The 72,089-nt window shown below is 43.9% G+C and overlaps 5 protein-coding genes across 5 annotated transcripts; 2 read left to right on the forward strand and 3 right to left on the reverse strand.

The window, feature by feature from the left end:
* Positions 1–19,650: 19,650 nt before the first annotated feature.
* Positions 19,651–22,288, forward strand: LOC125540240 (geraniol 8-hydroxylase-like). Its single transcript, XM_048703818.1, has 2 exons — positions 19,651–20,615; positions 21,542–22,288. The coding sequence occupies exons 1-2, from the start codon at positions 19,719–19,721 to the stop codon at positions 22,145–22,147; spliced, it is 1,503 nt and encodes a 500-aa protein (XP_048559775.1). The 5' UTR covers positions 19,651–19,718; the 3' UTR covers positions 22,148–22,288.
* A 1,203-nt stretch (positions 22,289–23,491) lies between these two features.
* LOC125534456 (cysteine protease 1-like) lies at positions 23,492–24,932 on the reverse strand. The gene has a single exon (XM_048697677.1). It carries the CDS (start codon positions 24,930–24,932, stop codon positions 23,526–23,528), a length of 1,407 nt encoding a protein of 468 aa, XP_048553634.1. The 3' UTR covers positions 23,492–23,525.
* Positions 24,933–34,527: 9,595 nt separating this feature from the next.
* LOC125540242 (probable phytol kinase, chloroplastic) lies at positions 34,528–36,308 on the forward strand. The gene is made up of 6 exons (XM_048703820.1): positions 34,528–34,922; positions 35,290–35,357; positions 35,439–35,570; positions 35,667–35,782; positions 35,885–35,999; positions 36,084–36,308. The coding sequence occupies exons 1-6, from the start codon at positions 34,635–34,637 to the stop codon at positions 36,277–36,279; spliced, it is 915 nt and encodes a 304-aa protein (XP_048559777.1). The 5' UTR covers positions 34,528–34,634; the 3' UTR covers positions 36,280–36,308.
* Positions 36,309–36,382: 74 nt separating this feature from the next.
* On the reverse strand, positions 36,383–39,362 carry LOC125540241 (probable arabinosyltransferase ARAD1). The gene is made up of 3 exons (XM_048703819.1): positions 38,687–39,362; positions 37,867–38,120; positions 36,383–37,206 (listed from the first exon to the last, which is right to left on the reverse strand). The coding sequence occupies exons 1-3, from the start codon at positions 39,309–39,311 to the stop codon at positions 36,655–36,657; spliced, it is 1,431 nt and encodes a 476-aa protein (XP_048559776.1). The 5' UTR covers positions 39,312–39,362; the 3' UTR covers positions 36,383–36,654.
* Positions 39,363–48,662: 9,300 nt separating this feature from the next.
* On the reverse strand, positions 48,663–53,667 carry LOC125534457 (WAT1-related protein At5g64700-like). Its single transcript, XM_048697678.1, has 8 exons — positions 53,388–53,667; positions 51,825–51,996; positions 51,652–51,714; positions 50,959–51,075; positions 50,504–50,744; positions 50,210–50,368; positions 49,308–49,459; positions 48,663–48,942 (listed from the first exon to the last, which is right to left on the reverse strand). Exons 1-8 carry the CDS (start codon positions 53,605–53,607, stop codon positions 48,783–48,785), a joined length of 1,284 nt encoding a protein of 427 aa, XP_048553635.1. The 5' UTR covers positions 53,608–53,667; the 3' UTR covers positions 48,663–48,782.
* Positions 53,668–72,089: the final 18,422 nt, after the last annotated feature.

Genomic DNA, 72,089 nt, shown 5'->3' on the forward strand with positions numbered 1-72,089 from the left:
TTGTGAATTGTGTTGGGATTTCCCTGAAGAGGAGAGGACGATGCAGTATAGTATAGATAAGTATTTTCCCTCGGTTAAGAACCAAGGTTATCAATCCAGTAGGAGAACCACGCAACACCTCGTTAGTAGCACCTGCACACAAATAACAAATCCTTGCAACTCAACGCGGACAAAGGTTGTCAATCCCTCGACGGTTACGTGCAAGATTAAATTGTATGGTGTTTGATAGATAGATTGAACAAAAATACAAAATAAAATAAATAAAGTAAAATTGCAGCAAAGTATTTTTAGGATTTTATATATGATAAAAGTAGACCCGGGGCCATAGTTTTCACTAGAGACTTCTCTCTCGAAAATAGCATATGGTGGGTAAATAAATTACTGCTAGGCAATTGATAGAAAAGCAAATAATTATGACGATATCCAAGGCAATGATAATGTATATCGGCATCACGTCCGATACAAGTAGACCGACTCCTGCCTACATCTACTAGTATTACTGTGCACATCGACCGCTATCCAGCATGCATCTAGAGTATTTAGTTCATAAAGAACGGAGTAACGCCTTAAGCAAGATGACATGATGTAGACTAAGTAAACTCACGCATGAATAAACCTCATCTTTTTATCCTTAATGGAAACGATACAAATACGTGTCATGTCCCTTTCTGTCACTAGGATTGAGCACCGCGAGATCAAACCCATCTAGCAACAACTACAAGTATTCAAGTGAGCCGAAGGCGCGCCACAATCATTGCTCTGAAAGCTCACATGCCAAGAGTTCCAAATGGGATTTATCTAGTAGGAGGGCCAAGATTGTGGTGGTCAATTGGCTCAAATGAAGAGCAAGTTGCAAACAACATTAAAACTAACAATTTTCTGCACAATGACTGTGTGGAATTAAAGGAAATTTTGTGCAATTGTTTTTTGAGAACTATGAGGGACTAGTAGAACGACCGTGCGTTGCCACGGACTTTTGATTTATTTCTTCCGATTACACTTATGAATACAATTCATGTCAAATTTCACACATAAAGTTTTTCTTTCTGATTACGCATATAATGTTTATCATATTTCGCAGTACAGAAAAGATTGTCTGCAATATTTGAAATAATTAAAATCCACTTCACCTGCAATGTAAATCGATGATGTATACATATAGAGAAATGATCAAGATAATTATATGTTACAAACTAAGATCTACTTGATGTGCTTAAGATACTCTCGTACAAGGCCATAAATATTGTCTTTAGCTTCATTGCACGCTACTTCAGCAAGTACAATACAAACTTATTTCTCAAATCATAACCATCGTGCGCAAGCAATATATATAGTTAGTATGAAGATTTAATCGAGTTAACATATACCTATAGATACTAGTTTTTTTTTGTTAATAAATCACTCAATGTCTTCTTTCTCTGCCATCATTCTGTGCAAATCCAGTCCATGTTCACCACCTCAATTTGTGACATATCTGGCTCCCAATCCCATTCCACCTCCATCAACACGCACTTTGAATTTCAAATACGTAACGACGGGCTTGTGTTGCATCTCTCTCTCCCTACAATTCACCGCATGTCAAATTTTCTACCTAATTGTAATCGGTTTTCTACATACAATTTTTTATAAAATAATCACCCCATGTCAACACATTAGAATGATTATCAAGATTTTGAATGTAGCAAACTTGATAATGTTACTGTTAAATACATAGTTTTACTGCGAAAATGATTCTTTTAGAAGAAAAAATGGCAAATTCGTTCCTATGTGAACCGGAGAACTTTGGGCATGCCTAAATTTATGTCCAGTATAGCCAACCCACCTAGAACTACGTGCTGGCAATCCATACTGTACGACCAAATGAAGCAAATCATTCGATTCCTCACCATGTTTTATGATGTCAAAGTACCTAAGCTCATGTTCGATTAGCATGTAATATCAGAGATAATAAATATTACGGCAAACCTCACTTGATCGAACCATTCAAGCTGCAGGTCACTAATACCTAGGGCTCATGCAGCCCGCTTGGTGGTGCCTGAACCATGTCGTGCAGTACGTGGAGCGCCCTATCAGCCACTAATTAAGGTTCTGCCTTGGTACTTCCAAACCCGCCATTAAATACAGGACATGAATGGATGAAAACCGCTGAACCATGTGCTCACATGGTTGCGACCTAATTCTTTGACCAACCGAACACTGCGCTGCTCACTCTTGCCATTTCATCTCTTTCTTGCAGCCTCTAGGGATATTGTGATTCTCTTGGAAATCCTCCTCGTCACTCTTGAATCATCTTCTGCAACTGCACGACTAAAAATCACCACAGCCCAGCTAGCTAGAGTTAATACGTATTAGATGCAATTGTTATGCCATTGTCAGAAGAGTAAATAAAGAACAGAGTATCTTCATACCCATATTTATGAAAAATATTTAGTAAGCAAGAACATGTACTTGCCCACTTCATTGCAAACCAACTCATATGTGCGACTTCTAATTAATGTAAAATTAGTTTGCAACTTAGCAAAGTTTAGAACCAGATGGACAACTACATACACAGAGGCTCAAATTTACTTGTATCCCTTTTTTTAATTTCCCCTAGGTGTTGCGGGTAGAGTATGATGGTGTTAATCAAATGGACATAATTATCATTACCTGAATATAATTTACACCATTGAGCAGATTGTATCAAATTTACAACAGTTTTGGGTAGTATGTGCCTTTCAAAAATAGGTAAAATGTTAATAGAACTAAGTAGTTGTTAGATGAAAGCACCAAAAAAAGGTGGGTTACTAATTATGCTTATAGGTAGCTGACATACATGCTATGAACAATTACTTACAGTTAAAGAGATATGGGGATTGTGAAGCAATACTCGGTATATGTAATACCACATGGTAGAGATATGAAGAAAATAATTGAAGGAAAGCACTTTTTTGCCCAGATCTTAAAATGGTAAATATGCAGCTTTATCTGCTTGGAAGAAACTGACCTCTTCTTCATTTAGATAAAAATAGATCCACAATCGTGGGGCAGTCACAATCCAAAACAAAAAATTGCATGTACATATTTGGTACTTTTCTTACCTCAACTTTACGTACGTAGTTTAACTGTAGTGCAGTTCTCTAAAATCATGGGCAGTCACAATCCAAACAAAACTTGCACGTACATACTTGGTAAGCCTCCTATGTAAGAATAGGAGTTTCCTTCTGTTTTCTGTTTGATTGAATAAAAGGGAACAGCAGCGTGGGATGGCGCGTGATAATTGGATCAAACTGTTTAGTCGCGAATAAAAGGAAACGACAACGTGGAGTTAATCATGGGATGGTACCTTGATTATCGGATCTAATCCTGTTTCGCTCGTTCTTTCTCTTTTCTGTTCGACTGAACAATAGGAAAGAAAACGTCAGTCTTCTTCTACCTCTTGCCCCTGTCTCTGTGTCAATTGACTGAATTAGACTTGATTCCGCTGAACAACGCTGGGGTAGGTCATGGCCGGGGCGTCGCCGGTGGCTGCGACGTTGAGGAACGATCTGCAGCTTTGGTCCGCTCGGTCGGCAAAAGCCCAAACTGGTGAGGAGGGAAAGGATAGTGGAGTGGCCAGCAACAGAGGATCTTGCGGCGGCGGCACCGGAAGGACATGGGCTCTTTCCCACGCCCTCATCGACGCCATGGTGAAGTAACTGTCGCTAGCGGGAGGTTGTGGAGGCGAAGCATGCGGCGTCTATGAAGTGTGATCTAGGGACTCCCATCGCGAACCCGGCGGCCGCGCATGGAGGCGATAAGGGCATGCAATGTGCGTGGGGCGGCGACGGCGGCGGCGCATGGAGGGCCAGAGTCGAGGAGCTGTGGTAGGGGAGGAGGTAGAGTAGGGGGAAATGGGCGGGCTGCTGGAGGTGCCCGTGAGATTGGGACTTTGGGAGACATACTGGCAAGCAGGTTGTGCCCTGGTTAATTGTTTGAACACGCGATTTTTGTGGGGGCTTTTCTCCACCGGTTTTTATATAGGGATAGACTAGACATTTTACTCTCGTTTTTCCCATGGAAAGCCCCATGAATCTTCGAGATAAAAACCATGCGATTGTATTTGAGATATTGGAGCAAACCAAGCAAATACTACATTGTTTTAAAAGCATGTGCGATACATAAAAAATGATGTAGCTATTCACGAAGTGTCCCAATTCTTCTTTAGATCTCCCGTGTCCAAGAGCTCAACCTCAATACGAGTGAAGCTTGTGAAGGCGTCAAAGAGGATCCATCTGAGCGGCCAGTCGAGCTCATGATTGTCGACGACCCTTACATGCATTTCACCCGCCTCGAAAGTGTAGCCAAAGCAAACAAAAAGGTGCGACTCCGCCTCCTCGCCCGGTTCTCCCTGGTACACCCTGGTCTCCCGGCCCTGTGTGTAGTAGTATGTTCCTGTGGTGAATGAGCCAAGCAACGGTCCTTTTGTGTGGATCGTGTATGCGATGACTGGCAGAGTCCTGACAAAGTTTAGAAGTTTCTCTTCTCCCAGCACTTGACATGAAGCTTACAGCGGGGCTCCCAGCCGAGCCGGTAGGACGTAGCCTCTGCCCCTCCGGTCTTGCGCAGCTCCAGCAAGTCCTTGGCGGTTTCAACCAGGACGTTGACGCTTGAACATGGTACGCAAATGTGTCCACCCCATGCTGACGCTTGAACGTGAGCCGTTGCTGGGCATCTAAGCACATCAAGCATGCCAAGATTGTGCAACTCCCTACAAAATGGTATCCACACAAGGTTTAGTTTTTTATGTCGAGTTGCAGGTAGCGACCGATCAAAAAATTCAGTCATCACCCGTTATAAGTATACACTAGGAAATATGCCCGTGTGTTGCAAGGCGAGAAAAATAATATGCCAGCATTCACCACATCCCCAAACACACTCTTCCACGTCCTCTATGTGAACACATCGCCTGATCTATATTGTCGCTTATCCTCCTTGCCATCATCGGCGGTGGTAGTTCAATCTTGTGTCTCTGAAACGACATGGACGGCGGCCGTCAATAATGAGAGGAGATAGTCGGCAATAGTGCATGGCCGCGTCGGTTGGGTGTCGTCGGTTAGCGCCTCACCCATTGTCACCTCCTGTAGCGCATAAATTTTGTTTGACTGGCATAATTGGCGCATAACCAGGCATGAATGTCCCTTCATTAATAGGGTTTATTCTCTTTGGCTATTTTTGCACTCACGTGCTCACTATTTTTTATTAATTAGAGGAAAACCAACATATTATTTTTTATTAGCACGTGCCCAAAAAATTTTCAATTATAGACTATAGCCAACAAGCATATTGTCTTTTATTAGCACGTGCAAGTTACCTCCGGCAATAATTTGTGGAGTGCCGCGTTCTGCACATGATTCTCGAGACAACTTTCATATTCTCACACAACCTTCTTATTTAACAACTTAGGGACATATAAAAACTTGTGTGATGTAGTATAAAATTCCAAAGTGGGATTGTTCCTATCATAATTGCAAGCTAGCTGAGTTGGCTTTGTCTGTCGGTACAATAGGGAAGGTTCATAGTTCAATCCCCTCGCGCCCTTATTTTTTTGTTGCTTGTCAGTGTGATAGAAAAAGAAATGCATCGTAGGCCGAGTTGGGGATAAATAAATAAAAATGGGAAACTACGTGTGGAATGGGTGAAACAAAATCTATACGTATATTTTTGCTTTTTCTTGGGGCAGCTGTGTGGGAGCTACTATATGATGCTAGCTGTGTCAAATAGCGTGTGGAAGGCACAACCGATCGCGTCTGGGCCAGCTACTGCCAGGCACTGATATGATCTGTGTTTGCAAGGCACGAGTAATAATCCAGAAAAACGACTGGTTGGACAATCGAACACATGACCTTAAAGACTCGACCAGATGTTGTTGGCCATGGCAACAAATGCCTACTGCTAACCAATGGCCGACGCGAATATTAAAGAACATACCGCAACATTAGATTTAAAACATTTTTTGATTTTTTAAATATGAATTGCCGAATATTCTTGGAAAATATAACATTTTGATATTACAAACAATATTATTAATATTCCACCCATTTTAGAAAAACATAAACAAAATTTGAAACAACATCATTTTCTGAAGACATGAACCTTTGATGACAACACAATCATTTTTTGAAGTTGTGACCGACTTCTGAAAATAGAACATGTTTTGAACATTCAGAACAATGTTATAAAATGTGTTTTTAAACACGGACATTATTGAATTTCTGAACATTTTACTAAAACAAGAAATTTTTTCGAATTTTGAATATTTTTTAAAATGTATTTTTTGGGAATCCCAAACAATTTTCGAAAACACAACAAAAATATGTCCTGAATTTCGAAAGAAAATCAGAACAAGAGAAAAATATATTTTTCCAAACATTTTTAAAAATGGGAACACAATATTTAATTGTAATATTTTTCGGAAATTTTACAAAAATAAAATGCTGATTTTTATAAAAAATTATTACAAAATAAGGTGAAAAATAAAAATAAATTTGGAAGAAAAAACGAAACAGGCTTGCACAGTTTTGGGGTCCCTGTGTGAAGCTCTGACTATCTGCTGTGTAGGGCGACAAATAGAGTTTTTGCAGCTTCATGAGCGAGCAAATAAGTGGGCTGGCTTGGCTGGGCCACAGGGTCTGCGGCCCAAGTCGAAAATCTGGATTGTAATATAAAAAACAGACGGACAGACAAAAATTTAATACCACCTCGGATAGAAAAATAAATTTCGACGGTGAACGGATGAAAATTTTGGCGAAACGCACCTTGGTTTATTAGTAGGTATAGGAAAACACGGTGCGAGGTGAGGAGGGTGTCGTACGAGAGATCCAGGGGGGCGAGGGAACGAGCGAACGAAACGATGTTCGATGTACTCCCTCCGGTCCTTTTTACTCTGCATATTAGGTTTGTCTGAAGTCAATCTCATCCATCTTTGATCAAGTTTATACAAAAAATTATTAACATTCACATAACAACACATTTATTATTAGATCCATCTCGAAATATATTTTTATATTATATTTATTAGATGTTATAGATGTTAATATTTTCTAATATAAATTTGGTCAAATTTAGCAAACTTTGACTTCAGAAAAATCTAATGTGCGGAGTAAAAAGGACCGGAGGGAGTAAGTAGTGAGACATTATAGGAGTAGAGATACCACAATAGCATAAGTAAAAACCTAAATTCAAGATTAATAAAAACCTAAATTCATGTCCAGGAGGACTTTGTACATCCACTCCAAATTCGCAACGCCAATTACCGTAGGACTTTACAACTAAAGTGAATGGTGTTAAGTGCTTGATGCAGCACCACAACCCCCTCCATAATGTACCTCCCCTTGACAAAAGCAGTTTGGTGGAAGAAATCACAGGAGAGACAATTCTACTAAGCCTATTCATCAAGACTTTACTAACGATTTTAAAACTAACATTCAACAAGCAAATATGCCTGAATGTCTGAATTTGTTTTGCATCACTAGTCTTAGGGACCAAGTGATGATCCCAAAGTTGAATCTAGCAATATCTTCCGCTCTAGCAAAACCATCAACAAGTCCTTTTAAATCCCATTTTACCGGGTCCCAAAACTGTTGGTAGAAGTCAACAGAAAAGCCATCAGGGCCAGGACTTTTGTTTTTCTCATTTGAAAAACCACATCATGTGTTTCTTGCATAGAAAAAGGTTTAATAAATTCTCCAGCTACCTCAATAGGGATCTTAATGAGATGTTTTTGCAACAAAGAAATGTTAGAGCAATCTGACTGTCCAAATATATTTTTGCAAATTTAGTAATGTATTCCATTAACTGGGTCTCCCCCTCAATAACCCCCTCATTTTGTTAACAAATTTATTCTTCCTTCTCCTTCCATTTACTAGCATGATAATGTCTAGTATTCCTATCTATTTTTGCGGGAAAACTTCTGAGCTATTCATCTTCAATCATGGCAGTACAACGAACATCCAAAATAATAAAAATTACATCCAGATCCGTAGACCACCTAGCGACGGCTACAAGAACTGAAGCGAGCCAAAAGCGTGACGTCATCATCGCCCCTCCATTGCCGGAGTCGGGCACAACTTGTTGTAGTAGAGAGTCGTGATGTCGTCGTGCTAAGTGTTGGAAATATGCCCTAGAGGCAATAATAAATAAGTTATTATTATATTTCCTTGTTCATGATAATCGTTTATTATCCATGCTAGAATTGTATTGATAGGAAACTCAGATACATGTGTGGATACATAGACAACACCATGTCCCTAGTAAGCCTCTAATTGACTAGCTCGTTGATCAATAGATGGTTACGGTTTCCTGACCATGGACATTGGATGTCGTTGATAACGGGATCACATCATTAGGAGAATGATGTGATGGACAAGACCCAATCCTAAGCCTAGCACAGAGATCGTGTAGTTCGTATGCTAAAGCTTTTCTAATGTCAAGTATCATTTCCTTAGACCATGAGATTGTGCAACTCCCGGATACCGTAGGAATACTTTGGGTGTGCCAAACATCACAACGTAACTGGGTGGCTATAAAGGTACACTACAGGTATCTCCGAAAGTGTCTGTTGGGTTGGCACGAATCGAGACTGGGATTTGTCACTCCATGTAAACGGAGAGGTATCTCTGGGCCCACTCGGTAGGACATCATCATAATGTGCACAATGTGATCAAGGAGTTGATCACGGGATGATGTGTTACGAAACGAGTAAAGAGACTTGCCGGTAACGAGATTGAACAAGGTATCGGGATGCCGACGATCGAATCTCAGGCAAGTATTGTACCGCTAGACAAAGGGAATTGTATACGGGATTGATTAAGTCCTTGACATCGTGGTTCATCCGATGAGATCATCATGGAACATGTGGGAGCCAACATGGGTATCCAGATCCCGCTGTTGGTTATTTACCGGAGAGTCATCTCGGTCATGTCTGCATGTCTCCCGAACCCGTAGGGTCTACACACTTAAGGTTCGGTGACGCTAGGGTTATAGAGATATTAGTATGCGGTAACCCGAAAGTTGTTCGGAGTCCCGGATGAGATCCCGGATGTCATGAGGAGTTCCGGAATGGTCCGGAGGTAAAGAATTATATATAGGAAGTGCTATTTCGGCCATCGGGACAAGTTTCGGGGTCACCGGTATTGTACCGGGACCACCGGAAGGGTCCCGGGGGTCCACCGGGTGGGGCCACCTGCCCCGGGGGGCCACATGGGCTGTAGGGGGTTCGCCTTGGCCTATATGGGCCAAGGGCACCAGCCCCAAGAGGCCCATGCGCCAAGAGTGGAGGAAAAGGGAGAGTCCTAAAAGGGGAAGGCACCTTCGAGGTGCCTTGGGGAGGATGGACTCCTCCCCCCCCCCTTGGCCGCACCCTTCCTTGGAGGAAGGGGCAAGGCTGCGCCCTCCCCCTCTCCCTTGGCCCTATATATAGTGGGGGGAAGGGAGGGAAACAATACCTGAGTCCTGGCGCCTCCCTCTCCCTCCCGTGACACATCTCCCTCCTCCCGCAGCGCTTGGCGAAGCCCTGTTGGAATCCCGCTACTTCCACCACGCCGTCGTGCTGTTGGATCTCCATCAACCTCTCCTCCCCCCTTGCTGGATCAAGAAGGAGGATACGTCGCTGCTCCGTACGTGTGTTGAACGCGGAGGTGCCGTCCGTTCGGCGCTAGGATCATCGGTGATTTGGATCACGACGAGTACAACTCCATCAACCCCGTTCTCTTGAACGCTTCCGCGCGCGATCTACAAGGGTATGTAGATCCACTCCTCCCTTGTTGCTAGATGACTCCATAGATAGATCTTGGTGACACGTAGGAAAATTTTGAATTTATGCTACGTTCCCCAACAGTGGCATCATGAGCTAGGTCTATGCGTAGTTTCTATGCACGAGAAGAACACAAAGTAGTTGTGGGCGTTGATTTTGTTCAATATGCTTGCCGTTACTAGTCTTATCTTGATTCGGCGGCATCGTGGGATGAAGCGGCCCAGACCAACCTTACACGTACGCTTACGTGAGACCGGTTCCACCGACTGACATGCACTAGTTGCATTAGGTGGCTGGCGGGTGTCTGTCTCTCCCACTTTAGTCGGATCGGATTCGATGAAAAGGGTCCTTATGAAGGGTAAATAGCAATTGGCATATCACGTTGTGGTCTTTGCGTAGGTAAGAAACGTTCTTGCTAGAAACCCATAGCAGCCACGTAAAACATGCAAACAACAATTAGAGGACGTCTAACTTGTTTTTGCAGGGTATGCTATGTGATGTGATATGGCCAAAAGGATGTGATGAATGATATATGTGATGTATGAGATTGATCATGTTCTTGTAATAGGAATCACGACTTGCATGTCGATGAGTATGACAACCGGTAGGAGCCATAGGAGTTGTCTTAATTTATTTATGACCTGCGTGTCAACATAAATGTCATATAATTACTTTACTTTATTGCTAATCGTTAGCTATAGTAGTAGAAGTAATAGATGACGTGACAACTTCATGGAGACACGATGATGGAGATCATGATGATGGAGATCATGGTGTCATGCCGGTGACAAGATGATCATGGAGCCCCAAGATGGAGATCAAAGGAGCTATATGATATTGGCCATATCATGTCACTATTATTTGATTGCATTTGATGTTTATCATGTTTATACATCTTATTTGCTTAGAACGACGGTAGTAAATAAGATGATCCCTCATTACAATTTCAAGAATGTGTTCTCCCCTAACTGTGCACCGTTGCTAAAGTTCGTCGTTTCGAAGCACCACGTGATGATCGGGTGTGATAGATCCTTACGTTCACATACAACGGGTGTAAGACAGTTTTACACATGCAAAACACTTAGGGTTAACTTGACGAGCCTAGCATGTACAGACATGGCCTCGGAACACAAGAGACCGAAAGGTCGAGCATGAGTCGTATGGTAGATACGATCAACATGAAGATGTTTACCGATGATGACTAGTCCGTCTCACGTGATGATCGGACACGGCCTAGTTGACTCGGATCATGTAATCACTTAGATGACTAGAGGGATGTCTATCTGAGTGGGAGTTCATAAGATGAACTTAATTATCCTGAACATAGTCAAAAGGTCTTCGCAAATTATGTCATAGCTCGCGCTTCTGTTCTACTGTTTAGATATGTTCCTAGAGAAAATTTAGTTGAAAGTTGATAGTAGCAATTATGCGGACTAGGTCCGTAAACTGAGGATTGTCCTCATTGCTTCATAGAAGGCTTATGTCCTTAATGCACCGCTCAGTGTGCTGAATCTCGAACGTCGTCTGTGGATGTTGCGAACATCTGACATACACATTTTGATAACTACGTGATAGTTCAGTTAAACGGTTTAGAATTGAGGCACCGAAGACGGTTTTGAAACGTCGCAAAAACATATGAGATGTTTTGAGGGCTGAAATTGGGATTTCAGGCTCGTGCCCACGTCAAAAGGTATAAGACCTCCGACGATTTTCTTAGCCTACAAACTAGGGAGAAAAGCTCAATTGTTGAACTTGTGCTCAGATTGTCTGACTACAACAATCGCTTGAATCAAGTGGGAGTTGATCTTCCAGATGAGATAGTGATGTTTCTCCGAAGTCATTACCACCAAGCTGCTAGAGCTTCGTGTTGAACTATAATATATCAGGGATATATATGATGATCCTTGAGATATTCGCGATGTTTGACACCACAAAAGTAGAAATCAAGAAGGAGCATCAATTGTTGATGGTTGGTGAAACCACTAGTTTCAAGAAGGGCAAGGGCAAGAAGGGATACTTCATGAAACGGCAATTCAGGTGCTGCTCTAGTGAAGAAACCCAAGGTTGAACCCAAACCCGAGACTAAGTGCTTCTGTAATAAGGGGAACAGCCACTGGAGCAGAATTACCCTAGATACTTGGTAGATTAGAAGGCTGGCAAGGTCGATAGAAGTATATTGGATATACATTAGTTTTAATGTGTACTTTAATAGTACTCCTAGTAGCACCAGGGTATTAGATACCGGTTCGGTTGCTAATTGTTAGTAACTCGAAATAAAAGCTACGGAATAAACGGAGACTAGCTAAAAGGTGAGCTGATGATATGTGTTGGAAGTGTTTCCAATGTTGATATGATCAAGCATCGCACGCTCCCTCTACCATCGAGATTGGTGTTTGCGTTGAGCATAGACATGATTGGATTATGTCTATCGCAATACGGTTATTCATTTAAAGAGAATAATGGTTACTCTGTTTATTTGAATAATACCTTCAATGGTCTTACACCTGAAATGAATGGTTTATTGAATCTCGATCGTAGTGATACACATGTTCATGCCAAAAGATATAGGATAGTAATGATAATACCACCTACTTGTGGCACTGCCACTTAAGTCATATCGGTATAAAACGCATGAAGAAGCTCCATGTTGATGGATCTTTGGACTCACTCGTTTTTGAAAAGTTTGAGACATGCGAACCATGTCTATTGGTGTATATGCATGAAGAAACTCCATGCAAATGGACCGTTTGAACTCACTTGATTTTGAATCACTTGAGACATGCAAATCATACCACATGGGCAAGATGACTGAAAGCCTCGGTTTCAGTAAAATGGAACCAGAAAGCAACTTGCTGGAAGTAATACATTTTGATGTATGCAGTCCAATGAGTGCTGAGGCGTGTAGTGGATATCGTTATGTTCTTACTTCACAGATGATTTGAGTAGATGTTGAGTATATTTACTTGATGAATCACGAGTCTGAATTATTGAAAGGTTCAAGTAATTTCAGGATGAAGTTGAAAGATCGTCGTGACAAGAGGATAAAAGATCTATGATATGATCATAGAGATGAATATCTGAATTACGAGTTTGGCACAGAATTAAGACATTGTGGAAATTGTTTCACAACTGATACGGCCTGGAACACCATAGTGTGATGGTGTGTCCGAACATCATAACTGCACCCTATTGGATATGATGCATACCATGATGTCTCTTATCGAATTACCACGATAGTTTATGGGTTAGGCATTAAAGACAACCACATTCACTTTAAATAGGGCACCACGTAATTTCGATGAGATGACACCATATGAACTATGGTTTAGAGAAACCTAAGCTGTCATTTCTTAAAAGTTTGGGGTTGCGACGCTTATGTGAAAAAGTTTCAGGCTGATAAGCTCGAACCCAAAGCGGATAAATGCATCTTCATAGGACACCCAAAACAGTTGGGTATACCTCCTGTCTCAGATCCGAAAGCAATAAGGGATTGTTTCTAGAATCGGGTCCTTTCTCGAGGAAAAGTTTCTCTCGAAAGAATTGAGTGGGAGGATGGTGGAGACTTGATAAGGTTATTGAACCGTCTCTTCAACTAGTGTATGGCAGGGCACAGGAAGTTGTTCCTGTGGCACCTACACCAATTGAAGTGGAAGCTTATGATAGTGATCATGAAACTTCAGATCAAGTCACTACCAAACCTCGTAGGATGACAAGGATGCATACTACTTCAGAGTGGTACGTAATCCTGTCTTGGAAGTCATGTTGCTAGACAACAATGAACCTACGAGCTATGGAGAAGCGATGGTGGGCCCGGATTCCGATAAATGGCTCGAGGCCATAAAATCCGAGAGAGGATCCATGTATGGAAACAAAGTGTAGACTTTGGCAGAACAGCTCGATGGTTGTAAGGCTGTTGAGTGCAGATGGATTTTAAAAGGAAGACGGACAATGATGGTAAATGTCACCATTAAGAAAGGTCGACTTGTCGTTAAGATGTTTTCCGACAAGTTCAAGGAGTTGACTACGATGAGACTTTCTCACTCGTAGCGATGCTAAGAGTCTGTTGGAATTATATTAGCGATTACTGCATTATTTATGAAATCTTGCAGATAGGATGTCAAAACATTGTTTCCTCGACGTTTTTTTGAGGAAAGGTTGTATGTGATACAAACCGGAAGGTTTTGTAAATCCTGAAAGATGCTAATAAGTATGCAAAGCTCCAGCAATCCTTCTAAGGACTGGAGTAAGCATCTCGGAGTTGGAATGTACGCTTTGATGATGATCAAAGATTTTGGGTTTATACAAAATTTATGAGAAACTTGTATTTCCAAAGAAGTGAGTGGGAGCACTATAGAATTTCTGATGAGTATATGTTGTTGACATATTGTTGATCAGAAATGACGTAGAATTTCTGGAAAGCATATAGGGTTATTTGGAAAGTGTTTTTCAATGGAAAGCCTGGATTAAGCTACTTGAACATTGAGCATCAAGATCTATAAGGATAGATCAAAACGCTTAATGGTACTTTCAAATGAGCACATACCTTGACATGATCTTGAAGGTGTTCAAGATGGATCAGTCAAAGAAGGAGTTCTTGCCTGAGTTGTAAGGTATGAAGTTAAGACTTAAAGCTCGACCATGGCAGAATAGAGAGAAAGGACGAAAGTCGTCCCCTATGCTTAAGACGTAGGCTCTACAGTATGCTATGCTGTGTACCGCACCTGAAGTGTGCCTTGCCATGAGTCAGTCAAGGGGTACAAGAGTGATCCAAGAATGGATCACAGGACAGCGGTCAAAGTTATCCTTAGTAACTAGTGGACTAAGGAATTTTCTCGATTATGGAGGTGGAAAAAGAGTTCGTCGTAAAGGGTTACGTCGATGCAAGCTTAACACCTATCCGGATAGCTCTGAGTAGAGATACCGGATACGTATAATGGAGCAACAATTTAGAATAGCTCCAAGTAGAACAGTTATTTGGAATAGCTCCAAATAGAACGTGGTAGCTGCATCTAGGAGATGACATAGAGATCTGTAAAGCACACACGGATCTGAAAGGTTCAGACCCGTTGACTAAAACCTCTGTCACAAGCAACATGATCAAACCCAGAACTCATTGAGTGCTAATCACATAGTGATGTGAACTAGATTATTGACTCCAGTAAACTCTTTGGGAGTTAGTCACATGGGGATGTGACCTTGAGTGTTAATCACATATCGATGTGAACTAGATTATTGACTCTAGTGCAAGTGGGAGACTGTTGGAAATATGCCCTAGAGGCAATAATAAATAAGTTATTATTATATTTCCTTGTTCCTGATAATCGTTTATTATCCATGCTAGAATTGTATTGATAGGAAACTCAGATACATGTGTGGATACATAGACAACACCATGTCCCTAGTAAGCCTCTAGTTGACTAGCTCGTTGATCAATAGATGGTTACGGTTTCTTGACCATGGACATTGGATGTCGTTGATAACGGGATCACATCATTAGGAGAATGATGTGATGGACAAGACCCAATCCTAAGCCTAGCACAGAGATCGTGTAGTTCGTATGCTAAAGCTTTTCTAACGTCAAGTATCATTTCCTTAGACCATGAGATTGTGCAACTCCCGGATACCGTAGGAATACTTTGGGTGTTCCAAACGTCACAACGTAACTGGGTGGCTATAAAGGTACACTACAGGTATCTCCGAAAGTGTCTGTTGGGTTGGCACGAATCGAGACTGGGATTTGTCACTCCGTGTAAACGGAGAGGTATCTCTGGGCCCACTCGGTAGGACATCATCATAATGTGCACAATGTGATCAAGGAGTTGATCACGGGATGATGTGTTACGAAACGAGTAAAGAGACTTGCCGGTAACGAGATTGAACAAGGTATCGGGATGCCGACGATCGAATCTCGGGCAAGTATCGTACCGCTAGACAAAGGGAATTGTATACGGGATTGATTAAGTCCTTGACATCGTGGTTCATCCGATGAGATCATCGTGGAACATGTGGGAGCCAACATGGGTATCCAGATCCCGTTGTTGGTTATTGACCGGAGAGTCATCTCGGTCATGTCTGCATGTCTCCCGAACCCGTAGGGTCTACACACTTAAGGTTCGGTGACGCTAGGGTTATAGAGATATTAGTATGCGGTAACCCGAAAGTTGTTCGGAGTCCCGGATGAGATCCCGGACGTCACGAGGAGTTCCGGAATGGTCCGGAGGTAAAGAATTATATATAGGAAGTGCTATTTCGGCCATCGGGACAAGTTTCGGGGTCATCGGTATTGTACCGGGACCACCGGAAGGGTCACGGGGGTCCACCGGGTGGGGCCACCTGCCCCGGGGGGCCACATGGGCTGTAGGGGGTGCGCCTTGGCCTATATGGGCCAAGGGCACCAGCCCCAAGAGTCCCATGCGCCAAGAGTGGAGGAAAAGGGAGAGTCCTAAAAGGGGAAGGCACCTCCGAGGTGCCTTGGGGAGGATGGACTCCTCCCCCCCCCCTTGGCCGCACCCTTCCTTGGAGGAAGGGGCAAGGCTGCGCCCTCCCCCTCTCCCTTGGCCCTATATATAGTGGGGGGAAGGGAGGGAAACAATACTTGAGTCCTGGCGCCTCCCTCTCCCTCCCGTGACACATCTCCCTCCTCCCGCAGCGCTTGGCGAAGCCCTGTTGGAATCCCGCTACTTCCACCACGCCGTCGTGCTGTTGGATCTCCATCAACCTCTCCTCCCCCCTTGCTGGATCAAGAAGGAGGAGACGTCGCTGCTCCGTACGTGTGTTGAACGCGGAGGTGCCGTCCGTTCGGCGCTAGGATCATCGGTGATTTGGATCACGACGAGTACGACTCCATCAATCCCGTTCTCTTGAACGCTTCCGCGCGCGATCTACAAGGGTATGTAGATCCACTCCTCCCTCGTTGCTAGATGACTCCATAGATAGATCTTGGTGACACGTAGGAAAATTTTGAATTTATGCTACGTTCCCCAACACTAAGGCCCCATAGGACCAAAGCACCAGAACAACAACCGTCGCCGATGAAGAATAACGTAGATCAGAAGGATCCAACCCGAAGACACGCGAACGTAGACGAACAACGACGAGATCCGAGCAAATCAACCAAAGATAGATCCGCCGAAGGCACACCTCCACACGCCCACCAATGGTGCTAGACGCACCGCTGGAACGAAGGCTAAGCGGGGAGACCTTTATTCCATCTCCAGGGAGCCGCCGCCGTCTTGCCTTCGTGAGCATGACACAAACTCTAACAGAACTAAAAGGAACGACTAGAAACGGAGCCCTCCCGCCGGCCCTTGCAGAGATCCATCGCGCCCCCATGGCCCTAGGGCCACCGGAGAGGAGGCGGAGGCGGACCTGCGGTGGCGCCGAGGAGAGGCAGGAACACTAGCTTCTTTTTGGAGGAGGAGGAGGAGGCGGCGGCCCTAGGTCTGGTATTCCTATCTCCATCCACTATCTTTATATTTTTACCGCCACTTAATTTCTTCTTCTTTGAGAATTCTAGCCAACTGATCTCAAAGTTCTTTTTGTTCCATTTTGTCACCAGCAGATAATCCCATGTTTTCATCATTTTTTATCAATCACATCCAGTTAACTAACAATTTCTACCTTTATCTTCCTATACCAAGCATCTACATTTTTATTCCAGCCCTTCACTTCCTACGTAAGGTTTCTCAATCTTCTCCGTCGAAACGCTGCAACCATTCACGTAGAACCGTGAGTCGGTGAGTGAGATACACTCCATATAGAGAGAGAAAAGGGCCAAGGAAGACGGCGGAAAAGATTTTGCGTGCGTGTGTGTGCGCGCGGGCGGGAGGGCGTGCGCGCGCCACAAATTCAACGCAAGAGCGGCGGCTTGCACCACCAGCTGGAGCTGGAGCCGGTGCGTGAGGTGTGAACCTCCGTGTCCGAATGGTTAAAGTGGGCGACGGCGCCGGGCTGCACCATGCAGATGCAGATGCAGGCTCTCATCCCATATTTTATTCCAAGACAATGCAGCTCCAACTTAATTTGGGCACGGCAGGTAGTCGGCACCACAGAAGTACTCCCACAGTCGGCAGGTCTAGTATAAAAAACGCTTTGTTATTATATTATAAGACGGGGAGAGTGATAATCTACGTTATGCATGCGACGTCCTTAGCAAAACAACTACTAGTACATACAAAGATTCAAAGAAGGTGTCACGTGATATCCAGACGCCAATTGAATTTTGCCAGTCTCCCGCTCCCGTATCTGCCAGCCGCCAATTGAATTTATGAGCTTCCAACCAAACTGTATAATTCGTTCGTCCTTGTTTATATAGATGTATACCATCGATAGAAGCACGCGCACTTATTCAAAGATTCAAATGTGGACTTTGCCACGCTCCCACTTCCGTACCTGCCAGTTGTCAATTGAATTTATCAGCTCCCAGCCAAATCGTATAATTTGTTCGTCCTTATTCATGTAGATGTATACCATCGATAGAAGCACATGTACTTGTTCAAAGATTCAAATGTGAACTTTGCCACGCTTCCGCTCCCGTACCTGCCAGCCGCCAATTGAATTTATCAGCTCTCAGCCAAACCGTATAGTTCGTTCGTTCTTGTTTATGTAGATGTCTACCATTGATAGAAGCACGCGTACTTGTCAAAAGATCCAAATGTGAACTTTGTCACGCTCTCACTCTTGCACCTGTCAGCCGCCAATTGAATTATCAGCATCTAGCCAAACTGTATAATTCGTTCGTCCTTATTTATGTAAATGACTAGATGTATACCATCGATAGAAGCACGCGTACTTGTTCAAAGATCCAAATGTGGACTTTGCCACGCTCCCGCTCCCGTACCTGCCAGCCGCCAATTGAATTTATCAGCTCCCAACCAAACCGTATAATTCATTCGTCCTTGTTTATGTAGATGTATACCATTGATAGGAGCAGGCGTACTTGTTCAAAGATCCAAATATGAACTTTGCCGTGCTCCCGCTCTCGTACCTGCTAGCCGCCAATTTAATTTACCAGCTCCTGGCCAAACCGTATAGTCCGTTCGTCCTTATTTATGTAGATGTATATCATCGATGGGAGCACGTGTACTTGTTCAAAGATCCAAATGTAAACTTTGCCACGCCCCCCGCTTCCGTACTTGCCAGCCGCCAATTTAATTTATCAGCTCCCGGCCAAACCGTATAGTTCGTTCGTCCTCGTTTACGTATCTATCAGTGGAGATTTGTGTAATCTGATGAGGACTTTTGAACAAAAACAGGGCACACTCATTCTAAAAGCAAAAACACACATTCAAAAAAGAGGCTACCATGGATAAGGTATTCGACCTTGCCACTATGATTGGCATATCATATGTCATGCATGACGTCTGTGGTCACCAAGGTTAAATGTGCTAAGAGGGTGTTTGGATTCAAGAGACTTATTTTAGTCTGATTAAAAATAGTCTTTTTAATATGCTAAAGTTCCAAGCACACCTGACTAAAGAGAGGCTAAAACTAGTCTTGAGACTAAAAAAAATTAGTCAGGGGTATCCTACTAAAATATGAATTAGTCATCTCTCTCATCATTTAACTCATCTCCTTTAACACATACTGGATTGAAGGATAATAAATACTCATTAACTTAATTTTAGTCTCTTTAATATTTAAATTCAAATATAAGTAAGGCTATTTTTAGTCGTAAGACTAAAACGTATTCAAGCACCCTCTGATCGTTCTGGGCTCGCCGGAAGATGTTCCGCATCGCCAACCAACTCGTCGGCTGCCCGACGCTAATTATTAAATCCCATCTACTTAGCAGACTAGATTTGGTCTTCATTCCCAGCTCCCCGGGTCACACCAAGATCCTGATGGAGTAGTATAAATAGCGTTGTGTGACCGAGTAGCTAGCAGTTTTATCAGAGACTCGTGTCCAGTGCCCCCGGCCGAGTTGCACAAGGGAAAGGAAGCAATAATGGTGGCGGTGGCGGTGCTTGTGCCGTGGCTAGCATGGCTCGTCGTCTCTTTCCTTTCCCTCTACCTCCTCAACCTCCTCACCCACGCGCGCTCCGGCCTCCCGCCGGGCCCGCGCCCGCTGCCGCTCATCGGCAGCCTCCACCTCCTTGGCGACAAGCCGCACCGCTCCCTCGCACGCCTGGCCAGGAACCACGCCGCCCCGCTCATGTCCCTCCGCCTCGGCTCGGTCACCACGGTGGTCGCCTCCTCCCCCGCCATGGCCCGGGAGATCCTGCAGCGGCACGACGCCATGTTCGCCACCCGGTCCGTGCCCGACGCCACCCGCATGCACGCGGCGGGGTCCGTGCCCTGGCTGCCCCCTGCGCCGCGGTGGCGCGCGCTCCGCAAGATGATGGCCACGGAGCTCTTCGCGCCGCACCGCCTCGACGCGCTCCACCACCTCCGGAGCGAGAAGGTGGGCGAGCTCATGGACCACGTCGCGCGGCTGGCGCGCGACGGCAAGCCGGTGAACGTGGGGCGCGTGGCCTTCACGACCAGCCTGAACCTGCTCTCTCGCACCATCTTCTCCCACGACCTCACGAGCCTCGACGACGACAACCGCTCCGGAGAGTTCCAGGAGGTGGTGACGGGGATCATGGAGGCCGTGGGGACCCCCAACGTGTCGGACTTCTTCCCGGTGCTCGCCCCGGCCGACCTGCAGGGCACGCGCCGGCGGCTGGCGAGGCTGCTCGCTCGGCTGCACGTGGTGTTCGACGCTGAGGTGGACCAGAGGCTGCGCGCCCGTGACGCCGGCCAGCACGGGAAGAACGACTTCCTGGACGTGCTGCTCGACGTGGCGGCGCGTGAGGATGGCAAGGACCTGCTCGACCGCCAAACGCTACGCCCACTTTTCACGGTAACAACATTTTTTCCCCTTCTGTTTTGCAATTGCAGTTGATGTTTCAGTTTGCAAGTGAGAGATAGAAATTCACATGGCCAGCCATGACGATTGAGCCGGCCGAGGATCAAATCAAACAAATGATGCCGTATTTAAAATTAAAAGCCGTGATATTACCATTTTTAAAAAATGCTAGCATCGAAATATCTAAGAACTTTGCTTAGATACAGATTAAAGGTAGAGATTAGAAGTTATCCCTTTTAGTCAAAAGGGTAATATAGTCTTCTACAATCAAATCAATCTACTCAATATACGTTTGATCTGCATTTTTAGATCGAAACAAACAAATATATTCCTATAGATAGTAATAGACTTTCAAGTTTGCTACAGAAAACATGAACGCTGGTAAATTCAAAAGCTCATATCTCTGCCGCTAAAATCCCTATAGAGTAGTCTCTGCTTAGGAATTGTGTAGGAATTATGGCATCTATTCATGAGATACGAGGAGCAGCGTCGGAATTTTCCTTTATAAGGATATAATCATCTCTCTTTTTTTTTGGAGACATGAGATAGGATCATCTAAAACTCAAATTCATATGTTTTTCTTTCTTTCAACCAAGTCTTATTGTATTTTGCCGCATTTCAAATTCCCACCATAGCCCTTACATGGACTGCACTTCATCCAACGCACAAGAAAATAAGTCCACGCACAATGGCTTCTTCTATTATAATGCAATGGGAAGAATATCAAATTTAACTCTGAAAATAATGGAATTATTGCTTATATAATTCATCCATACAGTATTGCTATGTGCACCACAAAACAATTTTCCATTGTTGTATAGCAGATTAGCAAATTATCCATTGTACGTTATGTGATGCTTGTTTAGAGTATCTAGATAGCTACATTTGCCAGACTATATTGATGTGACTTTGCATGTTAGGATTTGTTTGCCGCCGGCACTGACACAAGCTCTAGCACAGTGGAATGGGCATTGGCCGAGCTTCTCCAAAATCCATCATCATTGGCTAAGGCTTGCAATGAGCTTGAACAAGTTATCGGCCCAACAAGAAACATTGAAGAGGCTGACATTGTTCGGTTGCCCTATATGCAAGCTATCATAAAAGAGACTTTTCGACTCCATCCTCCTGCTCCACTCTTGTTGCCACGCCAACCTGAAGCGGCACTAAAAATAGCAGGCTACACAATACCGAAAGGTTCACGCATTTTCATAAACGTATGGGCGATAGGTCGAGATAAAGATGTATGGGATGAACCTGAGAAATTTATGCCGGAAAGGTTCTTGGATTCCACAGTTGACTTTAGAGGTGCGGATTTTGAGCTCCTTCCTTTTGGTGCCGGACGTCGGATCTGCCCTGGGATGACATTGGCAACTAGGATGGTGCATTTGATCCTCGCTTCGTTGTTACATCAGTTTAAGTGGAGTCTCCCTGCTGAGATGGAAAGGGATGGGATTGACATGGAAGATAAGTTTGGCCTCACACTTACTAAGGTCGTTCCCCTTTGTATTGTAGCAACACCAGTTTGAATTGATGGAAAAAAAATTGTATGAGTGCTTTAGCTGTAGTTAAATGTGTCACTCATGGAATGTATACAATTATTTATGTGATAATAATAATAATGAATCTTCTAGAAAACTCAACTTTCTAGCGATTCACAAGCTGAACAATGTTGTGTTATTAAAATGTTGTTCCTACAAAGATATTCATACATGCAGTTCTAGCCACCCAAGTTAGTTTTGAGGTTTGTGCAAAACCGCGGTTGCAGAAAATTCACGTACGACAAAAATACAAATATATTCATACATGTCATTCTAGCCACCCAACTTAACTTCAGGTTTGTGCAAAACCTCGGTTGCACAAAATCCACATAGAACAAATACAACATATCTGTCACACACGGTGGATGGTGGACGGTTTGTATTAGATACTAAAAATGGTTAACTTAATTTGGCAATGTTACTTTTACACCTTAAGCACCTTTTTGGAAAATAATAACAGCTACGGAGGAAGGCAACACAATTTGTATATTTTCACATTTGGGATGTTTATGTCGCTCAAAGATTCTAAAATTTCACACTTCATAATTTGTCACCATGAGAAATCTTTTGTTGTCTGAATATTTCGCATTCAAATCTCTTGCACATCCCAGAGTTCATAATCTAGCATAATCCAAATATTTCAACATTTCAATCCCTGCGTACCTTTATTATTCGTTATTTGTCACCAAGAATATCAATAACACATACTTAAATTCCCACGGTAGCAAACTAAAATCATTGGCAAACCAACTTTTGGGTAATGACCATATGGACAAAAGATGGGATCAACGGGCTCCCGGGGCTGGCGGATTAGTTGGCCAGCCGTACTATTGCGACTAGAAACTCCAAATTATCAGCGATGTCGTTTCAGTAGAAGCTATTGCTCTGAACGATGGACCTGATTCAATTGGTTAAAATAGATTGAGGAGGTGCAGCAGCAGTGCTTAACGATTGTTATTTCATGACTTCAGATTTTGCCAAAGTGGTTTTTGAACATGAGTTTAACGAGGCGAACTCTTTGCTCATGAATTGGCCCAGCTAGCTAGCAAAGTTCATGAAGGTAGTTCCTGGTTTGTAGTTTCACCTCCCTCAATTCTACTGTATCTCTTACCGTGGATCATATTAGGAACTATGACCATGATCATATACCATTCCTTACTAAAGAAAAAAAAAAGTAGGTAATGTATATAAGAACAATGACTTCTCTATTTTTTTTTTACAATGACTTGTCCTAAAACTATACTGTATTTACAATTACCATTGGAAAAAGAATGATTCCTCCTAATAAGATACAAGTATTTACAAGGACTCTCGGAAAAAAAATGACTGCTACGTTATGAAAACAAAAGGCTGTAACCTAGACTGCCTAGATCGAAAAGATGGAATCAACAAGATCTGAGACCGCCGTCCTCTGTCGCTTTGCCGGCGTGCGCGGCAGCGCATCCACGGTGTACGGACTTCCTTTGCTCTTGGCGCAGGTGCGGCTCCCAGCGTTGCAGACGGGGTAGTCCGACGGGCAGCAGGTGCCCCGGTCCCTGCAACAGGTGGCGCCCTCGGCCGGGCAGCATCCCCACGCAAGGCACACGTTCCTCACGCCGTACGTGCAGCAGCACGTGCTCCCCGCCGGGCACGAGCTGTAGCGGTCGCACTTCCCCTCCGGCGCCGGTGGTGCCGGCTTCGGGTTGGGCCCGTTCTTGACGGGGTAGGACGCGAACATGGCGATGCCGCACTTGCCGGAGCTCGCTGTCACGTTGCGCTCCATCCGGATGTAGCCGCCCTCGCCCCAGCCCGGACCCCACGAGTTGCGCACGAGCCAGAAGTCCTTGCCGCCGTCCGCCTCCGTGCCGTAGCCCACGGCCAGAACGGCGTGGTCTAGCTCCGTGCCGCACCGGCCCGTGAAGACCCCGGACTCGTAGAGCTGGAACTCACGCCCGCCCGCCTCGATGGCGACGCTCACCGGCTGGTGCGCCACGGCCTTCATCAGCGACGCCTCGTCGTCGGCGGGCACGTCCTCGAAGCCGTCGATGGAGACGACCTTGCGGGCCTTCTTGGCGAGGTCGCACTTGCCCTCCTTGGCGGTGTAGGGGTAGTCCTCCTCGGTGTCGATGCCGCCGTTCCGGACGATGAAGTCGAAGGCGTCGTCCATGATGCCGCCGTTGCACCCGCTGTTCTGCCCGTTGCGCGAGCAGTCCACGAGCTCCTGTTCCGACAGCTTCACGAGCTTCCCGGTGACGATCTTGTTGACGCCTTCCACCGCGGCGACCGTGGAGAACGCCCAGCAGCTGCCGCAATGGCCCTGGTTCTTGACGGGCGCGACCGCGCCCTTCTCCCTCCAGTCCACGGACTCCGGCAGCACGTCCTCGGCATGGTACCTGTAGCGATCGCCGACGGCGTTGCGGGCCCTGCCAGCGGCGCCGGCGCCGAGGTAGGCGGCGCGGAACTCGGCGTTGGTGAGGTCGGCGAAGCGGTTCATCCCGAGGCGGAACCCGCCGCGCTGCGCAGCACGAGCGTTGTGCGCTTCGACGAAGTCGAGGTTGTCCCGGAACGCGCGGAGCCGACGGACGTACTCGGCGAGCGCGGTGTACGAGCGGCCGTGCCGCGCCAGCCACGCGTCGAACATCGCCCGCACATCAGCCTCCGTCCGCCGCGTCAGCCCCCGCGCACCATGCTCAGCTGCTTCGTCGAGGTGGGCGGCGGCTGCAGGCGAGGAGGCGGCGAAGATGACGAGGAGCACCAAGGCGACCGCTGCCGCGGCCGCTCCGCGACCTGCCATGGCTGCCGCGGCGCTCGTCTTAGGTTTCGATCGATCGACTTATGGTTTTGGAGTGTCGGCTGGTGATTATATACTGGTCTGGCCGTACGGTCTGGAGTCGTGATCGTGTTCTGATTGACGTGTGCGAGGCCGACACGGCAGGGAGGTAGTTTGGCGCGCAAGTCGATTCGACCTCAGATCCAACGGTGTAACCCGATTACAACTTTGACGTAGTACGATAGCTGTTTTTGATTCAGATCGGACGGCCGTGGCGTGCACTGGTCGGAAGTCCCAACTAGTATGCCGTACGAGACCAACTGCGGTCGGAGTATCACCATGTACCGCGTAGTATCGCGAACTAGCAGCCGGAGAATGTCTTTGGTTCCTGTAATCGGGTTACAACGTAACTAGAAAATGTTACACTTGCATTTGTTTCAGGTGGCCCGTAAATTTATCTATTTTTTACAACAAGTGGCCCGTGATAATTGGTTTACATGTAATCATTTTTTTGGAACAGTGTTGCTGATCTCAGCCGACTTAGACTTAAGACATAGTTAAGTCTAAAGTCGATGCAATATCGGTGAGATCTTGTATGTAGATTCATGCAAAATTTCCTTTTTTTTTAACTTTTTTTCTTTCTTATTTATTATATCACTTGATTGAGATTTGGTTAAGTCTTAATCAACTGAGACCTAGCCAGACTTTTATTGGAAAGCCTTCTACGGTTGTTTTATTTTGTACAGCTGAAGATTAATCCTTGCTCATCTAGCCAGTTCATGAGCAATGCAATGCACAAACTTTACCCACTTATTATTCGGCGTCCTCTGCGCCACTTATAGGCAAAATGAAACTGACGCACACCCCTAGCATACATAGCCTTACTGTAACTGGTTCAGCCGATCAGGGCAATGCTTTTATACATCAGTTTGTTTTCCTTTCTACATTCGTTTATCTGGACTTTTTCACTGGTTTTTTTGTTCTTTTTTTTTACTTTTTCCTTTTCATTATTTTTTAAACATTTCTAAACTCGTGATCTTTTCCACAATTAATGAACTTCTTCAAATCCGTGAACTTTATCAAACTTGTTGAAAATTTTCAAATCTATGAAGTTTTTTCTAAATTCATGATTTTTTTTAATTTGTGAGCTTTTCTTCAAATTCATAAAAAAATCCAATTGTATGATTTTTTTTAAAATTCACGAACTTTTGTTAAAATTCGTGGACTTTTCCCAAATTCACACACATTTTTCAATTTTGCAAAAAATTTAAATCTGTGATTTGTTTTGCAAGATTATCAATTTTTTTAGATATGTGAAAATTTCCAAATTCAGGATTTTTATTCAAATATGTGATTTTTTTTCAAACATGTGAACTTTTTTCAAATTCGAGAATATCTTTGAAATTAGTGATTTTTTTCGACTTTGTGAACCTTCTTAAATTCGTGATCTTTTTAAAAAAAATTGAACATTTTTAAAGTTCATGAACAATTTTCAAATTCACAAACATGCTTCACATTCACAAACTTTCTCCAAATTCATGATTTTTTTCTAGAAATTTATGTTTTTTAATGGAACTTGTTTACAATTCCATAAAAAATTTAAAAATATGTCAAATTATTCTACTTAAGAGATGAAAAGTAATTTTCCTGAGACAGTTCAGCGGTAGCCGTAGTACAAGGTGATAAAAACACAAAGTTGAGAAGGAAGAATGAGAGGACCGAGTAGCGAGCAAGCATGCCAATGGGCCACCGCCGGCAAGCGTTCGGTGTGGGCGCCAGCTAACCACCTAATGCTTGAGGCGCTGAGGAGGAGGTCTCCTAACTCTTTACATATATGAATACAACCATGCTAAGGAGGAGGAGGTCTCCTAACTCTTTACATATCTCAATACAACCATCGATGGTTGGAGCCACAATAGAAGTACATTTGTTCATACGACCCACCAGTTGCAGACAGTCATGCTGAACAATTAGCTAACAGTTTTCCAATCTATGAAGAAACATACAGCATCGCCACAGCGCCAAGGCCTCCGTAGTTTGAGCTTCAACCGCCGGTCTGATGAAGAAGTTCTCTACCGCCAAGAGGGCACCGGTATCATCTCAAAATAGCAAAAAAAAAACTGGGCTATGGTGCGACCATTGAATATCAGCCGCCGTTGCGCTGGGTGGCGGCCTTCTCTTCAGCCTTCCTCGATGGTAGGTAGTATTTTGTTAAGATAGCTTCCTCATGTTGGCTATGAAGAGATAGTCATTTGAAGCTTTTTAGGCAGCCCAAAAGGTATGCAAAAGCCTACTACCCATTAGGGTTGTGACCTAAGGTCATTTTAGAGTTTGCACATGAGGGAAGGTGGATGTTCTACCCTCCCATCCAGCGGCCACCACCAGGAGTGACGAAGATAATATCAACCTTCGTTGTAGAAGAGAGAGAGGGAGAGAGAGAGAGAGAGCAGGGCCGGCTCAAGGATTTCGAAGGCCCCTGGGCGAACTTCACTAATGGGCCCAACAAAGAATTTTTTTTGGTCGATACACGAACAAATACATATATTATAATGTCATAAAGATTAGTAAATTTTCATTAGAATCAAATATCTGATATTTTTTCTTGCCTTTGTTCGAACTCAAGTATCATAGAAGCTACAATTCACACAAGAATATAGAAATAGCATGCTAGCAAACCTCTAGTAATCATGAGAAGCGAGACTTCCGTGCATTTTTTGACGCAAAATCATCAATGGCAATGTCAAGATCAATACTGTCCAACATATTCTTCTCGATGCAGCACATGGCCAAACCATTCAGTCTATCTTGGGACATTGTTGACCTTAAATAATTTTTCAGTAACTTCAATTTTGAGAAACTCCTTTCAGCCGATGCAACAGTGACCGGTACACAGTCAAGAGGATACGATAAGCAATTGAGACATTTGGATAACAATCCGCAGCTCTAACAAACTCAAATATCTGATCTGCTGACATGAGTGTGTTTGGCAATGTCATCTGCAATACTTTTAGCTCAGAAACAAAATCATCTAAATCAACATCTGCTGACTTACCATGAGTGAAAGTGTTGACAAAGTTAGTGCAACAATTTCTTAGATCATTATCACCCAACAACTTCAATTCTTTTGAGTTGAACAAGAATCCAAATATGCTCCCAAATGACTTCAGTTCCTCAAATCTACTAGTCAAGGAAGCAAATGCAACATCAATCATCACCAGAAAGTATTTAACTCTAAATGATTCCACCTCAATTTCTTGCGCTTCTTGATTCTGGTCATTTTCTTCATTGCCATTCATTTCATCAAATTGTCTTTTTCTGGTAATACGCCGCTTTACAGGAAATAAAGGCTGTACACCCATGTCGATTGCAATAGATCTCGCAATATCCAAGCTAGTAGCAAAGCCTTCTTTTCTATACTTCTCAAAATATGAGATGGCACCTTCAATCTGTTTAAGAGTAACATCAATACACACGAATTTAGACTGCAATTTCTTACTCACCATGTTTACAGTGAACAAAACATCATGCCAGATGACCATGCCCAGTATAAATTCAAATTTCTCAAGTGCATTAGCCAAAGATTTTGCGTCGCTCTTAGTCTTGGCGTCATCAGTAGAAGTTCTCTTCAATTCCAATAAAGCTTTTCTTAACTCAGGTGCTTGATATCTGATAGCATGAACACTCTTTATTTGACTCTCCCATCGAGTGTTACACAAAGACTTAACTGTCATTTTTGGAACATGATCAAGCAATAGCTGCCATCTTTTAGTAGAGCTTGAAAACAATATGTAAATTCTTTGCACAACACCAAAGAAAGTTATAGCTTTACCGCAAGATTTTGCCATATCACTGAGAGTAAGATTCAGGCTATGACAAGCACACGGCATGTACAATGCTCTTGGATTAGTTGCAAGCAATCTGCTCTGTACCCCTTGGTTTTTTCCCTTCATGTTCGAACCATTGTCATACCCTTGTCCACGAACATCCTGAACATTCAAACCAACAGATTCAAGTGTATCTATTAACACATTATAAAGTCCAAGTCCCGATGTATCATCCACCTTCATGAACTCTAGAAAAAACTCCTCTATTTTTGTACTGGCACTTGACATGTTTACACATCTCACAATTAGAGTCATTTGTTCTTGATGGCTCACATCAGGGGTACAGTCTAAAATGACAGAGAAGTACCTTGCATCCTTAATTATCTTCAAGAGAGAACCTTTAACACCGCAAGCAAGACAGGAAATTAACTCGTTCTGAATATTATGGCCAAGATAATGATGATGGATTTCATTATTCTGAATGCGCCGAAGATGCTCTTGCATTACAGGATCAAATTCTGCCATCATTTCAATTACTCCCAAAAAGTTCCCATTGTTATCTTGATATAATTTCTCATTTGCTCCTCGAAAAGCCAAATTATGTTTAGCAAGAAATTTCACAGCAGCAACAATTCTAATTAAAACTTGTCTCCATCGCTTCTTCTCCCTTGCAATCTCTTCTTGCAAATCTCTATCAATTGTTTCCTTCTTACTTAGCCTCAACCTTACCTCATTCCAAGTATTCGTGTTAGTGATATGCTCAGCACCATTCTCATGTAATTTGAGCTTTTCACTAAGATGTTTCCAATCCATCAATCCCTTAGATGCTAGCAAACTTTTGCTGTTTTCATATTTGAACAATTTACAGCAAAAACAATAAACTTTATTCACATGTTTAGAGTACACTAACCACCTCCGATCACTGGCCTCGCCATTGTTGGGGAACGTAGTAATTTCAAAAAAATTCCTACGCACACGCAAGATCATGGTGATGCATAGCAACGAGAGGGGAGAGTGTTGTCTACGTACCCTCGTATACCGAAGCGGAAGCGTTGACGCAACGTAGAGGAAGTAGTCGTACGTCTTCCTGATCCGACCGATCCAAGCACCGTTACTCCGGCACCTCCGAGTTCTTAGCACACGTACAGCTCGATGACGCTCCCCGGACTCCGATCCAGCAAAGCTTCGGGGATGAGTTCCGTCAGCACAACGGCGTGGTGACGATGATGATGTTCTACCGACGCAGGGCTTCGCCTAAGCACTACAACGATATGACCGAGGTGGAATATGGTGGAGGGGGGCACCGCACACGGCTAAGGAACGATCACGAGGATCAACTTGTGTGTCCTAGGGTGCCCCCCTATATAAAGGAGCAAGGGGGAGGCCGGCCGGCCCTATGGGGCGCGCCAAAGGGAGGGGGAGTCCTCCTCCTAGTGGGAGTAGGACTCCCCTTTCCTAGTCCAACTAGAAAACAAGAGGGGGAAGGAAAGATAGGGAGAGGGAGAGGGAAAGAGGGGCCGCGCCCCCCCTCCCTAGTCCAATTCGGACTCCCCATGAGGGGGGGGGGCGCCACCTCCTGGGCTGCTGCCCTCTCTCTCCCCTCAGGCCCAATAAGGCCCATTACTTCCCCGGGGGGTTCCGGTAACCCCTCCGGCACTCCGGTTTTATCCGAAATCACCCGGAACACTTTCGGTGTCCGAATATAGTCGTCCAATATATCGATCTTTATGTCTCGACCATTTCGAGACTCCTCGTCATGTCCGTGATCACATCCGGGACTCCGAACTAACTTCGGTACATTAAAATGCATAAACTCATAATAACTGTCATCGTAACGTTAAGCGTGCGGACCCTACGGTTCGAGAACAATGTAGACATGACTGAGACAAATCTCCGGTCAATAACCAACAGCGGGACCTGGATGCCCATATTGGCTCCTACATATTCTACGAAGATCTTTATCGGTCAGACCGCATAACAACATACGTTGTTCCCTTTGTCATCGGTATGTTACTTGCCCGAGATTCGATCGTCGGTATCCAATACCTAGTTCAATCTCGTTACCGGCAAGTCTCTTTACTCGTTCTGTAATGCATCATCCCGCAACCAACTCATTAGTTGCAATGCTTGCAAGGCTTATGTGATGTGCATTACCGAGAGGGCCTAGAGATACCTCTCCGACAATCGGAGTGACAAATCCTAATCTCGAAATACGCCAACCCAACATGTACCTTTGGAGACACCTGTAGAGCACCTTTATAATCACCCATTTACGTTGTGACGTTTGGTAGCACACAAAGTGTTCCTCCGACAAACGGGAGTTGCATAATCTCATAGTCATAGGAACATGTATAAGTCATGAAGAAAGCAATAACAACATACTAAACGATCGGGTGTTAAGCTAATGGAATGGGTCATGTCAATCAGATCATTCAGCTAATGATGTGATCTCGTTAATCAAATAACAACTCTTTGTTTATGGTTAGAAAACATAACCATCTTTGATTAACGAGCTAGTCAAGTAGAGGCATACTAGTGACACTCTGTTTGTCTATGTATTCACACATGTATTATGTTTCCGGTTAATACAATTCTAGCATGAATAATAAACATTTATCATGATATAAGGAAATAAATAATAACTTTATTATTGCCTCTAGGGCATATTTCCTTCAGCCATTCCTTAGTTGTCTTGAGTAGTACGCATATGAAAAATGCCTGCCTTTCTTATCCATGGGAAACACAAGATTATACTCCCTTGTAGGTCCTTTTTCAATGAGAATATCTCTTGATTTATTGTCAAGAATATTCCAAGTTCTAGGATCATAAATATCAAAAGAAGAAGCTTGCTCATCTATGTTTCCATGGCCACTAAAATTTCCGATGTTCTGATTGGCATCAACATCGGCACGATTTTCCTCAACTGCATTCTCAGTCTGATCTGGTTGTTCGCCATTGGTGATATATAATTGCGTAGAATTCGTAGCAGTGTCCTTCCTCAACACGAATTTATTCATAGCCCCTCTCTGAGATCGAATCAACGTCTCTACTCGTTTCTTGTTAATTCTTTTCTGATGACCAGATGGATGCTTTTTAGGCAACATGGTTACACTACCAATGGATGCAGCTGCAAGTGATGAGCGATGCAAAGAAAGAATCAGACACCGGATTGAGATTTTAGACTAAGAACATATAGCACGAGAAAATAGAGTCGCCCACCACGGTTTCATAGAAATAGAATTTGATCTGAGATTACCTCTTGATCTTGATCTTTCCCACAATTTCTTGCCGAGACGGACACAACGTGATCAGGGAACTAGGGATTTCAATGATGCAGTCAGGCCATCGGCCGGTCAGGGACTCCGGACTGGATCAGGATGACTGGAGGAGACGGCGACGGTTCAGTGCGTGAATCAGGGCGAGAATCGCTGGAAAGAAAAGGAAACGACGATTCAGGACGATTTCGTTCCGTGCGTGGCTGGCTACCTTCCTGGGCTAGCTGTGCGCCCTAGGTAGATGTGCCTTTTTCACCCTCTACTATGTCTTATACGTACATACTCTATACCAGATATGGGGCCCTATTTCGGCTGGGCCCCGGGCCGTCGCCCCTACTGCCCTGGGCCAGAGCCGGCCCTGAGAGAGAGAGAGAGAGAGAGAGAGAGAGAGTCAAGCTGCGGTTTCATCATATTTGGTGAGATTGTTCCAATCCCTCGATCTTGCAGTCCCAAATCTTATTGTTACTATTCATGATGTAGAAATCTTGATGTGTGAGAGCCTCTAGTGTTACCTAAAGAAGAACTTGTTGTATCACACATTTATAATTGAGGAAGAGGATTCGGTGGCTTTGGCCCATGGTTTTTTCCCTAAAGTTGAGGATTTTTTATGTAAAATCTGGTGTCTATGTGTTGATGATTGTTATTGAAATTCCGGGTTGAGAGTACATAGGACTTGTCCTACCTGCTTGCTGAAATTAGCTAGCACTTGTCCTACCTGGATGATGGTTGCACCCGGGACATGTCCTAGTTTCAAACTAAACCTAGTATTCACTATCTATTTGATGCATATGTTTTCTTTCGTGCTAAGCAACAATCCTTGAATTAGTATATGATATGGTGTTGCTTTGTTTCCGTTGTAGTTTCAGACCACATGTGTGTGCTAATTCCTAACAGAGCGGCATCAGAAGTGTGGTTTCTTAGGAGCTTGCTTAGGAGCTTTGAAAAAACGCTATGAAAAGTTACATGATAAAACTTGATTCTTCCAAGTACTCTCTATGGAACCTATGATGGAAGACATCCATTATTGCAAAGGATTTGTATGAGCCAATTATGAAAGACAAGATATCCACTGGTGTCACGGAAAAAGAATGAAGAGTGTTGCATAGAAAGGCAGTAGGTTTGATTCATTTATGTACTTCGGCCACAATATACTTCACGAAAAAAGAATGTGGAGTATTGCATAGAAGGGCTTTGGCAGTAGACTGTTATACCTTACTACCATCGCCCCTCTTGGTAGGAAAAGGGTCAGATCTCGAAAAAAATTTAATCCGGAGTCGGATCTGGCTCAACTTTCGCAAAAGGGTCAAAACACCAAATTTAGCCGATTTTGGCGCGGACGCAATGCAGGTTGCTACAAAACCGCGCCCCCCGCCTTCCTTTTGGATGGGCTAGAGGGGTCAGAGTGCGATGTTTAGCGTGCCCAAACTCCCGCAAAGTTTCCAAACGGTTTACGGAAAAAATTGCATCTGGACCGCGCCACAGACCGATACAGTACCGCGTTTGATGGCTTTCGAATCGTATGTGGGTGGTTTGCGGATAGACGCTGGAAATGCTCTAACCATGCTCTTAGTTACAACATCCAACACAAGACAATCTGACACACATTACATCCAAGGCCGCATGCAGCCACACCCAAAACAGCGACCTGTCTTATGTCCTCTACGAGGGAAGGTCAAAGCATCGTTGGCTAGCTTGCTCGAGTATGCACGTCTCTTAAACCCGTGGAATTTGTAACTACGCCCCAAATACAAAGAGGGACAGCACGCAGGGATAAAGAACAAATGGCCCAACGATTTGTCAGTGTCAAAGTCCCGTAATATCTCAATGCACCATCGTTGCTTAGAATTTTTTTTTGCGGAAACCGTTGTTTAGACTTATCACTTATGATCACCTTAGTGTTTACAGTTGCGCTAGAATACAAAAAAAGTGATGTAAAAAATTTGGTTTTTGGGTGCAGAACACCCAAAGTCCAAACGCACGCATTCTTTCCTCCTCCATAATTAAGAAAAGACCATAGACTCTCCTCCTCCCTTTGACGCCGTCGCCGGTCTGCCCCGCCTTCGAATGGCCTTGGGGCCGTGGAGGTGGCCCCCTCCCCGTGTGGCTGGTTTGTCATTGTTAGGTGATTCACGGAGCTGGTTATTATTAGGTTAGAACTTTGGAAGTGTCTCTCTGGAATGAAAAAATAAATAAAGGGAAAACGTTGTTGACGGGTGATGCTGTAGTGTAGACCGACGGTGGCCCGCCAAGCAAGCCTAGGGACGGTCGACAGCGCACCCAGTCCCCTTTGGTAGTTATTAGTACCATGGGCACTGTCCACTTCGGTCCATCTGGCCCCGCCCGCCCGCCTTGCCGCTAGATACACCGGGACGGTTTCCCTCCCAAAAAAAAAAAAAAAGATACACCGGGACGGGACCGCGCACCGCACGGGAAGTCCGCCGCCGCGTCCAACCAACCAACCAGCCACTGTTCCTACTCTACTCCGATCAAATCATGTTGGAAAAATATCCTCCGATCCAATCACCATCCCCGAGCGCGCGCCCCGACAAATCCGCTTGCCTCCCCGCCCGCTCCCTCGTCGCGTCTCTGTCTCCCTCCAGCGCCCATTTCTCTTCTCTTCTCTTGTCATGGCGGCGGCGCGGCCGGCGCTCCCCTCCTCCCCGACCTCGCTGCTGCTCGCGCGCTCCATCTCCGCCCCCGACCTCGCCACGGCCCCGACGTGGCGGAGGCCGAGGCGGTGGCTCGTCGCCGCGGCCGGCGTCCCGGCCGTGGCGGGGGCGCTCGCGGCCTCGGCCTCGGCGCCGGCGGCGTCCATGCTGCTGCGGGACGGAGGCGCCACGCTGCTCGTCACCGCCGGGGCCTACTCCCTCGTGCGCGCCTTCGACGCGCTCACCGAGCGCCGCCTCGTCCAGCAGGTCTCGTGCAATCCGCTCCCTCACCCGACCTCCCATTAATACGTGGTAGCAACTCACTGACGATGTGTGATCTGTTTACTAACAGTGAACTCAACTAGTAACATCAATCACGAGAGCCTCCCTGATCTTCTAGAAAAACATCAATCACTAGGGAGGTTACTGAACTTGATTCAGTTAAAGGTCGCCCAGATTGAGCTTCCTGCTGTCAGCTTGCCACTGCTCTAATCTAATGACTGAATCTCAGCATGTACAGTAAAAAAAAATGGTCTTGTTATTTCGATTGATCAGACACGAATTGATTAATAACTGCCTCGTTTGGCTCCTTGCTTGGTTGCTAACGTGTGGTACTTGTCACCATTGAAGGCAGAGCTTGAGCAGAAAGGTTGTGCATGTGCTATCCGGGGTCTTTTTCATGGCTTCATGGCCACTCTTCAGGTACTCCTACAACTGTATCCAACTTCCTTACGTCTTCAGATCACAACAGAGCTCCTAAGATAGACATGCTCTGTTTTGCAGCAATTCGACCGGTGCAAGGTTCTTCGCAGCGGTAGTCCCATTTCTCAATTGCGCGAGGCTTCTCACCTACGGGCTCGGCTTCTACTCGGACGAAGCTCTAGTAAAATCGGTGACCCGTGAAGGAAAACGAGAGTAATCCCAATGCACCAGCAACCTTATTTACTTTGGATCGTCCATTCTTCTTCAAGAAATCACCTCCCTGATACGATCTATTATGGTTTCTGACAGGGAATTGCTGAGAGGTCCTCTGTACTATGTCATCGTGCTACTGATCATTGTTCTAGTCTTCTGGCGTGACTCCCCTATCGGGATCATCTCCTTGTCGATGATGAGTGGCGGCGATGGTAAGATGGAAATGGGTCACAGGTTCTGTAACACCCAATATAACTTGACAATCTGTTCGTTTTCGCTGAGTTTCTGCACCTGCTTGGATCATGGCTTTGCAGGCTTTGCTGACATTGTCGGGAGAAGGTTCGGCTCGCTGAAGCTGCCATTCAACGACAAGAAGAGCTGGGTCGGGAGCGCCGCAATGTTCATTTCCGGGTTCCTGCTATCTGCGCTGTATGGTTCTTGCGGCGCACTCCTGTTGCCTTGACAGAATTTCGCATGCGTTGCTGATGTATTCTCTCTGTTTTCTTGTTGCAGGATGCTGTCCTATTTCTCGTGGCTTGGTTACATTCAAGTCAGCTGGGATCAGGCGATTGGTAAACTGGTTCTAGTTGCGCTGGCAGCCACTGCAGTGGAGTGTATTCCTGTAACTGATGTTGTAGATGACAATATCTCTGTTCCCTTGGCCACCATGTTGGTAGCCTTTCTGTTGTTTGGCAACACTGCAAACTGAATATATGAACAAATGTTTTGAGCTCCTCCTGTACTGGCACCAGAAGTTCTCTCATCTCCTTTTTCCCCTTTGAAGCAAAAAAATTTAGGCATCAAGACACACATGCCTAGGCAAACATTTGTTTTCAACAATTTGTACCAATATACTATCCAGCCTTCTCAATTCGTTTCAAATGGACAATTTCTTCAGTGAACAAACAAACCCCGTACAACAACTCATCGAGCAATATGGGAAATCATTCCTAAATAGTGCAAAAAGGATGAAGAAGTGTCTGCCTACAGTTACATGCTCATATTTGCAACTACCAGGGAAAAATAATAATTGACTTGCAGTCAGCTGAGCTTTTCGTTGAGGATCAGTGACTAAGAGAGATGGTCAGGTACAATGGCACCGAAGTGGGATGGACGCGCCTTCAGGCTTCCGCTTCTCCCGGGTGACTGCTTCTTGAATCATCGGCAACTTCTGATGAATCTTCTTCCATATGTGGTTCACAGCACCATCTTCTGGGGCAGAGACCTTGCTATGTTGGTGACTGTTTTCGTACTCAAAGATATGCTGGACTCCAGCCAGGTTTCTTCTGAATTCATCCTTCTGCTGCTTGGAGATATTCCTTAGGTAGTCCGTTAGCCATTTGGGCCTCATTGCGTTACCGACTGACACAAAAATGGAGAATTCTGTGTAGTCTATCATCCCTTCGAAAGGAAGCTCAATGTCATCGCTGACAATGACTGGTATGCAAAGACTTGCAACAGCGTCAAATAGACGACATGAACTTGGGGTGTCACCAGCTGGGTGCAAGCAAAACTCTGATGTCCGCATCCCTTTAATTGATTGTTCACGTCCTGTGGCATTAGGAAAACCTTCTTCCATGACAACATCAGGCTCATTAACCATCAAGTCCCACAGTTTTTCACGCACCAAACCACCCTGAAACCAATAAACGGATTGATCAGATAGATGGTTTAATTATTATTTTGCAAGCAGTATAAGCTAGGCTGAAGTTAGTTACTTCACTCAGATATACAAATCAAAGGAACAACCTAGTCTTAGCTTAATCATGTGTTTCTGTTATCATTATTGATCTTTACAAAGAACCTCAGGAGTTCTACTAGTGTACACTGCATAAAGCGATAAATAGTCCTGTTGAAAGCAAAATGGTTTTCGGTGTTTTTTAGGCACAATGCTTCAGATGATGCTTCCTGGAATAAATATAGACACAAAAAGAGAGCCAAACATTTATGTTTGAAAAAGCTAGCCTCACATATAACAGAGACCTAGAAGATTTTGAAGTAGAATAAACCGTTTACCATATACTTATTCTTTTTATTTAGAGAGCTAGTTTCAGATATTACGTGACAAACAATTTCAGGAATTTCAAAGCTGATTACAGATAAAAACGATGTAACCCGGGCTCAAGAAGTAAATGACAAACGCTACATGTACATGTTTGCAATTTGCATGCTTTTTATGGAATTAATGATGAAATGCAAGTCTACAGTCAAGTACAAGATGTGATCCAGAAAGCAGACAAACCTTTCCAAATATAATGCATAAATCAGGAGCTTGGTTTTATGATAGAGTACGAACCCGATGCCTGTGTTTGGCTCCCTTGAAGTACAGAAGCGTGGGGCGATCCATATTTTCTGACAGGCGCAGGGTAGGTAGCAAATGTGTGTAAGGCACAATGATATCTTTGAGCAATGACACTTGAGTGTGCTGTATCATATGAGAAGAGTTGCCGCCTGCAGATTTTGAGTCGAGTTTGTACCAACCGCCAAAATCAACCACCAGTAGAATTGCTGGAGCAATCTCCGCCCGTACATGCCACATTGCCATAGGGTCTGTCAAAGAATGCCTCAATATTTAACATGACCTGAGCAACCAGAAGAAAAATAAGCTGCTAGGAAAATCAATCTTCACCAAGACAGAAGCAATACGCCAAACTTCGGCACCAATTGCATAAAAATACAGTATTCTCAGTCCAATGCCCAAGTGCGCTAATATGTACACACACTTGGAAGATAACTGGTATATTTCAGGTAAGCCACTACCTGGCTGTGAAATCCTACGAAACCAATAAGCTTAACTAGTTATGCTGACATGAATTAAAATTATGCAAAAGGTATTTCTAATTTGTGGGTTAATGCATTATCAGGGTTCTCCGGTGATTGCAGATAAAATTCTTTCAGAGTGTGTTAATATGTATACACACTTGCATGATCCACAGTAAAATTTTCTTAACTAGGGACATTTGAAGTTAAGCCACTTCCTTGGCTGATAAAACCATTAACAAATCAAGATCCTTAACTAGCTATGCTGACTTCAATTCAAAGAAATGAAAGCAATGCTTATATTTGTGGGTTAGTGCATTATAAGTACAAGATCCGGAGTTCCCCAGCCGAGTTACCTGTGAGGACGAAGACGTGGTCGCGGCCGCCGGACCGGCGCCAGGCCGGATGGGCGGTGACGCGGTCGACGACGTCCCGCTGGCGGCGATAGTCATCATTCCCCTCCTTCCTGCGGAAGGCGCCCTTGGTGGCGCCCCAGCCGAGCTCCATCTCCGCGGAGAGCGTGGCGAAGAAGGGCACGAACACGACGTCGGCCTCCCTCCAGTCGACGACGACCCTCACCACCGCGGACGCGGGGGCGGCGGGGCCGAGGAGGGAGCGCAGGAGCCAGTACTCGGCGCTGTACTGCCGGATGAGGGGGCTGGCGGGGTAGGGCGGGTGGTCGCGCGGCGGCGGGTGGTCCGGGTCGGAGGAGGCCGGGATGCGGGCGTCGGCGGACGGGAGCGACCAGTAGAGGTCGAGCAGGCCGTGGTTGAGCGCGCGCGGGAGGTCGGCGACGTAGACGCTGAGGCGGCGGCGGTGGCCGGGGTCGGGGGTGTGCGCGGAGGGGAGGAGGCGCGGGGAGGAGGACGGCCTGAGGAGGAGGAAGGAGAGGGAGAGCAGGAGGAGGGCGGGGACGGCGAGCAGGGCGGGGCGCTTCATCGCCGCCCGCCGGATCTCGCCTGAGATGGGAGGCGGCGGCATGGTGGGGAGGGGGGAGAGGGATGCCCTCCGTGGCACGCTTCGCCTGAATTTTGTATTGTATCTGAATTCCGAATTCAGTTCAGTATTCGTGAAATCTCCACAAACAAATTGCACAGAGAAAATACCATTCTCCCTCCAGTATTTGAATACTTCTCGCATATGTTGTTTTGAACGTCTATAAGGTCATACTCTAATGAGCATTTGTATGAATATACGTTGGAGACGGCTTGGGCATCGGGTATACAATGAGGCACTTAGAGCATATATGTGCGGCATGCTAAAAAAACGTTTGCAGCGTGCTGATTGTCAGTTTTGCGTGGCACACAAACAACATATGCACTCCAAACACAACCAAGAAGATCAAACACAAACAAAATAAATCAACAATAAATAGTTCAATTTTAATTAGGAATTTTAATTATTACAACTCAAACAACTAGTTTATCTTGCAATAGAACAAATAGTTCAACAATACAACATTAAACATACAACTCATGATGCTCTTTGTCGGTCATTCCATGCCCACCACTCCTCGATGAGATCCTTCTGAAAATCATCATGCGTATCGGCACATCGAATGGCATGATAGGAGGCAACAAAATGGGCCACCCTCACAGCCCTCCGCCGCACTCTCATGGGATGTCCCAAGTGCTCATATTGAGAGTAGTCTAAATCTTGGCCACGCTCATTCTCGATGATCATGTTGTGCATGATCACACAAGCGTGCATGATGTATCAAAGTATCTTTTGATACCAAAATCTAGCCGGTCCTCTCACAATGGCAAATTAGCCTTGCAAAAATCCAAAAGCTCTTTTCACATCTTTTCTAGCTGCCGCCTGAGCATTGTGGCAAACAAGATTTTTCTTACCTTCCGGTTTTTTCAACGGCTTCACAAATGTTTGCCACTTTGGGTAGATGCCATCCGCAAGATAGTAGTCATAGTTGTATGTATGGCCGTTTGCTACAAACTGCACCGGTGGCAGTTCACCATTTGCAATCTTATTCATCAATGGTGACTGATTAACAACGTTGGTGTCATTCAAAGATCCAGGCATTTCAAAAAAAATGCCAAATCCAAGTCTCTTGATCGGCCACCGCTTCAAGGATTATAGTGAAACCCTTTTTTTTGCCGTGAAATTGCCCATGCCATGCCTTGGAAAAGTTCTTCCAACTCTAATGCATGCAATCCATTGAGCCAAGCATACCTGGGAACCCGCGAGCTTTGTTCATCTCCAAAAGCCTTGCGGCGTCTTTAGCATTGGGAGATCTCAAATACTCTGGGCCAAACACTTGCACAATTACGATTGCGAAGCACTTGACACACATGATGGCTTGACTCTCACCCATGGCCAAGTGGTCATCAACTAGATCAATCGGAATACCGTATGCCAACATATGCAAAGCGGCTGTCACCTTCTGAAAGGTGATATGCCAGAGCTCTCCGGCGGCATTCCTCCTTTGCTGAGAAAACCTATCATGGCTCGGTAGTTTCTCTACAATGCGCCTGAACAATTCGGTGCTCATCCTAAACTGGCGCCAGAAGTACGACTCGGGGTACACGGGATTATCCATAAAATAGTGCCTCATCAATCTGTTGTGGGCATCGATCCTATCCCTCCAAATTTTCTGCCAACCCATAACCGAACCACCGTGCTTCGGTTTTTTATTGATGTGCATAGTTAGGATCATTGCAAGATCCTCCTCCTCTTTAATATTAAATTCTTCTTCGGAAGAATCATATGACGAACTCATCTACAATGTTCAATTTAAACTAGGCTACAAAAACTACAAACAACATGCACCAAATTCATGTAAAAAATGTGAATTTGAAGCAATGCATACCTTGCCAGCGTTTTGCCGAACACCTTGTAGGCGTTGAGCGGAAGTGGGCGGCCGGTGCTATTCGTAGAAGGAATGGCACGCGCGAGGGACGGCGGCGACTGGAGGGAGACGGAGGAAGCAGCGGCGACGCGGGGATAGGCCGGGGAAGTGCTGGAGTGGTCACCGGAACAAATGGGGTGGTGCAGGCGGCGGCGCCAGCGCCTGGGTCGCGGTAGGTGGAAGTCGCGAGCGGCCGCTCGAGTGTGCGGGGCGCGGTAGCGGACGCAGCAAATAAACGACGCGCGATGGCATTTCGGACTGCGCGCTGAACTCTTTATGCCACGCGCACGGTTATTGCGCCTCCGCTGGAGCTTCCGGAGCGGTTGTGTGCACGCAAAAAAACCCAAAATTTCTAGCACGGCTATTGGAGATGCTCTTAAATAAGAAGAATGCAACCCCGGGAGATACTAACAATAATGTTATTATATCACAACATACAAACAAATTGTCCAACAAAACACTAACACCTTGCTCGCATGTCTGTCCTGCTAATACATTGAGCAAATGTTTCGTGATGTAGACACATAACACCCAAATCACTAGTTTGTGCAATTGCGTGTGTTGTCAAGTTGAAGATATTGTCCTAGATGGCATCACAATTGTATAATCCAATAAGATAGATACCCTGTAAACTAGTGGTTTACTTCACATGAAAACATTAATGCATCACGACATATCTTAGGATTGGTCAAACCGTTTTTGTTTACTATCTCACATGTTAACCACAATTGGTGTCAGCTGCTAATACAGAGCTCACTTGACACTAGCTTCCCCAAAATCAAGGACCAAATCTTGGGTCCTCACACTTTGAGTCTGGGTAGGTTGCACCTGAAACTTTTCGTTGCTTGAATATGATGTCGTCTTCGTGCGGAGTTATTTGGCCTTTCCATAGAGGTACATACACAAACCACTGAAAACCAATGCACTACCCAACAAGCTACCATATAACAGTAAAATGTATCAATTCTGGAATAAATAGTATATAGTATAAACGTTAAAGCAAGCAACTGTCAAGCTATGACATTTGATGTAATTTAGTGAAAAATGTAAAACTAAATCACAACATTCGTTAGGCTACATTGTTCTATAGGGGTCACTACATTTACACAACTCATCAATTATACACAGGGACTAAGCTAGGGGTGTGTTGGGGCCATGCCTCCCCCATGTGATTATTTTCTCAAACAACCTCCTCTTTAGTAGCTCAAAATAGTCTAAAAACTTGTGTTTGCCCCATGTATAACATTCCTAGCTCTATCCCTGATTATACATACATCATGATAAGCACAAATATATTTAAACACCATTTTCTTGAAATTAAATAAAGGCACTTTGAGTTCTCCCTAGGCTATTTTGTCTTCAAGTCACACTTTACAATTTTGTGTAATTTTGTTAGATAATGGTAGCTACATTGAGAATACACACACCCCAGGAACAGAGACATTATGTCCAATTGTAATACATACATACATACAAGAAAACAAAAATACTTGAATATGAGTCCGAATACTAGATCAAGATACACATACCTCCCAACGTGACGCTTTCTCCTAGTAATAATGCCCAATGAACCATGGTGAAGACAATCGATAATGTGTTGAACATTGGTGGAAATACGGGGCCCCACTTTTCCACAACATATATATATATATACATACATACATACATATATATATATATATATATATATATATATATATATATATATATATATATATTCAACCAATACTTACCGGTTGTGCTAAGTCCAACAATTGTTCAAAACCAAGTATGTGCCACATTATTTCCTATAGTTTTTAACTACCAAGTTAATAAAAAATATAGAAACACATGCTTTTAATATTCAACATCGTGAAGGAGTTGGATCTCAAACCATATAGGAAGTCCTCGTAAGCAAGTTTTTACAATTTTGAACTTAGTTAACATTTAACTTTTAACAATGATATGCCCATTGGGACCCTTTGATTCAAAGGATTTTCATAGGAATGTTGGAGGATTAGAATCCTCAGGAATTTTTCCTATGTTGGTTGTTGATTCATAGGATTGAATCCTATAGGATTTTCTCATAAGGACTTCTTTGTACAACTTCCCGTAGGATTTCTGGCATCCACTCAAACCTGTTTGAAAAAATACTTTGTTTTTCCTCTGATGCAATTAAACCAAAATCCTATAGGATTGAGATGAGCATGACATTCCAATACTATGTTTTTCCTATTCCCATGTTCTTAGAATCGTGCAAATCAAATAGGCCCTAATTCTGGTATATAGAATAAAGGTTGAATACACCACAAAATAATCTCTAACCAATATTTTCCTTACAAGTTCTCTTGTATCTACAATCAGAACCTATCTTGCTTGGGTTGCTTGATTTTTTCTCAGTAAACTAAGATTAACTTATACATATAGTGGATTATTAATTAGATTTGACAAAAGTAGTGAAAATTTAGGCAATAGTAAAGGTTTTCTAGAATTGAACACATTCTGGAAAAGACTTGCTGAGTGGACAATTGTTAATAGTTGAATGTTCCATCCTACTTGCCAGGCAAGTTTGTCCCTTCATAAAAATATTCCTATGGCTCATGTTTGCAAATCACCAAGAACACAGGTCAACACTGATGGCCAATGTTCCCATGGATACACCTTTAAAACTTTCGCCTGCATTATTAGAAACACTTCATTGTTACCGGTCAAGAACAAGGATAAAAAATAATTCAAATCATGTTATGCCTATTAGGGGAAATCAAAGATGAAAGCCTTAGAACGAAATCACCGCACAAGGACGAAGTTACTAGTAATTGTAATTAATTAGTAGAGGAAAGCCGGAGGGGGGGGGAGCGCCCCCTAGTTGTAGTGTCCATGGTAGTACTAATTCAACTCATTGATTTTGATGTGAACATATATAGGATAGTTCATCGAGCATATATACCCAACAAAAGCATTGATGAAGAGCCATGCAAGAGCCTTTGTATCCGATCCTTTCCACTTCCCTCTGCGGATTTGTCATACATATTCTTGAATCAATGGTTAAAATTTATGACCTTTCGAGGAGTAGGGCAAATGGCAAGATGAAAATGACACCTACAATGCTTAATAGAGCAATGAGAATACAAACATGTCGCCATCAAATGCTACCTTGCCTAATAGTATAGTTCCTGTGTTGAAGAACTCCACAAGGACCACCACACCAGACAGTTGGTTTCCACCTGCTTCCTATGTAGCAGTTTCAGTCACAATATTAGAAGTAGTGCACATCCCCCCCCCCCCCCCCCCCCCCCCAGCAAAACAAATGTGTTTTATCGCAGTTTAAAATGTAGAACATCGTCAACAACAATCAGACAAAAACCATGTATGAGATCCATATAGATGCACGTAGTGGATAAATACTTTGTTGTGATGCACGGAAAAAGAAAAATTCTTATATCCCATGAAGTATGTGTCTGTTACATGGATACATTGGGGCATACTCGTAATCTAAGTATCAATTTTTTTCCATTTAAATAAGCATTCACATAATTAGCCATAAACTTTTGCAAATATGAGCAAAAAAAGCAATCAACTTTCCACTGTATATTTAGTTGAGCTTGCAGAAATTGCAATGAACTTTCCCACTTTATTTAGGTGAACGAGCTGAGCTTCTAAGAATGGATGATATTTTCAAATGTGAGAATTAACTTCTCAAGGGCAGAAATCCACGGCTGCTTTCAAGCAAAAAAAAAACCCTTTGCACCAAACACAATATGCTAGTAATATTTGATGCGGATTTGGTGAACATGCCGCTTCCACGGAGACCCTTTGTGAATAGTAAATTAAAAAAAACGCTAGGAAAAAAATGTGATTTTTTTGTAACATATGTGGTCGAATGGTATATACTCGTGTATGAAGTTTCACGTAGAAACGACATCCATGGTATTCTGGGAAAAAATGGCAAATCAAAACTATATTTGAAAACACTGTTTGAATGAATAGCAATGTCAGATTGCATTTTCTTCACTGTGGATACCTTAGGTGTCATTTCCTAAAAAAACTTCACACATGATAGAATGGCGGTCAAGTTTCATACCCAAAATTCCAGATTTGTTTCTAATATTTCTTTTCGAATTTACAATTAAAGTGGGTGTGCGTAGAATAACAACTTTTAAATTAACATTCCTTTCAAAAAATAACTTTTAAATTAAGTTCCTGATAAACTGCCATGTGGAGTGATCAACGCATTAACCTTGTCAGGCCAAATTGCCTCGGCGCCGCCACAACGCTAAACAGCGCCACCAGCATGCGCTTGTCCATCAACCCGCATCCAACACGGAGACTGCACTTCGGCACGCCATCGCCATCGTCTTCGATGCGGTAGATAGAGCACCGCTCACCTATTGGCCCCACTTCAGTCAGTACCCTTTCCAAAACAATGCCTTCAAGAGGGAGAACGATACTGAAATCCCCGTCATCATCCGATCCAGGGGACCCTAGATCGGGTTTCCCCCGAAGCAGATGCCACTCGAGGGAGAAGGACACACAATCTACAGCTGCTAACGAGCCCACACGATGCCCACCACCACAATGCTCTCACAATGATGCCTTTCAAGAAAGACATGGCGCCCAGAGCGCCATCGCTGCCCATCGCAGTTAGGGTTTTGACCCAAGTGGCAGTGTGGTGGAAGAGGTAGGGCAGACCCGGCCAGGCGACGTCTCCAAGAAGAAAATTGGCGCCCTCGAGGGTGGTCGCCATCGCGGCCGGCCGTAGCCGACCATGGAGTTATCTTGATCTGACCCCCACTACCCGCTCCGCTCACAGGCTTGTGACCAGCTAGATGGGATGGAGCTGGCAGGGTATACATACCAAGTTACATAGTAATTATACTAGTTAGTGGATACATGGGTCGAATTAACAGTCATGTGTTGAACGTGACACGCTGCCTGAATTAGTAGTTCAGGTTTGGGACCATTTTGTGAACCGCATGTGCATGCATGGGCACGTCTTTCGTCAGAAACCGAGCCCCGAACGTAGGGTAACAGTGTCCCGTGCTTAATTGACACCAAATCGTTGATCATAACAGGCGCGCTCTCCGTCTCCCGGCACTTGTAGATGTAGTCCACGCATGCAGTCGGTGACTAGCCTAGTGCATCACAGTAGCTAGCGACGGGCGGGAGGGCGGGGGAGAAGATTCGGCAACCGATCGCAGGGGCAGCTAGTGCATTGTGGCCACCGGCGAATGTCAATTACAGTGACAGATACTCTCAGCCCGCACGTCGACCATCCCCAATAATTGTTTACTTAGCCTGTTCGAAAACAAATAATTGTTCTCGGAGGTAATTATAGGGATATGATGTGCGTCTGTGTGCATTCATAGAGATGAGTGTATGTGCATTTGTATGAGCGTAAACAGAGATATCCACATATACGCACATACTGACATACATTCTTCCCTATGAACGCACACACTCACACCCTACCAGTATGATCACTTTCAAGATACTAAGCCGGCACAACATCAAAAGATTGACAAAGTCACCATAAATGCCTTCGTAGTTGACGAAAACGTCTTTTATATAGGGTGCATTAATGCGCAAGAATAATTATGTTTGTTGCGCACACATGTGGTTCTTTATGGATATGGCTAAATCTTAATCAACTAAGAATTAATCAAGTCTTAGTAAAGTGACATAACATATAAAAAAGAAAGAAAATAAAAACAAAATTTTGCATGAATCTTCATGTAAGATCTCACAAATATAGCATCGACTGAGACTTGGTAAGCCTCAGACGACTGAGACTTACCAGTTCCGTTCTTTTATTACCATCGTGTAGACCACAAAATGGCTAGTGGATGTGTGCAAGTGCGGCAAATAGGAGGGAAACCACACATGATAGGGCTGCCAGTAACGTCCTAATTTTTTTTGGAAAAGTATTTCAATTGGCATGCTAAAAGGACTATTAATATATATATATATATATAAAGTACATATAAACATACATGTAAAAGTGTTCAATCCTGTTTAAAAAATATTTATCATGTATGTTAAAAATATTCACCACACATTTGCCACATATTTTAAAATGTATGTTGTGTATTTAAGAATGTATTTGTTGTGTGCTTTTTGCTGAACAATGTTTATGGTGCATGTAAGAAATGCTCACCTTGAATTTTACAGTGAATGTGTGTCTGAAAATTATACATCGTGTATTAAAAATCACCATGTCTTAAAAAATATTTAATGTGTATTTGAAAATATTGGTGTATAGACAAATACATTTATTAATAGAGATAATAAAAGAGAAAAGAAAAAAATCAAAAAGGAAAAAAAGAAGGAAAAAAAGAAACCAGAATAAGTTAAAGCTGGACAAAAACAGAAGAACAGGTGAAAAACAAATGAACGTAAAAGAAAAAAAATGGATGAAATGGGCCGACCTGCAACATATCTTTCCTCTGCACTTGATCAACTACATCAAATAGGAGTTTCCGGGTAAGAGACTCCTTCATGACCACGGAATAAGAAATAGTACTCCCTTCGTACAAAGTTGCACTAAATCAGCGACACTTATTTTGGGACGAAAGGAATATACAGTATCAATGAATTAGTGTGGATCTTTTTTAGAAAAAAATGTGGACTCCGAAACAAATCATCTTGGGTGTATTTCCATCTCTATTATTAATTTTGTTGAGAAACGTTCATGTGAATTATATAGTGGTACATGGCAGATTGTTAATGTTAGTCATGAGGACTAACCAAGCTGGCCGAAGAAACAACCATGCCCACCACCAAAGAGCTACCACGCAGTGACGCAGGACCACACACAGTGGCATTGCTAGCCAAGCAGCTTGTGCATGAATCTAAAACAACAACTAATGCATAGAAAAAAATCAGACAACTGCGCTTGTGGGGTCGCACAACCAAAGGCCCACCGGCCAGCGACTTCAAATCTCAAGATGGCCTCAGCGTTTGCTTGGAGAGCCAGGCATAAACTTGAAGGATATGCTTCTTGCATATGTTGTTTTGAACATCTATAAGGTTATACTCTTACGAGCACTTGTTTGAAAAATCTGTTGCAGATGCTTAGGCATTGGGCATCCAATGAGGCATTTGGGCACGCCTTTTGCAAGCAAAACAAATGAAACGTAGGAGGTTTTCATCCCTTGTTGGACCGAGTTTTCTATCAAATGCAAGAAATGAAGAAAGCACAATAACAAATGCAGCTTGCTACAACATGCAAGACAAGAAGGCAGTACCTCCAGATAAAACTTTCACCTAATAATGTCACTGTATCACAACATACAAGATATTAGCTCAACAAAACACTAACACCTTGCACGTCGGTGTGTCCTGCTAATACATTGAGCGAACATTTCATCATGTAGACACATAACACCCAAATCACCAGTTTGTGAAATTGCGTGTGTTGTCAAGTTGAAGATGTTGTCCTAGATGGCATCACAATTGTATAATCTGATAAGACATATACCCAGTGAAAAACATTAATGCACCATGACAATTCTTCGGATTGGTCAAATCATTTTAGTTTACAACCTCACATGTTAACTATAGTGGGTGTCATCTACTAAGACAAAGTTCACTCGAGACTAGTTGCCGCAAAATCAAGGACCAAATATTGGATCCTCACACTTTGAGTCATGGGTAGGTTGCCCCTGTAGCTTTTCATTGCTTGAACTTGATGTCGTCTTCGCGTGGAGTTCTTTGGCCTTTCCATAGAGGTACGTATATAAACCACTAAAAACCAATGCACTACCCAACAAGCTGCCATATAACAGTAAAATGTATCACTTATGGAATAAAAGAGTACATAAATGTAAGCACTACAACAAGAAACAGTCAAGCTATGATATTTGATGCAATTCTAATGAAAATGTAAAACTAAATGACAACATTAGTTAAGCAACATTGTTCATTGAGGTACATTTTTTTCAATATCTCTGTTCCAAACCACTAGATGGCTACAAGGGTCACTACAATTACACAACTCATCAATTATACATAGGGATGGAGCAAGGGGCCGTGCTGGGGCCATTCCCCCTGCCACTATTTTTTCTCAAACATACATGCATATAAGAAAAACAACATCTTTGGATATGAGTCTGAATACTAGACCAAAATACACGTACCTCCCAACCGTGATGCTTTCTCCTAGTAATAATGCCCCAAGAACCATGGTGAAGACAATCGATAATGTGCTGAACATCGGTGGGAAAACAGGGCCCCGCTTTTCCACAGCGTATAGATTTAACCAATACTTGGCGGCTGTGCCAAGTGCAGCCTACGTACAAAATCAAGTATGTGACACATTATTGCGTATTGTCTTTTAACTATCAAGTTAATAAAAGTATATAGAAACAAATGCTTTTAATATTCAAAATCACGAAGAAGTTTGATCTCGAACCATATAGGAAGTCCTCGTAAACAAGTCCTAAATTTTTTGAACTAATTTAACATTTAACTATTAACAATGATATGCCCATTGGGCTCCTTTGATTTAAAGTATTTTCATAGGAATTTTGGAGGATTGGAATCCTTAGGAGTTTTTCCTATGTTGGTTGTTTGATTCATAGAATTGAATCCTATAAGAAATTTTTCTTAAGGATTTCCTTGTACTACTTTCCATAGGATTTCTAACATTCACTCAAACCGCTTTGAATGAATCCTTTGTTTTTTTATGATGAAATAAAACAAATCATATCCCTATGGTATTGAGATGAGCATGACGTTCCAATACTTTGTTTTCCTATTCCCACATTTTTTAGAATCCTGCGAATCAAAGAGGCCATGATTCTGGTAGCTAGAATAAATGTTGGATATGTCACAAAATAATGTCTAGCCAATCTTTTCCTTACAATTTCTCCTATATCTACAATCAAAACCAACCTTGCTCAGGTTGCTTGAGATTTGCTTGGTAAACAAAGATTAGCTTATACATATAGTGGAAATATCAATTAGATTTGACAAACTAATGAAAATTCAGACAATAGCAAGGTATTTCTAAGTTGAACACATTCTCGAAAAGACTTACAGAGTAGACAATTGTTAATAGCTGAATGTTCCATCCTACTTGCCAAGCAAGTTTGTCCCTTCTCAAAAATATTCCTATGACACATGTTTGCAAACCACCTAGAACACATGTCAACACTGATGACCAATGTTTCCATGGGTACACCTTTAGAACTTTCACCTGCATTATAAGAAACCCTTCATTGTTACGAGTCAAGAACAAGGATAATTTTCTTTTCAAATCATGCTATGCCTATTATGGGAAATCATAGATACAAGCCTTAGTACGAATACACTGCATCAGAATTGGACATACCTGTATGGGGTACCAAAATGCATAACATATGCAATCACCCAACAAAAGCAAGGTGCCCCTCACATGATGGTGTCCTCCGACTACTCCATTAGAACTCTTAGTGATACCTTTTATAACTGGGGACCAAAGATGCAATTCCTTTCCATTGTACAGGCTAATCAACAATGCCCCACCAAAACATAACAATGCACCAACCACCTTCGCACTACCCTCTTTGGATTTGAGGCGCAAGCTCTCCATACTGCAAAATATATTTTGAGATTTGCATTTTTTTAATATCTAGTAATTAAGGTAAGTAACTAAGTTGTTTATTCCAAGGACAAAGTTACTAGCAACTGTAACTAATTAACATATGAAAGCGGGATAAGGGGAGGCAAGCACCCCCTACTCGTAGTGTCCTACATTGGAGGAAATGAGTTATGGTGTTCTAGGTGGAGGAAAGAATTGTTTATTACCCAAGTAGTATTGACAGGACAAAAGTGAAGAGCGGAGTCAAACTTGAGAAGATCACACCATAGGAGGCACTTGTGTCATGTAGCCCATAGTAATACAAGGCCATAGGTAATGAGTATCTGTACAATGTAAGGATATCACTGTCAGTATCAATGTACCATATTCATTAATCATACACTCAAACAAAAAGCAACAATATCAAACTTAACATTTGATCTATATAATAGATTATGAAATTGAATAAACCAAAGTTCTGCATCAACCTGTTAATTTTTTTTGTGGCTACGGAAAAAATAAAAAAAGCATAAGATATTCGAAGAATATGGTACAAAATTTTCCATTTGTTTCAAGGACGATTTAGAAAAAGTGTTAGCATATGGGGGTTGGAGATTAGTTGGGTTGAGTTTAATTTTTCACAGTGAACCAATGAGTTGATTGAATTAGTTGGCTAATGTATGCTTGTTCATCTTCTGACCAACTGAATTAGTTGGCTAATGTATGCTTGATCATGTTCAAACCTACGTATGACCACATCTCCAATTAGGCTGATTAATTCTAATGGGAACATATGACAAGATACACATATATGCATTGAACAAAATATTGAGCTTACCAGATAAAAACAAAATAAGCACAAAACTAATTGTTTTATGTTAGTGCAAACATATATATGATAATTCATCAAGCATATATACCCGATAAAAGCATTGATGAAGAGCCATACAAGAGCCTTCATATCCAATTCTTTCCACTTCCCTCTGCAGATTTGTCATACATATTCTTGAGCCAGCGGTTAAACTTATAGTAGTAGTTTCCATGATAATAATGTGTTTTGTTAACAAAATTAAGGAGAAACAAAATTATTGACCTTTCAAGGAGTAGGGCAAATGGCAAGATGAAGATGACACCTAGAATGCTTCTATAACAGAGCAATGAGAATACAAACATGCCGCCATCAACTGCTACCTTGCCCAACAGTATAGTTCCTGTGTTGAAGAGCTCCACCAGGACCACACAGACAGCCGGTTTCCACCTGCTTCCTATACAACAGTTTCAGCCACAATATTAGAAATAGCGCACAATCCCCCCAAGCAAAATAAACATGTCTTATCCCATTTTTAAAAGTAGAACATCATCAACATTCATACAAAAACCTCATATGAGATCCATATAGGTGCACGTAGTGGATAAATAGTTTGTTGCGTCGCACATACACAGAAAAACAATTCCATGTCCCATGAAGAACGTGTCCATGACATGGATATATGGGGCATACTCATAATTAATGTAAGTATCCATTTTTCTCATTGAAATAAACATTCACATAACTAGAGGATACGCCACACATTGTTGCGGGAATTGATTGATGAAAATTTGGTCGATAACATGAGAACCAAAATTCAAAATACATATGACTTATTATATTTGATAATGTATAGGTGTAAATATTTATTGAATATAATTAGAATAATTGAATGAAAAACATTGCCCCATTTATGGTTGAATGATGTGGTGGTTTTTTTCAAATGCATGATTGCATGTTGAAGTGGGCCTTATCTCATTCATAATTACATAGTGAGGTGGCATGCTTGCATATTGAGATAAATAAGTTAGTGGGGATGACTCTCTTAGGTATATAGGATATAGGATTAGCCATAAATTTTTGCAATTATGAGAACAGAAAAGCAATGAACGTTCACTGTATATTTAGCTGAGCTTACGAAAATTGAAATGAACTTCCCCATTTTATGGAGGTGATCGAGCCGAGCTTCTGAGAATGGATGATATTTCCAAATGTGAAAAATTAACTTCTCATGGGTTGAAATCCAGCTGGTTTCAAGATTTTTTTTTTGCATCAAATAAAGTATGCCTAGTAGTACTAGACGCGGATTTGATGAAAATGTCGGTTCCATGGAAACCCCTTACAAATAGTAAATTAAAAAAATGCTAAGAAAAGAAATAAAAAAACCGGATTTTTTTAACATATGCGGTCGAGTGGTATACTTGTGTATGGATTTTGACAAAGAAATGACATCCGTGATATTTTAAGCAAAGGTGACAAATCGGAACTATATTGAAAAACAATGTCTGAATAAATAGCAAGGTCGGATTTCGTTTTCTTCACTATTGAATACCTCAGGTGGCATTCCTCCACAAAACTTCACACGTGAATAGAATGGCTGGTCAAGTTTGATACCCCAAAATTTTAGTTTTTTTTCTACTACATCCGTTCCAAAATATATGATGTTTAGCCTACCAAAACGTCACATATTTTGGAACGGAGACAGTAGTAGTATTTATTTTTCGAATTTACTACTGAAGTGGGTGTACGTATAATAACAACTTTGATTTTATTTTTTTGTGCGACAAAATAACACATTTTTTTAAATTAACGTCCTAAAAACTGCTACGTAAACAGTACACTTTATACCGTGGACATGGATAGTGGTGTCCTGCCCGTGAACCGCAGTAGCGCATGCCACGGTCGTGCCGCGGCCAAAGCCCTTTGATGAAGTCCAGCTCAAGCCCGTGTCAGCTCCCGCCGTCGCCGGCGGGCGAAGGGCCGGGGAGCGCAGCTGGCCGGGCGAGCGGGAGGCAGCGAGGGCAAGGGAAGAGACAGGCAATGTGGGGGTAAGCTTGGACGCTGCCATGGCTACGGTTCGGTGCGTGTGCGTGGTGGGGAAGATGGCTGGGAGCGATGGAGCTGGCGGGGTATACATATCAAGTGACACAGTAACTACACTAGTCAGTGGATACATGGGTCGAATTAACAGTCGTGGGTCGAGCGTGACAGGTTGAATTAGTGGAGTAGTTCAGATTTGGGAGCATTTTTTGAACCAACCACGTGTGCATGCATGGGCACGTTTTTGGTCCAGAAACTGAGCCCCGAGCGTAGGGTAACAGTGCCCCGTACTTAACTGACACCAAATCGTTGATTATAGCAGACGCGCTCTTCGTCTCCCGGCACTTGTAGTCCACACATGCAGTCGACGACTCGCCTAGTCCATCACAGTATCTAGCGCATGTTGGCGACGGCCGAGGGCGCGGGAGAAGATTCGGCGACCGATCGCAGGGGCGGCTAGTGCATACTGCATAGCCGCCACCGGCGAATGGCAATTACAGTGACAGATAGTCTGACCCCGCACGTCGACCAGCCCCAACAATTGTTAACTTGGCCCGTTTGAAAACAAATAATCGTGAACTTCAAGATGATGTGCCGGTTATATCTTTTAGAGGTGCTTAATATGGGTAGGGTGTGCGGGCGTGCGAGCGTTCATAGGGATTGAGTATATGTGTGCATGTATGAGTGTCTGCGTCTGCGCGTGTCGTATTTTTCTGACACAGTACAAACACAGATGTCCACATATACGCGCATACTGACATGCATTCATCTTTGTGAACACACATACGCACACCCTACCCTATGAGATAGAACCGGCACAACATCTTGAAATTGACAGAGTCACCACATGTGCCTTCGTAGTCAACGAAAATGTCTTCTCAAACATCACCGGAAATACTGGAATTAAAAAATGTAAACACCAATGCAAAGTCTAGGACTTGAATCCTCATGAGCCGGTTCCACCGCAAGGAATCTAACCATCTGAGCTATGCTTAGTTCGCACCGTCAACGTGTTTCCGACTGCTTGCTGGATGACCATTTGGCTTTTCTCTCTCTCAAATAACCAAAACTCCGTCCTATCAATGAAACACCAGTATTAAATTTTAACTGACACTAATGCACAATGGTCCAACACAAATGGTTAAAATTCCCTTCTGTTGGCACAGTTTCGAACCATCGTCTTGCGAAGGTCTGCGATAGAGGAGAGTTCATAGTAGATGGTTGCCTTTATTAGCAACGTACTGGCGGAGGCGGCGGCGGCGGTGGTCGGGGTCGGTGGTGTGCGCGGAGGGGAGGAGGACGGCCTAAGGAGGAGGAAGGAGAGAGAGAGAGGAGGAGGAGGGCGGGGACGGCGAGCATGGCGGGGCGCTTCATGGCCGCCCGCCGGATCTCGCCTGGGATGGGAGGCGACATCATGGTAGGAGGGAGAGGGATGCCCTCTGTTGTTGCTTCGCCTAGATTATGTACGTAGTGTATCTGAACTCGAAATTCATTTCAGTATTCGTGAAAACTTCACAAACAAATTGAATAGAGAAAATATCAGTATTTGAATACTTCTAGCATATGTTGTTTTGAGCATCTATAAGGTTATACTATAACGAGTATTTGTATGAAAATATGTTGGAGACGGGGCGGCTACAAGCAAAACAAATGAAACCTGGAGCTTTAGATCCGTTGTTGGATTGAGCTTTCTATAAAATGTAACAAATGAAGAAAACACAACAAACGCAGCTTGCTGCAACTACATGCAAAACAAGAATGCAACACCGAGCGATACTAATTTGACCAAATGATGCAACTGTATCATAACATACAAAATATTAGCTCAACAAAACACTAACACCTTGCACGTCGGTGTTTCCTGGTAATACGTTGAGCGAATGTTTCGCGACGTAGGCACATAACACACAAATCCCTGGTTTGTGCAATTGCGTGTCTCTTCAACTTTAAGATATTGTCCTAGATGGCATCACAGTTGTATAATCCGATAAGGTAGAGTGATGCGGAGCATCCTACGGACATCATCATGTACACCTTCAAAGGACATCAAGCCCCACGTGGACCTATGACAAGAGCTAGAGCACGTGCTTTGGAAACCGAGGTGAACTCCTTCCTACTTAGCTTACATATGGATACGAGTGGAACATTGTTGCTACCTCACCAAAATACGCTATGTATTATTAGGTACGAAGAGGAACACCACCAAGAGGCTCAGGAGCACCCCCAAGGAGAAGAGGAACCACCCCAAGGCCACGCGGACCAAGACGGAGTTCAACAACAGCAAAACTGGAAGTCCCAGGTGACCCCGTGCGCACAGGCCCCCGAGACCCCGTGCCCACGGACTACCCAGGGAGTTGACACTGGAGCACCCCGTGCGCATGGGCCTGTACCGTGCCCACGTGACCCCCGCGCGCACGGGCCCAACTTACCCCGTGCGCACGGGCCTCCTAGGATGGACGGCTGTGATCCCCAATCCGAGCCCCTCTTCATCTACTTCGACCCCAAGACTATATATTCCGTATCTAGACCATTTGTTAGGGTTAGCAAAGGAGATGGCATGATCTAGGTGAGCTTTGCTCCTTGTACCACTCCTCCTCTTGAGAGAGAGAGAGAGACCTCCCTTGGAGATCAAGACCTCCTATGGAGAAGATCCCTAGTGGATAGATTAAGACCTCCTATGGAGAAGATCCCTAGTGGATAGATCCCCATCATAGGATCACCAAGACCTCATTCCTCATAGGATTGGGATGAACTAGTACCTTGTATCTTTCCTTTGTTGTCTTTGAATCATTGTATCTCTCTTTGTGTGATTGGATCTAGCATATGTGTGATTGGATCTAGTCAATTGAGTGTTTTCCCTCTTGTGTTCATCTTGTTCTTGGGGATTCCCCCTCCAATTCGTGAAAGATCTCCACTTAGGGTTCCACCCTACATCATTTTTGGTATCATGAGCAATGGTTTCTCACAAAATTGGAGCCCCTCTCTTTGTTTTCTAGCCTAGTTTTGTTGATTTCGTCCTAAATTCAAAAATTCCCCACCAAAAAATAGCCCAATTTTTTTTGTGATTTGTTGGTTTGATGAGGTTTTGTTGGATTTGATCCATGGATTTGCTTGGTTTCAAGTGGATCTAGCTTTCCTCCCATCTTTTCCCAACCATCCATCCCCAAAATCTCCCCAATTTTGCCCAAGCAATCTCCATTTTCCGCCACGAAATCGCGAAATTTCCGTCCACCCCGTGCCCACGGACCCCAGACCCCGTGCGCACGGGCCCCCGAAAAGTCTCTGGACACCCCGTGCCCACGAACCTGTACCGTGCGCACGGGACCCCATGCCCACGGGCTCCTACCCCCGTGCGCACGACCCCCCCAGGACAGCCGCGAGTGCTTCACCGTTTCGTCCATATATAACTTCCACATCCGGAGTCCGATTTTCGCGTTCTTTAGCTCGCTGAGTAGCTATTGACATCCCCCATCCATCTAGATAGAATCCAACACCATTTGACTCCATCAAAATTTTCACATTTTGGCATCTTTGTATAGGCCTTCCACCATATCATCCGCAAAACCCACCATAGCCTTCCGCAACCTAACCTAATTTGCTCCATTTAGCATTTGTGGTTGTTTGAGTGGTGACTTGAGTCTCCTAAGGTGTTTCGGCTACTTAGGGACGGTTGCTTATTCATCATCCATCACCACCACTTCCACATTGCCATCTCCGCTACCACCATTTGACTTTTGCCCTTAAGATTTTGAGTTCGCGGTTTTTACCGTTTCCTAAGGTGTTTCGGCTACTTAGGGACGAGTCTCCATCATCTTGGTATCTACATCAAGAACACCGCCACTCATCATCTTCAAGGACGGTAACCTCGATGACACCATTGTACATTCCCCCTTGCAATTGCATTGATAACGCATAGCCCATTTTGCGTCACTTGCCTATCGAGACTAGCCATTTGAGTATTGCCGGCAATGTTACTTGTGCACATTAGTGATCTACACCTCCCATTGCATACATACCATATCATATTGGTATCATATCATCTCTTGTGTCACAAGATTGTTCCCGCATATACACAATTGCTATCTTGGTTTGTGCATTTCGCATAGTGGCCATAAAAAAGAATAAGCTTTTAAGCAAAAGAAAAGAGAGCAGAGAGCTTGTAAGCAAGTGCCATAGCATCATACCACATTGCACATAAGATTGTCATATCCGATCATCTTGGATCATCTTGAGAAGAACAACGGGAACATCATACACATAGCATACTTGGGATAGAAAGCTCATACATTTTGCATCTTATAGGTTGTGCACAAGTGTCGTATCTGCCTATTGATCAATCGTGCTAGCGTCTCTCTTGAGTTGTGCAACACGATCGTTTTCCGTGGATTCCACATTTTGTGCTCATTCCTTGGTTGCACGACCCCATTTATCTATCCGTGTGTGTGTTTCCGTGTGCCACATATTGCTATTGGTCTACTTGTTTCACTTGCGAATTTGTGAATCTTTTCCAACATTATTGACTCTTGCTAACATTTTGCATCAAATTTTTGTGCCACTATCCTCACCGAGCTCCACCATAAGCCTTATTTGTGTAGGTGTGAGAATTGACAAGATCCGGTACCAATTGTGCTATTTCCTTGATACATTATTGAGTGATCATTGATCCATCCTCAACATTGGATAAGGTACATTGGTCTAGTTCTTTCCTTTCTTCCACTCATATTTGCATGAGTCTTGTGATGGATAGGCAAGGCATTTCCTCTCCGGACTTCGATAACAACGACGGCGTGAACAACTACATCACCAAAGCGTCCATCTTTGGACTACAACACGAAATGCAAGGCGCACAATCTACCTTGCGAGAGCGCCTCGACAACCTCGCCATCGACATACACCACTCCGAAGCAAGGAAAAGGGAATACATCGACACCAAGTTGGGCGAGCTAAAGGATCAACTACGATACTTGGTGGCCGACTACAAGTCTTCTTCGCCTTCATCATCCTCAAGGCGGCGGCGAGCAAGTCGATCATCTTCGGAGCGCAAACAAGATACAAGCGCAAGTCATCCACGTCCACATCTCCATGGCGACCATCACCAGCATCGTCATGAAGGGCAAGACACCTCCAAGCATCATGTGCACAACGACGACGAACGACATCTACTACGAGCTCAAGCACGACAACGACATCATCAACATGAAGATGCTCAACAAGCGCAAACGTACAAGTCCGAACAAGCCCTAGTTCACGCCAAGTCCAAGCTTCATGAGCATAAGAGAAGACCGCGAGACGAGCACCACCAAGTCGGAGCTACGGCTACAACAACCACTTCGGCATCTTCGCTAAGTGCTATCAAGGCATCTTCGCCTTTGGACGTACGACATCTTCGCCTACTTCCCACGAGTACGCCTACATTGACTTCATCAAGTCCAAGGCGACCACCTACAAGTGAGGGCGACACTTCCATCTTCGGGAGCCCCTCAAGGAAGATGGCCGAGCATGGGAAATTCCTTTGGTCATGGAGACGAGCTACGAGGTGCCACATCATATGGGCCTCCAACAACAAGACGGCGACAAGAAGGTCGAGCAAGGGCCATCCCCTTCGACCACGGCGACGAGCATGAACCTCTTCAACTACATGAATACGGTGCCCCAAAATGACTCATTCTCCGAGTCAAGCTACGAGACCGCACATGAGACCTTATCTTTGGTCTTGGAGGAGAGTGATGATGTGCCATCTTCGGCCTTCATCCACGGCTACGACCACGACATGATTGAGCATGGAGACATTTGCACCTACATCTCTCCGACACCCACATATAAAGAGATGCCCCAATTCCCATGTGAGGAGAGCCACCCCACCATGAGTGATACGAGTGACTCCACCATTTTTAACATTGAGTGCATTTCCTATGAGAGGATGGGTGTGACCACTACTAGCCCCACACTTGAGAGTGTCCAAGAGGGAGTGAGTGAGCCACCACACTTAGTGAGTGAGGTAGTTGACACAGCACGTGCTACGTCTTGAGCTTGCGTTGGTTTTCCCCGAAGAGGAAGGGATGATGCGGCAGAGTAGCATAAGTATTTCCCTCAGTTTTTGAGAACCAATGTATCAATCCAGTAGGAGCCCACGCTCAAGTCCCTCGTACCTGCACAAAGAGATAGCTACTCTCAACCAACGCGATTAGGGGTTGTCAAGCCCTTCACGGTCACTTACGAGAGTGAGATCTGATAGATAGAATATTTTTGGTATTTTTGATATAAAGATGCAAAGTAAAAAGTAAAAGCAAAGTAAATAGCAAAACAATATAAAAGTGATGGAGATTGATATGATGAGAATAGACCCGGGGGCCATAGGTTTCACTAGTGGATTCTCTCAAGAGCATAAGTATTCTACGGTGGGTGAACAAATTACTATTGAGCAATTGATTGAATTGAGCATAATTATGAGAATATCTAGGCATGATCATGTATATAGGCATCACGTTCGTGACAAGTAGATTGAAACGATTCTGCATCTACTACTATTACTCCACTCATCGACCGCTATCCAGCATGCATCTAGAGTATTAAGTTAAAAACAGAGTAATGCCTTAAGCAAGATGACATGATGTAGAGAGATAAATTCATGCAATATGAAATAAACCCCATCTTGTTATCCTCGATGGCAATGATACAATACGTGCCTTGCTGCCCCTTCTGTCACTGGGTAAGGACACCGCAAGATCGAACCCAAAGCTAAGCACTTCTCCCATGGCAAGAACTACCAATCTAGTTGGCCAAACCAAACGGATAATTCGAAGAGACTTGCAAAGATAACCAATCATGCATAAAAGAATTCAGAGAAGATTCAAATATTATTCATAGATAGACTTGATCATAAACCCACAATTCATCGGTCTCAACAAACACACCGCAAAAAGAAGATTACATCGAATAGATCTCCACAAGAGAGGGGGAGAACTTTGTATTGAGATTCAAAGAGAGAGAAGAAGCCATCTAGCTACTAACTATGGACCCGAAGGTCTGAGTTAAACCACTCACACTTCATCGGAGGGGCTAGGATGATGTAGAAGCTCTCCATGATGACGGCCCTCTTCCGGCGGAGCTCCGGAACAAGCCCCAAGATGGGATCTCGTGGATACAGAAAGTTGCGGCGGTGGAATTAGGTTTTTGGCTCCTGTTCTGATCGTTTGAGGGTACGTGTGTATATATAGGAGGAAGGAATACGTCGGTGGAGCACCGAGGGGCCCATGAGGCAGGGGGGCGCGTCCTAGGGGGGGCGCCCCCCACCCTCGTGACCACCTCTTTGATCCCTTGCAACACATGAGCGATGCTCCAAAGGTAACATAGGTGATGGTGCTTCTCTTGTCCCACTAGTGGACTATTTTACGAATTATTGCTTGCATGATGTTGACACACATATACCCATGCTTCATGCTAGTGCGACTTCTTCATGTCATGACTTACCTATTTATGATAAATATGATGACGAGCATGTTGAGTTGCCTAGTTGTGATGCTATGCTCCATAGGATATCATGTGAAAATTCTTTTGGTCACATCATGTTTGACAATCCATTAACCTTGTCATATGCTATGAGTGAGATATCCCATATTGCATCATTTCAATCTCAACATAGTAGCTATGCATGCCCCATTAAAATCAACCCATTTGCACTTATGGCATAGATGACGAGATGATGGTCATTGGCTTTTGTTTTTCATGTGATGATATTGCCATGCTTCCTTTACATAACTTGTGCAATTCATCTCATATGCCATGCCATGAAAATTATTGTGTATCGCATGATTACATCCCTTGTGTGCACCATATGCATTCCATGAATAACAATGCTCTACATATTGCTCGTGATGCATTACATCCTTTGAGTCTCCATTGTGCTATACATAACAACAAACCTCTCATGATGGATGACATGTTTATATATCACGCAACTCATTTATTTGAGCATTGGATATTTTGTGCTAACCAACACAAGCACGCGCGCATCATGATGGATGATGTATACATCTACCACGCACATACAATTTTCCCTTTGTTTTTGTTGTGTGTAGGTACTCATGTATACTCGTCAACCTCTCAATCCCAAGAGTTGACGAAACGAGCTCTTGAGAGCAACGACGATTTGGGATCCCATGGATTGTTCTTCCTACCATTCTCTTCGCGCAACGACTACGCGCATCTCTTCTACTTGGCTCTCGCACGGCTATGGGCTATCTACCGCTCTCTTGCTCGTTTTACCATGTTCACTTTGCATTTTATGCTTGCTTCTATGCCTTTTCCATGCAATTGTGACCCTTGCTTGCATCTACCCATGATTCACAATTATGTTACTCCTATGTGTATTTGCATTCTTGGTGGAGATCCTTGTTGCTATTGCCATGTTTATCATGTGCCTCATGCTATTGATGCTATTTTGCTCATATCCTCCTTTCATGCTTGTGATATGTCTTGTGCATTATTCATGCCCACCATTTGCACACATGACATACTTGACATGATTCTTTCTAGTATGTTGCATCTTCGCAATACTAGCTTACTTTCCTTGATTCACATGATTGCTTGCTTTGTCGCATCACCCATGTTCTATTCTTCCTTGCTTTCTTGGGTTGATGATGTATATGTTCATACCTCTCACATGATATATTTTGTTCATTGTCGCTTGCCTCCAATTGTTGCATCTATGCTTATTGATCGTGGAGACTTGGACACTTTACTTGTGATGCATGCTTGCTTGATTGAGCCTATTGTATTTGGTTGTCCTCGCATCATCATATGCCTCCATACTATGAAATGCTCCCTTGTACTTTCTTATGATGAGCATGATGCATCCACTTGTTGGGTATTTTACCACACAAATGATAGGGTTTTGCATCTCCGCTAACCTCATTTGTTTTTCCGAGTGTTTGTCATGTTCTTTCATGTTGAAGGATTCACAAGATGATACCGTCATGAGACAATTGTTCATCTGAAGGCATACATGATGTGCAACACCAACATTTGCGAGAATCTCCTAAAGGTGAACTCCTTCCCTTTGAGCCATCCTCAAATATGCATATTGGATGGGTCACTCTTTCATTGTTGTTTCCTTCTTCTTGTCTACATATTATATCTATTGGATGGAGGACCGACATTGGAGATGGAACCCATGAACCTTCAAGTTGAGGAGCGCTCGGACTTAGTGGATTCACCATCGGACCACCACTTCTACCACAACATTGAGCTATGATACAACACCATCCACAACAAATTTGCATCTTATGCATAGATTGACTCACATTATGATTGCCTTGTTGCATCTATTTCCATGTCATCCATGATATATGAGCTTGTGCATTTCCTTAGCAAATTTGTTGTGATCTTTCTTGATGGCATATTCATACATCATGATCATATTGCCTACCATCAATTGCATGATAACTCATTCATATTGAGCATCCATTGCCATATTCATGCTATTGATAAACCGTCTCACTATGACATCATTTTGCACCGTGGTTGCATTGATCATATTCACAACACATTTGTGTGCATAATGAGTGTTTTTGCTCCCATGAATGCTTTGCATACCATTCCATATCTTTTGGATAAGCTTCATGCACCTTGTCATGCTCACTCTTGTCGCACGGATTCATTCTTACATGATGGACACATTGTGTGCGCTAACCATTGTATTTCTGAGTGTCGCTTGTGTTTGCTCTTTTTGCATGTATACCACTCCGGAGACACCTTGGAGTACTTGGATTGCGCCATGTCTTCAACTCCGTCCAACTTCAAGTCCGTCCACGACAACCGTTTCCATGGTGATGAGGATCACGATCCGAGGTCGGATCTTTCCCAAGGGAGGGGAGATGATATGGGGCATCCTACGGACATCACCATGTACACCTTCAAAGGACATCAAGCCCCACGTGGACCTATGACAAGAGCTAGAGCACGTGCTTTGGAAACCGAGGTGAACTCCTTCCTACTTAGCTTACGTATGGATACGAGTGGAACATTGTTGCTACCTCACCAAAATACGCTATGTATTATTAGGTACGAAGAGGAACACCACCAAGAGGCTCAGTAGCACCCCCAAGGAGAAGAGGAACCACACCAAGGCCACACGGACCAAGACGGAGTGCAACCGCAGCAAAACTGGAAGTCCCAGGTGACCCCGTGCACATGGGTCCCCGAGACCCCGTGCCCACGGACTACCCAGGGAGTTGACGCCGGAGCACCCCGTGCACACGGGCCTGTACTGTTGGAAATATGCCCTAGAGGCAATAATAAATTGATTATTATTATATTTCCTTGTTCATGATAATCGTTTATTATCCATGCTAGAATTGTTTTGATAGGAAACTCATATACATGTGTGGATACATAGACAACACCATGTCCCTAGTAAGCCTCTAGTTTACTAGCTCGTTGATCAATAGATGGTTACGGTTTCCTGACCATGGACATTGGATGTCGTTGATAACAGGATCACATCATTAGGAGAATGATGTAATGGACAAGACCCAATCCTAAGCATAGCACTAGATCATGTAGTTCGTATGCTAAAGCTTTTCTAATGTCAAGTATCATTTCCTTAGACCATGAGATTGTGTAACTCCCGGATACCGTAGGAGTGATTTGGGTGTGCCAAACGTCACAACGTAACTGGGTGGCTATAAAGGTACACTACGGGTATCTCCGAAAGTGTCTGTTGGGTTGGCACGAATCGAGACTGGGATTTGTCACTCCGTGTGACGGAGAGGTATCTCTGGGCCCACTCGGTAGGACATCATCATAATGTGCACAATGTGATCAAGGAGTTGATCACGGGATGATGTGTTACGGAACGAGTAAAGAGACTTGCCGGTAACAAGATTGAACAAGGTATCGGGATACAGACGATCGAATCTCGGGCAAGTATCGTATCGATAGACAAAGGGAATTGTATACGGGATTGATTAAGTCCTTGACATCGTGGTTCATCTGATGAGATCATCGTGGAGCATGTGGGAGCCAACATGGGTATCCAGATCCCGCTGGTGGTTATTGACCGGAGAACGTCTCGGTCATGTCTGCATGGTTCCCGAACCCGTAGGGTCTACACACTTAAGGTTCGGTGACGCTAGGGTTATAGAGATATTAGTATGCGGTAACCCAAATGTTGTTCGGAGTCCCGGATGAGATCCCGGACGTCACGAGGAGTTCCGGAATGGTCCGGAGGTAAAGAATTACATATAGGAAGTGCTATTTCGGCCATCGGGACAAGTTTCGGGGTCACCGGTATTGTACCGGGACCACCGGAAGGGTCCCGGGGGTCCAACGGGTGGGGCCACCTGCCCCGGGGGGCCACATGGGCTGTAGGGGGTGCGCCTTGGCCTATATGGGCCAAGGGCACCAGCCCCAAGAGGCCCATGCGCCAAGAGAAGAGGGAAAGGAAGAGTCCTAAAAGGGGAAGGCACCTCCTAGGTGCCTTGGGGAGGAGGGACTCCTCCCTTGGCCGCACCCTTCCTTGGAGGAAGGGCCAAGGCTGCGCCCCCCCTCTCCCTTGGCCCTATATATAGTGGCGGAAGGGAGGGCAGCAACATCTAAGCCCTGGCGCCTCCCTCTCCCTCCCGTGACACATCTCCCTCCTCCCGCAGCGCTTGGCGAAGCCCTGTTGGAATCCCGCTACTTCCACCACCACGCCGTCATGCTGCTGGATCTCCATCAACCTCTCCTTCCCCCTTGCTGGATCAAGAAGGAGGAGACGTCGCTGCTCCGTACGTGTGTTGAACGCGGAGGTGCCGTCCGTTCGGCGCTAGGATCATCGGTGATTTGGATCACGACGAGTACGACTCCATCAACCCCGTTCTCTTGAACGCTTCCGCGCGCGATCTACAAGGGTATGTAGATCCTCTTCATCCACTCGTTGCTGGTTTCTCCATAGATAGATCTTGGTGATACGTAGGAAAATTTTGAATTTCTGCTACGTCCCCCAACAGTGGCATCATGAGCTAGGTCTATTGCGTAGATTCTATGCACGAGTAGAACACAAAGTAGTTGTGGGCGTTGATATTGTTCAATATGCTTACCGTTACTAGTCCAATCTTGTTTCGACGGCATCGTGGGATGAAGAGGCCCGGACCAACCTTACACGTACGCTTACGTGAGACTGGTTCCACCGACTGACATGCACTAGTTGCATAAGGTGGCTGGCGGGTGTCTGTCTCTCCCACTTTAGTCGGATCGGATTCGATGAAAAGGGTCCTTATGAAGGGTAAATAGCAATTGACATATCACGTTGTGGTTTTGCGTAGGTAAGAAACGTTCTTGCTAGAAACCCATAGCAGCCACGTAAAACATGCAAACAACAATTAGAGGACGTCTAACTTGTTTTTGCAGGGTATGCCATGTGATGTGATATGGCCAAAAGGATGTGATGAATGATATATGTGATGTATGAGATTGATCATGTTCTTGTAACAGGAATCACGACTTGCATGTCGATGAGTATGACAACCGGCAGGAGCCATAGGAGTTGTCTTTATTTATTTATGACCTACGTGTCAACTTAAACGTCATGTAATTACTTTACTTTATTGCTAACCGTTAGCTGTAGAAGTAGAAGTAATAGTTGGCGAGACAACTTCATGAAGACACGATGATGGAGATCATGATGATGGAGATCATGGTGTCATGCCGGTGACGATGATGATAATGGAGCCCCGAAGATGGAGATCAAAAGGAGCAATATGATATTGGCCATATCATGTCACTATTTGATTGCATGTGATGTTTATCATGTTTATACATCTTATTTGCTTAGAACGACGGTAGTAAATAAGATGATCCCTCGTTAAAATTTCAAGAAAGTGTTCCCCCTAACTGTGCACCGTTGCGACAGTTCGTTCGTTTCTAAGCACCACGTGATGATCGGGTGTGATAGATTCCAACGTTCACATACAACGGGTGTAAGACAGATTTACACATGCAAACACTTAGGTTGACTTGACGAGCCTAGCATGTACAGACATGGCCTCGGAACACAGAAGACCGAAAGGTCGAGCATGAGTCGTATAGAAGATACGATCAACATGAAGATGTTCACCGATGTTGACTAGTCCGTCTCACGTGATGATCGGACACGGCCTAGTTGACTCGGATCATGTAATCACTTAGATGACTAGAGGGATGTCTGTCTGAGTGGGAGTTCATAAGATGAACTTGTTTATCCTGAACATAGTCAAAAAGGATTTTGCGAATTGTGTCGTAGCTCGCGCTTTAGTTCTACTGTTTAGTTATGTTCCTAGAGAAAATTTAGTTGAAAGTTGATAGTAGCAATTATGCGGACTAGGTCCGTAAACTGAGGATTGTCCTCATTGCTTCATAGAAGGCTTATGTCCTTAATGCACCGCTCAGTGTGCTGAACCTCGAACGTCGTCTGTGGATGTTGTGAACATCTGACATACACGTTTTGATAACTACGTGATAGTTCAGTTAAACGTCTTAGAGTTGAGACACCGAAGACGTTTTGAAACGTCACGAAACATATGAGATGTTTCGAGGTCTGAAATTGGAATTTCAGGCTCGTGCCCACGTCAAGAGGTATAAGACCTCCGACGATTTTCTTAGCCTGCAAACTAAGGGAGAAAAGCTCAATTGTTGAGCTTGTGCTCAGATTGTCTGAGTACAACAATCGCTTGAATCAAGTGGGAGTTGATCTTCCAGATGAGATAGTGATGTTTCTCCAAAGTCATTACCACCAAGCTGCTAGAGCTTCGTGATGAACTATAATATATCGGGGACATATATGATGATCCTTGAGATATTCGCGATGTTTGACACCACAAAAGTAGAAATCAAGAAGGAGCATCAATTGTTGATGGTTGGTGAAACCACTAGTTTCAAGAAGGGCAAGGGCAAGAAGGGATACTTCATGAAACGGCAAATCAGCTGCTGCTCTAGTGAAGAAACCCAAAGTTGAACCCAAACCCGAAACTAAGTGCTTCTGTAATAAGGGGAACAGCCACTGGAGCTGAATTACCCTAGATACTTGGTAGATTAGAAGGCTGGCAAGGTCGATAGAAGTATATTGGATATACATTGTGTTGATGTGTACTTTACTAGTACTCCTAGTAGCACCAGGGTGTTAGATACCGGTTCGGTTGCTAAGTGTTAGTAACTCGAAATAAAAGCTACGGAATAAACGGAGACTAGCTAAAGGTGAGATGACGATATGTGTTGGAAGTATTTCCAAGGTTGATCAAATATCGTACACTCCCTCTACCATCGAGATTGGTGTTAAAACCTAAATAATGGTTATTTGGTGTTTGCGTTGAGCATAGACATGATTAGATTATGACTATCGCAATACGGTTATTCATTTAAGGAGAATAATGGTTACTCTGTTTATTTGAATAATACCTTCAATGGTCTTACACCTAAAATGAATGGTTTATTGAATCTCGATCGTAGTGATACACATGTTCATGCCAAAAGATAGTAATGATAGTACCACCTACTTGTGGCAGTGCCACATAAGTCATATCGGTATAAAACGCATGAGGAAGCTCCATGTTGATGGATCTTTGGACTCACTCATTTTTGAAAAGTTTGAGACATGCGAACCATGTCTATTGGTGTATATGCATGAAGAAACTCCATGCAAATGGACCGTTTGGACTCACTTGATTTTGAATCACTTGAGACATGCAAATCATACCACATGGGCAAGATGACTGAAAGGCTCGTTTTCAGTAAAATGGAACTAGAAAGCAACTTGTTGGAAGTAATACATTTTGATGTGTGCAGTCCAATGAGTGCTGAGGCGTGTAGTGGATATCGTTATGTTCTTACTTCACAGATGATTTGACTAGATGTTGAGTATATTTACTTGATGAACCACGTGTCTGAATTATTGAAAGGTTCAAGTAATTTCAGGGTGAAGTTGAAAGATCGTCGTGACAAGAGGATAAAATATCTATGATATGATCGTAGAGATGAATATTTGAATTATGAGTTTGGCACAGAATTAAGACATTGTGGAAATTGTTTCACAACTAATACAGCCTAGAACACCATAGTGTGATGGTGTGTCCGAACATCATAACTGCACCCTATTGGATATGATGCATACCATGATGTCTCTTATCGAATTACCACGATAGTTTATGGGTTGGGCATTAGAAACAACCACATTCACTTTAAATAGGGCACCACATAATTCCGATGAGATGACACCGTATGAACTGTGGTTTAGAGAAACCTAAGCTGTCATTTCTTTAAAATTTGGGGCTGCGACGCTTATGTGAAAAAGTTTCAGGCTGATAAGCTCGAACCCAAAGCGGATAAATGCATCTTCATAGGACACCCAAAACAGTTGGGTATACCTCTTGTCTCAGATCCGAAAGCAATATGGGATTGTTTCTAGAATCGGGTCCTTTCTCGAGGAAAAGTTTCTCTCGAAAGTATTGAGTGGGGGGATGGTGGAGACTTGATGAGGTTACTGAACCGTCTCTTCAACTAGTGTGTGGCGGGGCATAGGGAGTTGTTCCTGTGGCACCTACACCAATTGAAGTGGAAGCTTATGATAGTGATCATGAAACTTCAGATCAAGTCACTACCAAACCTCGTAGGATGACAAGGATGCGTACTACTTCAGAGTGGTACGTAATCCTTTCTTGGAAGTCATGTTGCTAGACAACAATAAACCTACGAGCTATGAAGAAGCGATGGTGGGCCCGGATTCCGATTAATGGCTCGAGGCCAAATAAAATCTGAGAGAGGATCCATGTATGAAAACAAAGTGTAGACTTTGGCAGAACGGCTCGATGGTCGTAAGGCTATTGAGTACAGATGGATTTTAAAAGGAAGACGGACAATGATGGTAAGTATCACCATTAAGAAAGCTCGACTTGTCGTTAAGATGTTTTCTGACAAGTTCAAGGAGTTGACTACGATGAGACTTTCTCACCCGTAGCGATGCTAAGAGTCTGTTGGAATTATATTAGCGATTACTGCATTATTTATGAAATCTTGCAGATAGGATGTCAAAAACATTGTTTCCTCGATGATTTTCTTGAGGAAAGGTTGTATGTGATACAATCGGAAAGTTTTTGTCAATCCTGAAAGATGCTAACAAGTGTACAAAGCTCCAGCTATCCTTCTAAGGACTGGAGTAAGCATCTCGGAGTTGGAATGTATGCTTTGATGAGGTTATCAAAGTTTTGGGTGTATGCGAAGTTTATGAGAAACTGGTATTTCCAAAGAAGTGAGTGGGAGCACTATAGAATTTCTGATGAGTATATGTTGTTGACATATTGTTGATAGGAAATGATGTAGAATTTCTAGAAAGCATGTAGAGTTATTTGAAAAGTGTTTTTCAATGGAAAGCCTGGATTAAGCTACTTGAACATTGAGCATCAAGATCTATAAGGATAGATCAAAACGCTTAATGGTACTTTCAAATGAGCACATACCTTGACATGATCTTGAAGGTGTTCAAGATGGATCAGTCAAAGAAGGAGTTCTTGCCTGAGTTGTAAGGTATGAAGTTAAGACTTAAAGCTCGACCACGGCAGAATAGAGAGAAAGGACGAAGGTCATCCCCTATGCTTAAGACGTAGGCTCTACAGTATGCTATGATGTGTACCGCACCCGAAGTGTGCCTTGCCATGAGTCAGTCAAGGGGTACAAGAGTGATCCAAGAATGGATCACAGGACAGCGGTCAAAGTTATCCTTAGTAACTAGTGGACTAAGGAATTTTCTTGATTATGGAGGTGGTAAAAGAGTTCGTCGTAAAGGGTTACGCCGATGCAAACTTTGACACTAATCCAGATTATTCTGAGTAGTAAACTGGATTCGCATAGTAGAACAGTTATTTGGAATAGCTCCAAATAGAGCATGGTAGCTGCATCTAGGAGATGACATAGAGATTTGTAAAGCACACACGGATCTGAAAGGTTCAGACCCGTTGACTATAGCCTCTCTCACAAGCATAACATGATCAAACCCAGAACTCATCGAGTGTTAATCGCATGGTAAATGTGAACTAGATTATTGACTCTAGTAAACTCTTTGGGTGTTAGTCACATGGGGATGTGACCTTGAGTGTTAATCACATATCGATGTGAACTAGATTATTGACTCTAGTGCAAGTGGGAGACTGTTGGAAATATGCCCTAGAGGCAATAATAAATTGATTATTATTATATTTCCTTGTTCATGATAATCGTTTATTATCCATGCTAGAATTGTTTTGATACGAAACTCATATACATGTGTGGATACATAGACAACACCATGTCCCTAGTAAGCCTCTAGTTGACTAGCTCGTTGATCAATAGATGGTTACGGTTTCCTGACCATGGACATTGGATGTCGTTGATAATGGGATCACATCATTAGGAGAATGATGTAATGGACAAGACCCAATCCTAAGCATAGCACTAGATCGTGTAGTTTGTATGCTAAAGCTTTTCTAATGTCAAGTATCATTTCCTTAGACCATGAGATTGTGTAACTCCCGGATACCGTAGGAGTGCTTTGGGTGTGCCAAACGTCACAACGTAACTGGGTGGCTATAAAGGTACACTACGGGTATCTCCGAAAGTGTCTGTTGGGTTGGCACGAATCGAGACTGGGATTTGTCACTCCGTGTGACGGAGAGGTATCTCTGGGCCCACTCGGTAGGACATCATCATAATGTGCACAATGTGATCAAGGAGTTGATCACGGGATGATGTGTTACGGAACGAGTAAAGAGACTTGCCGGTAACAAGATTGAACAAGGTATCGGGATACCGACGATCGAATCTCGGGCAAGTATCGTATCGATAGACAAAGGGAATTGTATACGGGATTGATTAAGTCCTTGACATCGTGGTTCATCCGATGAGATCATCGTGGAGCATGTGGGAGCCAACATGGGTATCCAGATCCCGCTGTTGGTTATTGATCGGAGAACGTCTCGGTCATGTCTGCATGGTTCCCGAACCCGTAGGGTCTACGCACTTAAGGTTCGGTGATGCTAGGGTTATGGAGATATTAGTATGCGGTAACCCGAATGTTGTTCGGAGTCCCGGATGAGATCCCGGACGTCACGAGGAGTTCCGGAATGGTCCGGAGGTAAAGAATTATATATAGGAAGTGCTATTTCGGCCATCGGGACAAGTTTCGGGGTCACCGGTATTGTACCGGGACCACCGGAAGGGTCCCGGGGGTCCACCGGGTGGGGCCACCTGCCCCGGGGGGCCACATGGGCTGTAGGGGGTGCGCCTTGGCCTATATGGGCCAAGGGCACCAGCCCCAAGAGGCCCATGCGCCAAGAGAAGAGGGAAAGGAAGAGTCCTAAAAGGGAAAGGCACCTCCTAGGTGCCTTGGGGAGGAGGGACTCCTCCCTTGGCCGCACCCTTCCTTGGAGGAAGGGCCAAGGCTGCGCCCCCCCCTCTCCCTTGGCCCTATATATAGTGGGGGAAGGGAGGGCAGCAACATCTAAGCCCTGGCGCCTCCCTCTCCCTCCC

This window comes from Triticum urartu, chromosome 2 (genome assembly GCF_003073215.2).
Source record: "Triticum urartu cultivar G1812 chromosome 2, Tu2.1, whole genome shotgun sequence".
Lineage (NCBI taxonomy): Eukaryota > Viridiplantae > Streptophyta > Magnoliopsida > Poales > Poaceae > Triticum > Triticum urartu.

What these genes read in the sequence shown, in the direction of transcription:
- LOC125540240 (XM_048703818.1), top strand. Translation starts at nt 19,719, where the DNA reads ATGGTGGCGGTGGCGGTGCTTGTGCCGTGGCTAGCATGGCTCGTCGTC. An exon ending in CGCTACGCCCACTTTTCACG is followed by an intron (nt 20,616 to 21,541) that starts GTAACAACATTT and finishes TTTGCATGTTAG; the next exon opens with GATTTGTTTGCCGCCGGCAC.
- LOC125534456 (XM_048697677.1), bottom strand. Translation starts at nt 24,932, where the DNA reads ATGGCAGGTCGCGGAGCGGCCGCGGCAGCGGTCGCCTTGGTGCTCCTC.
- LOC125540242 (XM_048703820.1), top strand. Translation starts at nt 34,635, where the DNA reads ATGGCGGCGGCGCGGCCGGCGCTCCCCTCCTCCCCGACCTCGCTGCTG. An exon ending in GATGATGAGTGGCGGCGATG is followed by an intron (nt 35,783 to 35,884) that starts GTAAGATGGAAA and finishes ATGGCTTTGCAG; the next exon opens with GCTTTGCTGACATTGTCGGG. An exon ending in GGGTTCCTGCTATCTGCGCT is followed by an intron (nt 36,000 to 36,083) that starts GTATGGTTCTTG and finishes TTCTTGTTGCAG; the next exon opens with GATGCTGTCCTATTTCTCGT.
- LOC125540241 (XM_048703819.1), bottom strand. Translation starts at nt 39,311, where the DNA reads ATGCCGCCGCCTCCCATCTCAGGCGAGATCCGGCGGGCGGCGATGAAG. An exon ending in CCACGTCTTCGTCCTCACAG is followed by an intron (nt 38,121 to 38,686) that starts GTAACTCGGCTG and finishes ATTCTTTGACAG; the next exon opens with ACCCTATGGCAATGTGGCAT. An exon ending in GAGCCAAACACAGGCATCGG is followed by an intron (nt 37,207 to 37,866) that starts GTTCGTACTCTA and finishes TATTGGTTTCAG; the next exon opens with GGTGGTTTGGTGCGTGAAAA.
- LOC125534457 (XM_048697678.1), bottom strand. Translation starts at nt 53,607, where the DNA reads ATGGCAGCGTCCAAGCTTACCCCCACATTGCCTGTCTCTTCCCTTGCC. An exon ending in CACCACTATCCATGTCCACG is followed by an intron (nt 51,997 to 53,387) that starts GTATAAAGTGTA and finishes ACTGTTGTATAG; the next exon opens with GAAGCAGGTGGAAACCGGCT. An exon ending in TATTAACAATTGTCTACTCT is followed by an intron (nt 49,460 to 50,209) that starts GTAAGTCTTTTC and finishes TTTTGTACGTAG; the next exon opens with GCTGCACTTGGCACAGCCGC.